The following is a 72,089-nucleotide window of genomic DNA, read 5'->3' as shown; positions in this document are numbered from 1 at the left end:
GGAATCATCAGAGACTATTATAAACAACTATACACCAGGAAATTTGAAAACCTGGAGGAAATGGATAAGTTTCTGGACTCACACAAATTACCAAGACTGAACTGAGAAGACATAGAAAGCCTGAACAGACCAACAATAAGCAATGGGGTTGAAGCAGTAATCAGCAGTATCCCAACAAACAGATGCCCAGGACTGGATGGCTTTGCTGCTGAATTCTACGAAATGGTTAAAGAGGAATTAATACCAGTTCTCTTCAAACTGTTTTAAAAAATTGAAAAAGAGGCTTCCAAATTCATTCTGTGAGGCCAGCATCATTCAGATACCAAGACCAGATAGAGATACAACAAAAAAGAAAACTGCAGGTAATATGTTTGATGAACATAGATGCAAAACTTCAACAACATATTAGCAAACAGAATACAGCAATATATCAAAAAATTATACATCATGATCAAGTGGGATTCATCTCAGAGATGCAGGATGGTTCAACATAAGCAAGTCAATAAAATGATACACCTCATCAACAAAGTCAAGGAAAACAGCCACATGATTTTCTCAATATACAGAGAAAAGTCATTTGACAAAATTCAACATCCCTTCATAATAAAGACTCTCAGAAAATTAGGTATAGAAGGAAAGTATCTCAACCCAGTAAAAGCCATATATGATGATCCTTCACTGCCAATATCACCCTCAAAAGGAGAAAAGAAGAAACTTTTCCCTTAAAAATGGAAACAATACATGTATACCCACCATCACTACTCCTATTTACCATAGTATTGGAAATACTACTGGAGAAATCAGGCAAGAGAAAGAAATAAAGGGCATGTAGATTGGAAAAGATGAAGCCAAACTATCTCTGTTTGCTGATGACATGATACTATATACAGAAAAACCTGAAGATTCTGCCAAAAACTCTTAGGGCCAATAAATGATTTTAGTAAAGTAGCAGGATACAAAATCAACACACAAAAATCAGTAGCATTTTTATACTCCAATAACAAGCTAACAGAAAAAGAAACCAAGTCCATTTACAATAGGCAGCAAAAAATGAAATTCCTAAGAAGCAATTTAACAAAGGAGATGAAAGATCTCTACAATGAGAGCTACAAATCATTGTTGAAAGAAAGTAAAGAAAACATAAAAAGATGGAAAGATATTCAATGCTTTTGGATTGGAGGAATTAACATTGTAAAAATGCCCATACTACCCCAAATGGTCTGCAGAATCAATGCAAACCCCATCAAAATACAAATGTCATTCTTCACAGAAATAGAAAAAGCAATTCCAACATTCAAAAGACCCTGAATAGCCAAAGCAAACTTGAACAAAAGATAAAGGTGGAGGCATAACACACCCTGACTTCAAATTATACTACAAAGTTATAGCAACTAAAACAGCATGGTACTGGCATAAAAACAGACACTTGGGTCAATGGAACAGAACAGAAAACCTGGGAATCAACCCACATGCTTACAGAAAACTAATCTTCGACAAAGGCACTAAGAACATACATTGAAAAGACTGCCTCTTCAATAAATGGTGCTGGGACAACCAGGAATCCATATGTAGAAGAATGAAACTAGATCCATACCTCTTTCCATATACTAAAATCAACTCAAAATGGGTTAAAGTCTTAAATATGAGACCTGAAACTATATAAGTCCTAAAGGAAAACATACCAAAACACTTCAGGATTTAGTACTGGGCAAAGACTTTATGAACATGATCCCAAAAGCACAAGCAAGAAAAGAAAAAGTGAACAAATAGGATTATATCAAACTAAAAAACTTCTTCACTGCAAAAGAAACAATTAACAGGGAGAAAAGACAACCTAGAGAATGAGAGTAAATATTTGCAAACTATGCATCTGACAATGGATTAATATCCTGAATATACAAAGAAGTCAAACAACTTAACAGTAAGAAGACATGTAACCCAATTAAAAAATGGGCAAAGGAGCTGTATAGGCATTTCTCAGAGGAAGATAGCAAATGGTGAACAGGTACATGATAAAATGCTTAACATTACTAAGCTTCAGGGAAATGCAAATCAAAACCACATTGAGATATCATCTCACCCCAGTTAGACTGACTATTACAAGGAAGACAGTATAACAAATGCTGGTGAGGATGTGAAAAAGGGGAACCCTCCTACACAGTTGGTGGGACTATAAATTAGTGCAACTGTTATGGAGAAGAGTATGGGGCTTCCTCAGACAGCTACAGGTTGAATTGCCATAAGATCTAGCAATCCCAGTGCTGGGTATATATCCAAGGAATGGAAATCATCATGTTAAAATGATACCTGCACTGCCATGTTTATTGTAGCTCTATTTACAGTAGCCAGGAGTTGGTACTAACCTAAATGTCCGTCCACAGATGACTGGATAAAGAAAATGTGGTATATATATTCAAAGGAATACTACCCCGCCATAAAAAAAGAGTGAAATACTGTCATTCCAGCAACATGGATGAACTTAGGGAAAATTTTGGTGATTGAAATAAGCAAGGCACCAAAAGAGAAATACTGCATGTTCTCACTCAGAAGTGCAAGCTAAAAAGAAAGAAAGAAAAAAAAAAAAAAAAGAAAGAAAGAAATTAGAGAAACAGCAATCACAATAATATGTTGAACTTAAAAAAAAAAGAACAGAAATGTAGTTATCAGTGTTGGGAAAGGAGGAGGCATAGGGGGATTAGTGAGAAATTGGTTAAGGGTCACAAAGACTGATTATATTTTGTAAACATGAGTATAACAATTATCCTGATTTTATCAGCACATATTGTATACAAGTATTGACATTCACATCTGTACCCCACAAATATGTATAATCAGTTATGTTTTAATTTAAAAAAACCTGTCAATAAAACAGGTAACTAATTACATGAATATATAAGAAAAAGTGAAAAGGATCAGTAGAAGGAAGAGACAACAGAAACATTCTACAGATATTCCAACTTATAGAATTAACAGCAACAGACTATAAGACAAATATACTTATAATGTCACAGAGAGAAATTCTAGACTGATGAAAGTATTAAAGGAAAACCTGAAAACGATTACAGATGGAAGTTTTTCAGGAGGGAATAAAAAGAATTGTCATTTATGAATATATGGGTCAATCTAAGTGAATATCTACTGTATAAAATAGTAATGCTTATTTGGAAAGACAATAGTTAAAAAATTCAGGAAAAAATTAGAAATAATCCAAACTAAAATTCAGATTTCTAAAACAAAACAACAATAACAAGGAACAATTAGAAATTCAAGAATAATAAATTATCAGAACCCAACTTAGGAAGTGAGTGGATGAATTTAATAGCAGATTTAAACATTGCTGAAAAGGAAATTAGAGAATTGCACAATATTGAGAACAAAGCACAGACAAAAGAATAAACCACATACTGTAATAAACAGTAAATATAGAGAATACTGTGAGATTTAATTTATATATAATCATAGCTCCAGAAGTAGAAAAAATAATAGGGTTTAAGGAATATTTGAAAAGATAATAGTTGGAAATATTCTAACCTGGAAAATGTTAATCAAAAGCCCAAATAATCCCAGCTATGACAAATAAATTCCATAAACAAACACATTATCTTGAAATTGCATAAAACCATGGTCAAAAAAAATTTTAAAACAAGAGAGTAACAAATAGATAACATCTGAAAGAACCATTGTTAAGACTGAAAGATGATTTTTCAATAGTAACAATAGAATAGAATCTTTAAGAGTAAAACGCTATCTTCAATGTGTGAAAAAGATAACTAGAAAACTAAAACTCTACACCTACTACCAAAATACTCCTCAAGAATGAAAGTTAAAGACAATTTTTTAGATATACAAAAATTCATATCTTTTTCTCCCTGCAGACACACACTGATGAAAGTATTCAAGGGCAGCCTGAAAATGATCTTGGATGGTTTTCAGGAAAGAATAAACAGAATTCACAATTATGAATATACAGATAAGTCTAAGTGAATATTTACTGTATAAACAATATTTTATGAAGATTGAATATTTATAGGATTTGCATCCTTTACAGCAATAGCCTATAAATCAGGAGACATTAAGTTTAGTTAGAAGGTCCCCAGCAACAGCTATTTGATCTAGTCATAGTTGGTTCTGAAAAGAAATAACATATGTCCATTCACACCAATTCTATCCAACATCATGCTAATATTCTAGCAAAAGAAATAAGGGAAGAAAAAAATATCATATGGATTGAAAAAAGATATAGATATATTTACTCACAGATAATATCATTGTGTGTGTAGAAAAATCCTAAGGAATCAGCAATAACAGCAAAAAGATGTGAGAACAAATAAATGACTATAGCAAGGTTGCAGAATACAGTCAATATGTAAAATATAAATGTTTCTATATTCTCAGTATGAAATAATGGGAAATAAAATATTTTTTTAAAATCCTTTTTTATTGTATATATTTGAGTGTGCATCATACATTTTTGATATACATAGTGAAATGATTACTATAGTCCAGATAATTAACACATCCATCATTTTGCATACTGACTCTCTGTGTGTGTGCGCATGCACATGCACTAACAGCACCTAATATCTACTTTCTTAGCAAATTTTCAGTATACAGCACAATAGCCTAACTGTAGTCCTCATGTTGTACCTTAAGTCTCTAGACTTATTCATCCCACCTATCTACAACTTTGTACCCTTTGACTTATGTCTCCCCTTTTCCTCCCTCCAGTATGTAGTTGACTTATTTATTTATTTATTTTGGAATCGAAATATAAGTGAGATCATGCAGTATTTTTTTTTCTTGGCCTGATTTATTTCAGTTAGCATAAGGTCCTTCAGGTTCATACATGTTGTTGCAAATGGTAGGATTTATTTTAAGGGTGAATATTATTCTATTTTATATATATGCAATATTTTTTTCATAGTAACAGCACTTTATTGAGGTAAAATTATAATACAGTTAAAATCAACTCATGTTATTTTTTACCTTTTAATATTATTTAATTTTTTAATTTTTAAATTTTATTGTAAGTAGAAAAATTATCATTATATATATTTATCTAACACAAAGGGATGTTATGATATACAATGTGGAATAATTAAATAATTCTAATTAATAAATCACCTCAAATATTTATTTTTTGTGGCAAAACAGTTGAAATTACTCTATTAGCAATTTTGAAATGTGCAATACCTTATTATTAAATATAGTCACCATGCTATACAATAGATCTCAAAAAACTTACTCATCCTGTCTATATACCACAATATCTTACCCATTCATCTGTCTGAAAATGTTGCACTCTCTTTGTCACCTCTCTTCCCTTGGGTGACAGGAGATGCAAAAGATTACTCAAAGCCCATTTCTTCTGAGCAGTGTGAAGCCCCGAAGGAGTTAATTTTCCAGGAACCCTCAAGAGAGAGGCATTCCTCCTTGGAAAAATAACACCAGACTGGGGTCTTCTCCCAGTCTTTATTCTCCAGGCCAGAAAGTTACAGAAAAGGAACATGGGTGGAGTTATGGCTAAGTATAGTTTAACAATAGAAGCTGGTAGCATCAGTGAAATAACAAAGTGACAGAAAAGATACTTGACATAATTTCAATTTCTAAACTTTTGTTGAGACTTGATTTGTGGCCTCTATCCTGGAGAATGTTACATGTGCTGATGAGAAAAATGTATAAAATTGCTGGATAAAATGTTCTGTAAATATCTTCCAAGTCCAATTGGTCTGAAGTGTAGTTTCAATCCTGTATTTCTCTGTTGATTTGTTGCTCAGATGATCTGTCCAGGGCTGAGAGAGGGGTGTTGAGGTCCCCAGCTATTATTGTATTGGGGGTCTGTGTCTCTCTTTAAGTCTAGTTGTGTTTGTTTGCTTAACATATCTGTGTGCTGCTGTGTTGATTGCATATATATTTATGATTGTATGTCTTATTGCTGGATAGATCCCTTTATCATTATATAATGAACTTTGCTCTTAGTTTTTGGCTTAAAGTCTATTTTATCTGATGTAAGAATGGCTATTCCTGCTTGTTTTTGGTTTTCATTTGCATCATATATCTTTTTTCATTCCTTCACTATTAGTCTGTGTGAGTCTTTACAGGTAAAGTGTTTCTTGAAGACAGCATAGAAGTGCATCTAGCTTTTTAATCCATTCACTCAGTTTATGTCTTTTGAGTGGATAATTCAATTCATTTAAATTTAAAGGTTTTTATTGAGAGGTATTGTCTTACTTCTGGCATTTTATTGATTTTTGTGTAGTTTTTAAAAGTGTCTTTGTTCCTTTATTTCCCTTTTATTGTTTGTCTTCAGTGTTAACTGTTTGTTTTCGAAGTGGTAAGACATAGTTTCCTTCTTTCTCATTTGCGTATTTGCTCTACTAGTTGGTTTTGTCATATCTTTTGAATTCATGATGGTGATTATCATTTTTTGGATTCTTGAACCAGGACTCCATTGAGAAGTTGCTCTTGTAGGACTGGTCATGTGGTGGTGAACTCCTGAAGTTTTTGTTTGTATGGGAAATACATCATTTCTTCATTTCTGAAGGATAACTTTCCTGGGTATAGTATTCTTTGCTGGCAGTTTTTTTCATTTAGCACTTTGAATATATAATCTCATTCTCTTCCACCCTGTAAGGTTTCTGCTGAGAAATCTGCTATTAGTCTGATGGGGGCTGCCTTATAGCTGGTTTGACACTTTTCTCTTACTGCTTTTAGGATTCTCTCTTTGTCTTTGACTTTTGACAGTTTACATACAATGTGCATTGGAAACCTATTTGGATTGAATCTGTGTGGGGGTCTTTGGGTCTCTTTAATCTGGAAGTCTGTATCTCTCCCAGTACCTAGGAAGTTTTCCACTATTATTTCATTGAATAGGTTTTCAATGCCTTTTGCTTTTTGCACCCCTCCAGAACATCCATGATTTGGATGTTTGTGCACTTAAGGTCGTCTGATAGTGTTCACAGATTTTCTTCACTTTTTAAAAAGTCTTTTTTATTTTTTATTGTCCACTCAGGTTATTTCAGAAAGGCTGTTGTTGAGATCAGAAATTCTTCTGTTTTCTCTACCCTGCTTCTTAAGCTCTCAGTTGTACTTTTTATTTCTTTGAGTGAATCCTTCAGTTCCATGAGTTCTGTTACATTTTTGGAGATATTTCTCTCTTTATAAAGTTCCTCCTTCACATCCTGAATTGTTTCATTGCATCATTTGAGTGTTCTTGTATGTCATTGAGTTTTCTTAAGATTACTGTTTAGAATTCCTTTTCAGTCATATCAAAAGTTTCTTGCTTTTTGGTGTCTGGTACTTGAGAATTACTGTATACCTTAGATGGTATCATATTTTCTTTTCTCTCTCTCTTTTTTTGTATTTCTAGAATCCCTACTTTGATATCCAGTCATCTGGTGGAGTAGTTGCTTCTTCTGTTACTCCAGAGTGGCTTTTGAAGAGAGAGACTCCCTCCTGTAGATGTGTTTTATATTGACCATTGGCCCTGAGCATATTTGCTGGCATCCTGGCCATTGTCCCATGCCTGATAGGTGCACTGGGGTGTGCCGAAGGTACACAGCTTGAATGGATGATGTTGGGCAAAGTTTCAATTTCCTCTTTCCTATGGGCAGAGTCTCCTGGGTCCTTGCTTCTTTCTTTTTCCTCCTGCCTGGCAAATTGCCGGAACACCTGAATCTGGATGAGGTGGAGGTAGTGGCACCTGGAGCAGGACTGACTGCTATGTGGGGAGAAGGGCAGCTGTGGAAGTAATGCTCTGGGATTGGAGGTTGATGACAGCAGTAGCCACAAGGTCTTTCTTTCCTTTGCAGTTTGGGTGCTGGGTTTCCAAGGGTAGGCTGCTAAGCCACTTGTATGGAGGTGGGCAGTGTCACTGGGTGAGCCCTTAGTGGAGTGCTCTGTTCCTCTTCTTGGGGACAGTGGGTGGTACAAGTGGACCAGCTCTCTGTGAAGCACCCAGTCCGGCTGCCTGTGGGCCCTATTTGGGGTGACTGGGCCAGCATGCACTGGGGGTCCAGTTGGGCCACCTATGGGCAGTGGGGAGGGCTACTAGCATTTCTGCAGTGAATGGGCTGGTGCATTCATTTCTGGTTCTATTGGTGAAGTTATTAGGCAGTACTGTTCAGGATGGAGCCACTGGGCCACTTCTTTGAAAGTGGCAGAGATACTTTATCTCTACTCTCCCAAAGGTATATTCATTATGGTGGAGACCCATGAGCAGTTTTTCCAATTTAGGAGCTCAGGTGTAAACAACTCAGCCAGCTGGTGGGGCTGGGGGTAGAAGAGAATGGGTGTGGTCTACGTGAGGAGGGTCTGCCTGTCTGATCCCTTGCTGAGGATGTGGGGGTACATCAGTTCAGCAGGACTGGGGTTGGTTTCCCAGGCTGCAGAACAAAGTCACCTACTGTGAGTCCAGGCTTCTAGCTTCCAGGGTAAAAGTGTTGCAGGCTCTCCCGTGCATGTGCTGAGTGAATTGCAGAGCCTTAAGGCTGCAGAAGTATTGTAGCTACTGGCCCCAGAGCAGGGTGTGCTTTTGTAACAGCTCCAGTTTCAAGATGTCACTGATCTATATCACCTTGGGAACTGAGGGTGGGGCGTGGGGAGTGTACCATCTGTGCTAATTTTGTAGGGTGCCAGTTTTGTAGGGTGATACCTACACTTGGCTCCAGACTTGGCCTGCCGAAGGACCTGTGAGTAAAAATCGTGAATGGTTGGAGGTTGGTGTCGATCCTCTGCCTACCTTTTTGCTACTAGGGAAGTTCTTCCTTCATCAATCCCATTGTTGGAGACATGGTGACTGAGGCTGATTTTTGTTCTTTGGGTTTTTGTTCTCCACAGTGATCTCTCCATTCTTCTGTTGTGTTCCCATACTCTCTGACCAATGCTCCCATCAGTATTATGCTGTTTGTTAGTTGCTTTTGTCCTTTCCTGTGGGAGGAATGTGCTCTGGGCATCTCTAGTCTCCCACCTTCCTCTTACTCCCCATTCATCTCACAAGGGAACTCGTGCTTTTCTGTGTCTTGGTTATTATGAACAACGCTGTTATAAACATGGCAATGCAGATATCACTACAAGGTGCTGATTTAATTTCTATTATGTTTATTCCCAGAAGTGGGTTTCCTGGGTCATATGAAAGTTCTATTTTTAATTTTTTGAGGAATGTCTATAATGTTTTGCATAAGGACTGCACCAATTTACATTCTCAGTGACAGTGTGCAAAGGTTCCATTTTTTCCACCCCTTTGTCAACATTCATTATCTCTAGTCTTTTGATATTAGCTACCATAACAGGTATCAGGTGCGATCTCATTGTGTTTTTGATATACATTTCCCTGATGATTAATAATGTTGGCCACCTTTTCATATACTTGTTGGCCATTTCTGTGTCATCTTTGAAGAAATGTTTATTCACTTTATTTCCCCAGTTTTAAATTGGATTATTTGTATTTTTCTTGGTATTGAATTGCATGAGTTTCTTAGGAATTTTGGATGTTAGCGCCTTACCAGATACATAGTTTAGAAATATTTTCTCCCAATCCATTGGCTGTCTTTGCATTTTGTCAATTGTTCTCTTTGCTGCACAGAAGATTTTAAGTTTGATGTACTTCTACTCTTTTGTATTTGCTTTTTTGCCTGAGCTTTTGTTGTGGTATCCAAAAATCATTGCCAAGGCCAATGTCAAGAAGATTTTTCTCTGTTTTCTTCTAGGAATTTTATAGTTTCATGTTTTATGTTTAGGTGTTTAATCCATTTTGAGTTGATTTTTTTTATGTGTGTGTATGGTGTAAGATAAGGTTCCAGTTTCATTCTTTTGCATGTGGATGTCCTGTTATACCAATGCTATCTATTGAGGAGACTACCATTTTCTATTTTGTCTTCCTACTGCTTTTGTAATACTTGGATTTATTTCTGGGCTGTCTATTGTGTTCCATTGGTCTATGTGTCTGTTTTTATACCAGTATCATATGATTTTTTTTTTTATTGAATCATAATTGATTATCCATATTTTTAGGATTCAATGTTGACATATGTTGATCAAATCAATATTGCTAGTACATATATTATTACAAATTGTACTTATTCTTTATGCCCCTTTTCCAATCTCTCGCTATCCCCCTCTCCCTCACCCCACCCACCACTGATAACCCTAGATTTCTTGTCTCCCTCTGAAAGAGTAATGGTTACTCTGTTGATTTCTTGCCTAGATGATCAGTCCAGTGCTGAGAGGTGTGTTCAGGTCCCCTCGTATCACCATAGAGCAAATGCTTCATCTGTCACTCTGGAATGGGCTTTGAGGAGAGACATCCTCTTCTTTTCTTTGGTCTCTGCTGGTCTCTCTTTGTGTCAATGCACTCCAGTGGCTGATGGACTATCTGCATGGTGGTTGTGATGTCTAGCCACTTTTGTGGCAGTCATGCTTACTGTGGTGGGCCACCCACATGGAGGTGATATTTTTGGGATGCTCCTTTGTGCTGGTGCTGTGCCTCATTGTGGGGGGAGTCTGGTCCTTGGCACTATGCCTCAGGACTCCAGGCAGGGCCCCAAGGCACTGGTGGTGCGCCTGGTGAAGTATGATGACTCTTTGTTATTTCTTTCTCAATTATTTTAGCTATTCATGGTCTTTTGTGGTTCCATATGAATTTTACAATGGTTTATTCTATTTCTTTGAAAAGTGCCACTGGAATTTTGATAGTGATTGCATTGAGTTTGCATATTGCTTTGGGTAATATGGACATATTAATAATATGAACATAGGATATTTTTCCATCTATTTGTGTCTTTAATTTCTTTCACATATGTAATAGGTTTCAGTGTACAGGTCTTACACCTCCTTAAAATTAAATTTATTAGTATTTTATTCTTTTAGATACTATTGTAGAAGAGCATTTTGATAAGAAAGTTTTCTATTGATTTCCAATGGCTGTCATTGTTTCAAACTTAATACTTTGGTTCTCTAAGCAAGAAAGTCTGTGGATTTTCTATCATGGATTTTAGTCATCATGCAGTGCAAATTGTGACCTTTTCTCTTGTTAAAAGTCATAAAAACTGGGAAATTACCCATTTCCTTATCTCTTTCCCCAATCTCTGGCTCTACCCCTAAATTTTCTTGCTCTTGATCATTCTCCAAAATGTTCAGTTTTTGTTTATATGATTTTGTATTCTATCCCTTTATAGTTGGGTCAATCTAATAGGAGCTTCTGTGGCCAAATTGGCATTATAACACCACATTGCGTGAGATTTTGAAAGGATATAGGCCAATTGTTGAAAACTAAATTATCTGAATACCAGTTTGCTGAGAGCTATTTTATTGAGTCTGTTCTGCAACCAACCTGTGTGTTGTTCTGACCTGTCTTTGACTCTTACCTGGAAGTAACAAGAATAGTGTTGAAATAAACACTTTGGCAACATTCTTAATCAATCATAAAATTTGATTTTATTAGTTGTTGGTGAATTGACATAGGACCTAGATAACTGTTATTTATCTATTCACATTTATTATGACTTTAGTTAATGTTTTTCATTATTTCAGTAGACTATACATAAAGTTGCTTCTGCCAAGAGTGTATATAAACACTAGTCTTCAAATTTAAGTTAATCAAATTCATTGCCATTATCCAGACTTCCGTGTTTATCATTTTGCCCCAAAACTTTCCCTTTTCTATGTGTAACTCAGTTGCAATTCACCAATTTAGTTTCCATTATATTGCTCTTAATGATATCATTTTTGCATTAACTATATGTGACATTTATCAAGGATAAGAGCTATATATTCTCTTTCTTTTATTTTCTCAGTAATCCTTTCTTTTTCCTTCATGACTGACAAAAGGCTCCTCCCAAAACTTATTTATTTCATTTAAAAAACTAATATAATGTTCTCACATGCACACCCCAAAAAGGGAATAAATTTGTACTTATGGGAAGAGAAATATGAATAGAATGAGCCCTTGGAGGGAAAATCCCAGGGTGTTAAAGTCCAAGATGCCACTGGGGAGGTCTATAGAGGTTTTAGCCCGTTTCTTCTCTGCCAGGTGAGATGATATTCGCTGAGATTCAATATTACTCTTAGATATAAACTGTTTATAGTAAAGGTGTATGTAAGAGGCTTTGAGCAGCCACAACTCTCGCTGACAATTTTATTTAAGGAGACAATAAATACATCTGATCCATGACTTTTGCATATCCTTTTGAGCCATAAGGTTATATTCATTCTAAGGTATGTTCATTCTAAGGTATGTCCCTTCATTCTAATGGAAGCGTAGGGGAAGTTGGCTTAGACTACATAAAAAAAAATATAATAGAGAGAAATTTTTCTGATGGAAAGTGGTTGAGACCACTAAAGTGGGTGAGTAAGAGTAACTGGGGGAACTCTTTGAATTTAGGCTGCGAAAATTACAGGGTGGAAAAACAAGTAGGCTCATAGCATGTCATTAACTAAGAAAGCTTTGAATTTCCTAATCTCTATATTTATATATTTTTTGGCCTTTTTTGGTTTGTTTCAGGGTAGGCTGTCTGTATGGTCAAGCATATGTGTACAGGGTAATTAAATATCTGAGTGTGTACGACTGTTTAGTGGAGGTGGTGGTGGTGGTGTGTGCATGTGTGTGTGCTACAAAGAGAGAAGGGGTAAAGGGAAAAAGGAAGTTAGGGAGAGAGAAAAGAATTAGGTGAGTAATCTTTTAGTACATGCCAAAATCAGTACTCCTAAAAGTAGTAGATTCCAACTCCAGTGTTAGACATATTAGATTGCATTTATTGTTATACAATTATATAACTTTGCCATAGTATTATTTTTAGTGGAAGAGGGATGGTGCCATTATTCAGGAATAAAAGAAAAATTATTTCAGAACTATAGTATAAAGTATTTATTTATGTACTTTCATATGTGTACATCCAAATCTGTGATTTTATATGTATCAGTTACAATGTCCTTCAGCTTTATTTATGATTCCTGAAACTAATTCTCTTCCCTGCACTATCAACAACTCCATTTAGAACTTTTATTTTATATCCATATCCATGGAATGCAGTTCCTAACCTTCTGTGTCCATCCACCAGTCATCTAATTACTTAAATTTTAAATAGTGTTTTCTGATGCTATTTAATTATTAAGAATCATTAGCAACATTGAGAACACTTCATGCCAAAAATGAATTGCTGAAACAACGGTCCCTATATGGCTAAAAAACCACTTACTTAATCTACAAATATACAATGTCCACTTTCTATGTTGCCATGTTCTCTGTATTCAATAAGATAGACAATATGTTTTTTTCCTTTCTAGAGCTTACATTAAGTTGATGATGTGTAATACAATCCAGTATACTAGATTAAGATAAGTGCTACTGATAACAAAGCAGGAATGAATGACAGTGTTCATGTGTGTGCACATGTGTGTGTGTGTGTGTTTGTGTGTGTGTGTGTGTGTGTATGTGTGTAATTTGACAGGATAATAAGAGAAATCCACACTTTAGGGCAAAGACATGAAAGAGATGTGGGAATTAGCCATGTGGGTTTACTAAGTATAAGAGTGTTTCAACCAAGTGGAGAACTGGTGCACAGATCTGGAGATAGGAGTGTGGTTAGTGAGTTCTAGTAACAACATAGAGGTTAATATGGCCAAGTAATCAAGGAGTACAGTAGAAGTAGATGCAGAAAGTAAAGGGGGCTCAGATCATGCAGTATCTTAAAGGTCACTGTATTAATATTGAATTATACTCTGAAGTATGTGGGAACTACTAGAGAGTTTATGAAGCATTAGATTTACAATTAACAAGATGTTAAATGGATTTTGTCTTAAGACTTGTGTTAGTGTATACAATAGATCTCTTAAAGTTATTCCTCTCATCTGCAATTTTGTATCCTTTGACCAGTATCTTCCCAACACAAATCCATCCCCCCGGCCAACTGCCCTACACTCTGATAATTATCATTCTGCTGTCTACTCCTATGAAATCAAATTTTTTAGATTTCATATATGGCAGATGATATATTGTATCCTTGAAAAATAGTAAAAGAGTGGATGTTAAGTGTTCTCATCACAAAAATAACTATGTGAGTTAATGTATATTTTAACTTGCTTGATTTAACCATTCCACAATGTATATATATTTCAAAGTATCATGTTGTACATGACAAATACCTACAATTTTATGTGTCAATTTAAAAAATATAAATTAATTTTATAAAGAATAGTGTTAATTGGGCAAGAGTAGAAATAAGGTCATTCCAGTAGATCAAATGAGGAATGTTGGTGGCTTGTAGAGGAAATAGTAAAAAATGGCTAGATTCTACATTTGTTTTGGAGCTAGAGCCAATAGAATTTGTCAGTGGGATGGAATGTGAAAGAGTGAGTAGAGTCAGGCACAATTCATGGTATTTGGCTTGAGCACCTGAGAGGATGGGGTTACCACTTATCAGACAGAAAGGAATGCATGAAATTTGTGCAAAACATCAGGGATTAAGTTTTGTATGCTTAATGTACATCCAGCAAACTATTGAGTAGGCAGTTGAAAATTCATTAATTATAGGAAGAGGTTCTGACTATTGGTATAAATTTGAGAGTCATCAGGGAATAGATTGTATACAAAGCCATCTAGAAGTCTGATGAGAACACCAAGGGAACTAGATAGAGAATAGAAAAAAAGAGAAGAGATAGAAGACTGAGTTCTGGCATACTCCAACATTAAAGCATAGGAAGATGAGGAAAAATGAGCAAAGGAAATAGAAAGTTTAGCTAGTAAAAAGGTAGCTAGATAGGAGGGAAATCAGGAGAGTGTGATGTCCTGAAGTTCAAGTGGTGAAAGCATTTCAAGGTAAGGGAGTGATTAACCCCATCACATGTATTGAAAAATCAAGTAAAATGAGAAATGAGACTATATCTTTTGATTTCATAATGTAATTGTTACTGATAACTTGTATAAAATAAATTTTGGTGGAAGAGTGAAGGCAAAATCCCAATCAGCATAGGTGTAAGCGAGACTGGAAAGTCAATAATTCATGTTATAAGAAATAATGTCATTCACAGAGAGTGAGCATAAGAAAGAAGAGTTAGAGATATGGGCTGAAGAGAGAGGGAAATATGAGATAGGTTGGCATCTTCAAGATTTAATGTTTCCCTGGTTGCTTGTGATCCTTGTGGCCATGTGTTGGTGTTTGCACACTGGAAGAAATAGGCACTTATTGCAATCTTTACGCACTGGCTTTGGCAGAGAAAGCCCTTCACCATCCAGAGATTCTGGGCAGGCCCTCTGCATGGTCCAGGGGTGGGCTTGCTGCTGGATTCCTAGGCAGGCTGGCCTGGTGCCTGGGTCAGCAGGTGGGTGGGCCTGGTACCTGGTTCAGCAGCTGAGTATTAATGGATTTAAATCCAGACAAGTGAGCATGTGTGTTTTCCTCCAGTTATGCTCAGCTGAAAAGGTGAGTAGAATAAGTAAAGAGTGTTTTGGGATTTTCCAGGTAAGGACATGATGCTTGAGTTGGTCAAGGGATATAAGGATTTATGCAAAGAAGCAAGTATAATAATGCATCATGGAATTTAAGATGGATAAGGAGAAAAGTGAGTACATAAGAGTAGTGAAGGACAAAGAAGAATCACTAGATTTTAGGAGCTAAAGATTGTAAGATTTGTATTGGAGAGAGTGGGTTATGAATTTAGCTCATAGTAAGAGTGCAGTAATGGTGTCTAATTTAGTCTGAGATAAGCTGGAACCAAAGAAAAAAAATAGATTTTTTACCTATATTAAAGGATAGAGGAAGTGAAGGATGATACACAGAGAAGGACAAACATGAGTGAAGTTTCTATTGGGAAACCTCTTGGCATATTTGAGGAATTGAAAAATATCCAGCATGACCATAAAAAAAGGGATAGGAAAGGTGAGACTGGAGACAGAACCACAGACAGATCATAGAGGATTTGTCAGCATGTCGACTTGGAAGATACTGAACTGGTTCAAATAGGGAATTTATATTATAACAGACGTTTAAAGAATCAATCTGGTTACGCTATGAAGTAGAGGAAGAAAGTAACTTTAGGGTTACTGGGTAAGGGACACTTTGCAGTAGGGTAACTTAACTACTACAAAGAATAGGAAACAGGTAAATTGTAATTCAAAGCATGTGTTTCGAATTTTTCAATTTTGATAGCTATTTTAAAAAGTACCCTTCATATAAATAGTATGAATTGTCATCACCAGAAATCTATTTAACTATTCTCAGGTAAATATAATTTGTTTTTAAATGTTTAAATCTTTACAAAAAATATAATTTACTATTTTTAATTGAAATTTTTCTTGATAGTTACAACCTGTAGTTATAAGAAAAAATACAGAAAGATGCTGTGTTCCCTTTACTCAGTTCCTCCTAATGGTAAAAAATTATAGCACAATATCAATACCAGGATGTTGATACTGATACAATTCATCAGTCTGAATGATTTCCCCAGTTTTACTTGTACTCATTTGTAGTGTGTGTGTGTGTGTGTGTGTGTGTGTGTGTGTGTGTATTTCAATACAATTTTATCCCATGTTTCTGTAACTATCAACATAGTCAAAATGCACAATTGTTTCACTTCCACAACGATCCCTCTTGTTACCCTTTTCTAACTGCTCCCACCTCTATCCTGCCCCTTGCCCCACTTCATTCTCAACCTCCAGGTAACTATTAATCTGTTCTCCATTTCTAAAATTTTGACATTTCAAAAACATTATATAAATGGAATCATATAGTAAGTATATAACTTTTTGTGATTGAATTTTTTAAAAAATAAGCATATATATCTCCCTAGAGATTTAGCCACATTATTTGTTTCTTTTTATTGCTGAGTAGTATTCCATGGTGTGGATGTACCACAGTTTATTTAACCATTCCCTCATGGAAGGACATTTAGACTATTTTCAGTTTTGGGCTATTATGAATAAAGATTCTATGAACATTCACATGCAAGCTTTTGTGTGAACATAGTTTTCATTTTTCTGGGATAAATGCCCAAGAGTGCAATTATTGGGTCATATGGAAAGTGCATGTTTAGTTTTGTAAGAGATTGCCATACTTTTTCCTGAGAAGCTGTACCATTTTACATCCTGACCAGCATTATATTTGTGATCCAGTTTCTCTGAATCCTTGCTAGCATTTGTGATATCTTACTGTGGGTTTAATTTGCATTTTTCTGGTGAAAAATGATGTTGAATATCTTTTCATGTATTAATTAGTCATCTGTATATCATTTTCTGTTTATGTTTGTTCCTGTCTTTTGCCCACTTTTATTGGATTTTTGTTTTTTTACTGTTAAATTTTGAGAGTTCTGTCAGACATGTGGTTGAAAATACTTTCTCCCAGTCTGCAGCTTGTGGTTCCATCCTCCCAGTAGACTCCTTTGCAGAGCAATTTTTACATGGGCGAAGTCAAAATTAAAAATTTTTCCTTTTATAAATCATGCTTTTGGTAAAAAGTCTCAGAACTCTTTGCCTAGTTCTAGATCCTAAAGCTTTTCTCCTGTTTTTCTAACAGATTTTTAGTTTTACATTTTACATATAAGTCCATTATCCAGTTTGTGTTAATTTTTGTATATGATGTGAAATTTAAGCTGAGCTTAATTTTCCTTTTTTCTTATTAATATCCAATTGCTCCAGAACCATTTGTTGAATTCTGCCTCCATTGAATTGCTCTGCACACTTGTCAAAAATCATTTGGGCGTATTTGTTCCATTAATCTGTGTGACTATCCATTTGTCAACACCACTCAAATTTGGTAACTGTTGCTGTATAATACACTTTGATATTTGGTAAACTAATTCCTTTCACTTTATTCTTCTATTTTAAAATTGTTTTAGCTGTTCCCACTCTTTTGCCTTTCTATAAGAACTTTAGAATAATCTTATTTATCTCTACAAAAATATTTATGCGATTTTGATAGGAATTGGGTTAAGTTTGTATATCTATTTGGGGAAAATTGATATCTTTATTCTGTTGAATCTTCCAATCCACGAAACAATGTGTCTCTTACTGTAATTTTTAAAAATTTCTTTTATCAGTGTTTGAAGTTTTTAGCATACAAGTCCTGAACATGTATTGTTAGATTTTGACTTAGATATTTCAGGTTTTTTGCACGATTTTAAATTAAGTTGTATTTTAAATTTCAGGTTTTACATGTTCCTTATTGGTATATAAAAATGAGATTGAAGTTTGTGTGTTAATCTTGTATCCTGCCACCTTGCTGAACTCAATTTATAGAAATTTTTATGTAGGTTCCTTGGGGTTTTCTATAAAAATAATGATGTCATTTGAAAATAAGTGTATTCTTCTTTCTTCCTTTTCAATATGCCTTACTTTTCAAACTGCCTTACTGCAGCGTCTAGAACTTCAAGTAGTATGTTGAATACAATGGTGAGAGCAGACATCCTTGCCTTATTCCTAATCTTAGCAGGAAAGCATTTAGCGGGAAGATTTTTATAGATAATTTTTTAATTAAATGTTTAAAAATTGACACATTGATTGTACATGTTTATAGGGTACTGAGTTATATTCCAATTCATGTATATAATGTGTGATGATCAAATCAGGGTAATTATATTCATTGTTCTAAAAATTTATCATTTCTTTGTGATGAGAACATTTGAGCTCCTCCTCTCTTTTAGCCATTTGAAAATATAAAATAAATTATTGTTAATAATGGATGCCTAGCACTTCTCTGCACCACTAGAGCTTATTTTTCCTGCCTAGCTGTAATTTTGTGTCTATTAACCTACCTCTCCCTGTTTCCCCCTCTACCTCACCTTCCTAGCCCCTAGCAACCACAGTTTTATAAATGATTTTTATCAAGTTGACACAGTTTCCCTTTATTCCCAGATTGCTGAGAATTTTCATCATGAATGGGTGTTGAATTATTTCAAATGCTTTTTTTTGGTCTCAGTTGATAAAATTGTATGATTTTTCTTCTCAATTCTGTTGATATGTTGGATTACGTTGACTAATTTTTGAATCCTTAACCCCATACACCTGAAATAAATCCCACTTAGCCTATGTAAGTTCTTTTGATATACTGGATTCTGTTTGCCAATATTTGGTTGAGGATTTTTGCCTAAACTCGTGAGAGAGATCAGACTGTATTTTTCTTGTTTTGTACTGTCTTTGTTTGGAGTTGAACTGTATTTTATCTACATACACATGCACTGTGTAATATAATAGTGTATACAGTGTTACTGAGGTTATGATGTTTCTTAGCTTGAATTTCTTTAGGTTAATCCTGTGTGGAGTCTGCTCAGCTTCTTCAGTCTGTATAGGATTATGTCTTTCAACAGATTTGGGATGTTCTCAACTATTATTTCTTTGAATATCTTGTTAGCTCTACATTCTTTCTTATCTTCTTCTGAAAGTCTTTGAATCTTTTCTTATTGTTCCACAGGTCCCTGGCATTCTGTGCATTGTTTTTCAGTGTATTTTCTCTCTGCTGTTCAGATAGGGTAAATTTTATTGATCTGTTCTCATATTCACTGATTCTGTCCTCTGTCAATTCCACTTTATTAATGAGACCATCCAGTGAGTTTTATTTGTTAATAAAGTTTTTAGTTCTGTAATTTGTATAACAGATGTTATTCATTTATTTTTTATTTTTAAAAATTTATCAATATACAATGTATTTGATTTTTGTGTTCCTTTGCCAGTTCCTCCCCCTCTTTCCCCCCACCCCACATCAACATCATATCTGTTCACTTGTGTTAACAAGTTCAAGGAATTGTGATTGTCGTGTCTTCTTCCCTGTCCCCCATTTGTTTGTGCATTTATTTATTTATTTTTAGCTCCCACAAATAAGTGAGAACTTGTGGTATTTCTCTTTCTGTGCCTGACTTATTTTGCTTAATATAATTTTTTCTAAGTCCATCCATGTTTCTGTGAATGGTAGTATTTGATTCTTTTTTATAGCAGAGTAGAATTCCATTGTGTAGATGTACCACATTTTCTGTATCCACTCATCTGATGATGGACATTTGGGCTGGTTCCAACTCTTAGCTATTGTAAATAGAGCTGTAATCCCTTTGACATCATGATTTCCATTCCTCTGGATATATTCCCAGCAGTGGAATAGCTGGGTCGTATGATAGATCTATCTGCAATTGTTTGAGGAACCTCCAAACCATTTTCTGTAAAGGCTGCACCATTTTGCAGTCCCACTGACAGTGTAGGAGGGTTCTTTTTTCTCTGCAACCTTGTCAGCATTTATCGTTCTCGGTCTTTTGGATATTAGCCATCCTAACTGGAGTGAGATGGTATCTCAGTGTGGTTTTGATTTGTATTTCCCTAATGCTGATTGATGTTGAACATTTTTTCATGTGTCTGTTGGCCATTCCTATATCTTCCTTAGGGAAATGCCTATTTAGCAACTTTGCCCATTTTTTAATTGGGTTACTTGTTTTTTTTGCTGTAAAGTTGTTTGAGTTCCTTCTATATTCTAGATATTAATCCTTGTCAGATGTATATTTAGCTATAATAACCAAAACAGCATGGTACTGGCATAAAAACAGACATACAGATCAATGGAATAGAATAGAGAATCCAGAAATCAACCCTTACGTCTACAGCCATCTGATCTTTGAGAAAGGCATCAAGTCTACACACTGAGGAAGAGACTGCCTCTTCAGCAAATGGTGCTGGGATAACTGGATACCATATGCAGGAGAATGAAACTAGACCCAAAGAATTAAATGTACACCCCGAAACAATAAAACTCCTTAAAGAAAACATAGGGGAATCACTCCAGGAGGTAGGATTGGGTACGGACTTCATGAATAAGACCCCAAAAGCATAGGCAACCGAGGGAAAAATAAACAAATGGGATTAAAAGGCATCTAAAACTTAAAAGGTTCTGCACAGAAAAAGAAACAGAGTTAAAAGACAACCAACAGAGTGGGAGAAAGTATTTGCAAAATAGCAGATGTTTTTTAAAAATTGTATCCTGGACATCTTGGCTGTCATAGAAACTATAAGTTGAAAATTAGGTCCTACTTAAATCCTTGATTTTTAGCAGGCTGTCACCCTGTTTAGGCTTAGTGCATAGGTCCTGGCCTAAATCTGTATGCTGTGGGTCCAATGACAATTTCACTTTTTGAAATTTTTTGGTGTTAATTTTGTGTTCTGGCTTTGTTTGGAACCACTGGGGCTCCTGCTGGTCTCTGCTGGTGTTGCCTGAGAAGGCAGAGGGGATTTCCCTAGGCTGAGCCTTCTGGTTTCATGTGGTAGAGGTGAATCTCAGGGTCAGGGTGGCAAAAAAGATCTCTGGATGGGTCCTTGTCATGGCAGGATTTTCCCCTTCCTGTGGGGGACAGAAATTGTTTCTTGCTGGATGCTTGTTGAAGTAGAGTACTTCTTGCTGGTGCCTTCTTCTCACCTTCCCACCCTGTTGTCTGCGGGCAGGAGAGGTGTTTCAGTAGTGCAGAGCCTAAGAAGCTTCTTGGGCCAGGCTGCTCATTATGATGTTGTCCCTTTGATGGATGCCACCTGGCTGCCCCAGTGTACTTGGGTCACCTTCTTCAGTTGCATGTAAGGGCCGCCTTACTGCTGTGTTATTGCTATGGTCCTGGCTTCCCAAACCAGTTCACCTTCTCTTTCCATTTTGAAGAGTTCTCCTTTGGTTACCTCCTGGATCATTTCTAAGGTTTATAGATGTACTTAGTGGGAAAGGAGAAGGGAGAAATGAGTCTATGCCATCTTGCCCAGAAGACAAGATCACAGTTTTTTAACCTTTTTATTTTGAAAAAATCTCAAACCTGCTAAGTGTTCAGACCTGCTCTGGGCAGCAGCAGCACATATAGTGAGCTACATCCTTCAGGTGCCCCCTCCCTGACTGGAGCCTACTGCTGCTGCCACCTTGTAAAAGAACAGAAAGCGAATTCATGCAGAAAAAATCATAAAAAGCAAATGAGGAAGATGGGCATGTGCTTGCAGCTATGTGGGCGGAGGTGGAGGTGCAGTATGGTAATGTAATTGGGTTGTTTAAAGTGCTCCTGGCAGCCTGAGGTCCAACGCCACAGGCTCCCTGCTGCAGCTCCTGCCTACCCATCATATTTTCATTTTCATTTTGAAAATTTTGAATGTATGCAAAAAAAATTCTAAAAAGCAAACGAAGAAGATGGGCATGTGCTTGAGACTGTATGGGTAGAGATTGAGGTGCAGTACGTTGGCATCATTTAAAGTGCTCATCATTTAAAGTGTTGGCAACCTGTGGGCCAATGCTGCATTCACAGTGCTGCAACTCCTGCCTGCATGTCATATTTTAATTTGCATTTTTCTTATTTTAAGTGAGGTTGAGTATCTTTTCCTATGTTTAAGATTATTTGTATTTCCTTTTCTATAAATTGTTCGTTCACGTTTTTTTCCTGTTAAAAAATTGGTCTTTTTTTTAGATTTATTAAATGACTTATGCATTAAAAATATTAAAACATTGTCTATAGTTTGTTTTGCATTTTTATTCCTTGAATGCATTTTGATCTTTTGTTTGTGGCGTCTTTGTCATATAGACATTTTTGATGGCTATGTAGTCACATTTGTTAATCTTTTCTTTTATTACTTCAGGCTTTACACTGATATTTAGAAAAGTATTTCCAAATCCAAGACTATTCTCTCTGCCCTTGTTCTAGCTCTTTTACAAACGTTTAGATGAAGCATAATGAAGTATAACATACAAACAGAAAAGCGCATGAACCTTGAGTCTACAGCTCAATGAATTTTCACAAGGATAACATATCTGTGTAGCCAACTCCCACAGGAAGAAACAGATTACCAGCATCCCCTTGCGACCCCTTCTAGTCACTAACCTTCTCCCCAAAGGTAACTGTTGTTCTCATTTTCATCAATAAAGATTAGTCATGCCTGTTTTAAACTTTACATAGAATCATACACTGTGTATTCTCTTGTGACAGGTCTGTTTGCCTCTCATTGTATTTGTGAGCTACATCTGTATTGCTGCAAATAGTTGTGGTTCATTTTCATTCCTGCACTATGTTCTATTTTGTTGTTGGATGTTTATATTTGTCAGTTTTTAGTGATTAAAAATAACTGCTGCTGAACATTTTTATACACATATTTTTGATGAAGAAGATATATACACATTTCTATTGGGTATACACCTAGGAGTGGAATTGCTGGCTTATTATGTATGCATATGTTCAATTCGAATATACTGCCAAATAGTTTTCCAAAAGCATGATGCCAATTTAAACTCCCTGACGGTGTATATGAGTGTAATGAGTGTTTTAAATCCATGTCAACACTTGGCATTTTCTATCTTTTAAAATTTTAACTGTCTGGTAGTTGTGTAGTGACACTGCATTGTGGTTTTATTTTATATTTCCTGACAACTTTCTAAAGAATTTGAACGTATTTTCATGTGTTAATTTGCAATTTTGATATACTCTTTTGTGAAGTGCATATTGAAGACTTTTACCACCCAATCTTTTTTTTTTTTTTCCTATTGAATCATTGTTCTTTTTCTTTTTAATTTATTGAAGTTCTCTTATGTATTCCAGATACTAGTCCTTTGTTGACTTTAGGTATCCTGAACGCCCTCTCCCATCCTGTGCATTGCCTTTTTACTCTCTTAATGATGCCTTTTAACAAAGAGCTATTCATTTTAAAATAATTTGATTGACCATTTTTTTCTTCACGGTTTGCTCTTCTTATTTTTGTCTGTTTTGAAGGTAATCAAGATGTTCCCTTATGTTTTCTTTTTAAAACTGTATTGCTTTACATTTTACATTTTGTTCTGCAATTGAACTAGAATTGATTTTTGTGTATGGTGTGAGGGAGAGTTCAAGAAATGTTTTTTCCATTTGGGTATCTGATTGACCCAGCACCATATACTGAAAAGAACATCTTTTTGCCATAAATCATATGACCATATGTGTGTGTTTGCTTTTGGACTTCCTGCTACATTGTCATTAGTCTATTTGTCAATCATTGTACTAATACCACACTGCCTTGCTTATTTTAACTTTATGTTAGATCTTGATATCTAATGGCATATGCCTTCTTCTCACCCCCTACTTTGTTTTTCTACTACAAGATTGCTTTAGCTATTCTTGGTTCTTTGAATTTCCATGTAACTTTTAGAATCAGCTTGCCAATTTTACAGGTAATTCTTGGAAATCTGGGATTTTCATTGGGATTACATTGACTCTTTCAATTAATGTTTGGAGATTTATGTCTTTAGTATATTGTATCTCTCAGTCCACGAATACACTATATTCCTCTTTTTAGATATTCTTTATGTTTTGTAGTTTTCAGAATGTTTTGTAGTTTTCAGTATAGAGGTCTTATATATCTTTCTTTAGATGTACTCCTATGAATTTGTTGCTTTTTGATGCTGTTAAAGATATTATTTAAAATTTTATTTTTATTTGATTGCTGCTAGCATATAAAATATAATTAATTTCTGTTTAATGTCCTCATATCTCAGAAGTCTTCTACACAGACATATCATCTGTGAAACAATGACAGTTTTATTTCTTCCTTTATAATTTTAAAGTCTTTTATTTATATTTCCCTTCTTTATACTGCTGGCTAGAACTTCCAGGACAATAGTCACAGAAGTAATGGTAAAAGAAACCCTCGTCTCATTCCTGATCTGAAACTTTCCATATTTCTCGTTAAGTATCATCTTTTCTTACAGTGGTTTTAGTTCCTTTTTATCAAATAAAGTGATTCCCCTGTATCCGTAGTTTGTTATTTTATTATGTCATTAATGGCTGCCTAATAGAATCAAATGCTTTTATTGCATCTATGTTGTTTCTTCTTTTCTTCCTCTCATATGGCTATTGTATTAATTAATTTCTAAATGTTAAATTACCCTTACATCCTGAAATAAACTTTATTTAGTTGTGATTTAGTTTTTCTGTTAGATATTGCTTGTTTTCCTTCATATTTTTTTCAGGATTTTTGTATTTATGTTCATGAGACAGATTAGGCTGCATTTTTTTTTTTTTTCTGGTAAGTCCTTTTTCTAGTGTTGGTATCAGGGTTATGGTAGCCTTATAAAAGAAATTGAGAGGTGCTCCCTTTTTATTTCTTTGGAAGAATTTGTATAAGTTTCTATCATTTCTTTGTTAATTATTTAATAGAATTTACCCGTGAAATCTGGACTTGATATTTCCTTTACAGAAAGATTTTAAATAATAGCTCTGGTTTCCTACATAAATATCAGACTATTCAAATATTCTCTCTTTTATTGTCAGTATTTGTAATTTACTTTTGGTTTGAAGTAATTTGTAAATTTCACCTAAATTGTCAAATTCTTTGGCACACAGTTGTTCATAATGACCTTTTATAATTTTGACATTGATAGGGTCTGTAGAGATATCTTTTAAAATGGTGATTTGCGTTTTCTTTCTCTTTTAACAGGCTTATGAGTTTATTACTGTCATTTGCCTTTTCAAATAACTAAATTTTGACTTTGTTGATTTTTCTTCATTGCACTTCTATTTTCTATTCTAATGATTTCTATTACTATTTTCATTATTTTTTCCTTCTACATTCCTTAGTTTTCAGTTGCTGATTTTATTTCTCATTCATTCATTCATATAGCTTCTTGAAATGAAAGTTTAAGTTATCGGTTTTCAATATTTCTTCTTTACTAACATGTGAATTAAAGGCCTGCAATTTCCCTTTGTTTATTCCTTTAATGTTATGTTAAAAGTTTTGATGTCATGTCTTCATTATCATTTGATTCAAAATACTTCTAATTTCTATTTGGATTTCCCCTTTTATCCATAAATTATTTAGGTGTGTATTGCTTAATTTGAAACATTTAGTGCATTTCTAAATACCTTTTTTAAATGTTTTCTAATTCCACTGTTGTCAAAGAACATTCTTTGAATACCTCAATATTTTGAAATTTTTGAAGTCTTTTTTTTAAGACTCAGCCCATGCTTGATTTTGTAAATGTTCAATGCACACTTAAAAACAATGTGAATTATTTTCTTGTTGGGTTCAGTGTTCTATATATGTCAATCAAATTTGTAAATTACCTTGCTTGAGTGTTTATATCCTTACTGGCTTTTAAGTTGATTCTTCTATCAGTTATAGAGAAAGATGTGTAAAACCTTCTCATGATTGTGGATTTGACTATATCCTATTTATTTCTGTAAACTTTTCAATCTATTTTAATGGGAGGTTACATTGGACTATGAGATTCTTGATATCTTCTTACTGTCAATGGGTTGGGGGAGTATATCAGGTAGCCTTTCCAGTTCCTCAGTTCAAGGGCCCCTTCTTCTGTTGATAAAATGGTGATTATTTTCTTTTACAAATGACAAGGATTTGTTCTTCTGACATTGCTCTGCCTTTGTCTAGATCCCTCAGTGCTTAGGCTGTGCTGTGTTTTATTTCTCCACACCATAGAAATTCCTACCCACTGTGACACACTCTCATTTCTGGCTGAAAAATCTGAGGTGTTTTCAAAGTTGTCCTACTGTTAGAACCTCTCAATATTTCAAGTTTTTCCCAACGACACCCACAGTTCTAGTACCATGCTGCAGTTTCATGACTAATAATGCTAATTATGCTGTTTTTCCCCTTTACTTAAAAAATATTTGAAGTTTATGAGTTTTTATGTCTATTGGTTTCACTGAAGCTCTAGGTCATCAAGAGGGATGTGTTAATCTCCTGTGGCTTTTATGCATCTTAGGAGAAGATGGAAAAACCCTACTAGGCTACATCTATATCACTGCCAGAATCTAGAATCATAAATCAAACAACTATTCCTTTGGTTTATATGTTTTAACTTGCCTAGTCCCTTGTTCCAATGGGATATTGAAGGTTATGGTCAGGTCCTACATTTTTGACTTTTAAAAGGTGCCCTTAAACTTTAAGTGATTTATTCACAATATGCTCATCTTTATTAGGCTAATGTCATTTTACCAGTTCAGAATTTATCAGGTGTATTAGTCTGTTTCTGTTGCTTATAATAAAATATTTGAAACTGGGTGATTTATAAAGAAAACAAAATTTATTGCTTACAGTTTCTGATCATGGGAAGTCCAAAGTCCATCTGGTGGTGGCAACAGTGACCCAGGGGTCTCATATTGCAAGATGGTGGAAGCAGAGAGAGCAGAGACGGAGACAGACAGAGACAGACTCTCTTCTTTCTTGAATGTCCTCAGAACAATGTTACTGACCAATATTTTTAATCCATTCACTACTGCATTGTCCTACAATCCAATCACCTCTTCAAGGCTCCATGTTTCAATTACCATAATAAGATTTCCCACTGTCTTAACAGTCACAGTAGGGGCTAAGTTTCTAACACATAAAACTCAGGGGACACAATTCAAGCTTCAATGAATTTTGGGGGGACGTAATTCAATCCACTACATCAGGTAGAGTAGTCTTCCTTAATTTTGTTATACACAAATTTAGTTTTACCATTCCTAAGTATTCTTCACACTGTAACTCATTACTAGGTTCCTCCAAATAGTAAACTTGCTTCATTTAACTCCAACAGTGTAAAATTAAAAATTCAGAAAATATTAACTCATTGTTAAATTTGCTCCCTAAAGCAATGGAGAATGTCACTATAGTTAATGAATTTCTTTTACTCAGCCTGACCAGTGTTCAGGAGCTGCAACCTTTCTTCTTTTTTATTTTCTTAATCATTTACCTGATAAACTTGTTTGGAAATGGAGCTATATTAGTGATTGTTATTTTGGAACCAAAACTCCACTCCCCTATGTATTTTTTTCTGGGAAACCTTTCTTGTTTGGATATTTGTTATTCTTCAGTGACACTGCCCAAGGTGCTTAAAAACCTCATCTCCCCTCGCAGGGCCATATCTTTTCTAGGCTGCATCACTCAGGTACACTTCTTCCACTTTCTGGGAAGCACAGAGGCTATCTTACTGGCCATCATGGCCTTTGACTGTTTTGTGGCCATCTGCAAACCACTTCGCTACACTGTTGTCATGAGCCCCCAGGTGTGTATTCTGCTGGCAGCTGTGGCCTGGTTCACTGGCTTCTTTTATGCTCTGATGCATTCCATCATGACTGCGCGCTTGAACTTTTGTGGCTCTCAGAAACTCAATCACTTCTTCTGTGATGTCAAGCCCCTCTTGGAACTGGCCTGTAGTGACACACTGCTTAATCAGTGGCTGCTTTCTGTTGTCACAGGCAGTATATCCATGGGAGCTTTCTTCTTGACTCTTCTCTCCTACTTCTACATTATTGCCTTCCTTCTGTTCAAGAACCGGTCCTGCAAAACGCTGCATAAGGCTCTGTCCACTTGTGCCTCCCATTTTGTGGTGGTATGTCTTTTCTACGGACCTGTAGGCTTCACATACATTCGTCCTGCCTCTGCCACCTCCGTAGTCCAGGACCAGACAGTGGCCATCATATACAGTGCCATCACCCCAGTGCTGAATCCACTGATATACACCCTTAGAAACAAAGAAGTGATGCTGGCTCTGAAGAAAGTCTTTGGAAAGACATTGCTTAAAGACTGCCAGCAGTACCACTAGGACTAATGAGACATATCTGATTTCCATTAAGACTAATTTCCATCACTTCACTGTAATAAATGATTAGTTTACTCTATTTTTCTTTCAAAAATTTTGAGCATATGTTATATCAGGCAGTGCAGTTGGTTCAAAAAATAAAGAAGTAAACAAAACAAATTCTATAAACTTATAAAACTTAAATTTTAGTGTGATTAGGGGCTCGCAATATACATATCCACAACTACAGAGGATACATTCCAAGACTAGCAGTGCATTCCTGAAATTGCAAGCAGTACCTGACCCTATATATAGTATGTTTTCTCCGATACATACATAACTATGTTAAAGTTTAGTTTACAAATTAGGCACAATAAAAGATTGTTTCATAATAAAATGGAACAATTATAACAATATACTGTAAAGTAATGTATGTTAATGTAGTCTCTCTCTCAAAATGCTTTCTTCTACTGTACTTATCTATTTCTGGACTGCAGTTGACTGGGGGTAACTGAAACTGAGAAAAGTGAAACCGCAGATAAGGTTTCACTGTAGATATAGTAGGGTAATTAAGTGCTAAGGAGAACTAAAAGGAGGTTGGAAAGATAGGGAGGAATGAGGACAGGTATCTTTTGTATTAAAAAAAAAGTTTGGTTGAAATTACTGTAATAGGCAGCAAAGTTGGAATGATAATCAGAGAGTCCTGACCTACGTGGATCTATGGAGAGGGCAAAACGATCATGGGAAAAGTTTTATGCACACCTGTGGAGGCTTAGAAATCTCGCTTCTCATTTGATTTTTAGATAGGGTTTTTTAGGTAATGCATGCATGAGACAAAAGTCTTGGCCAGGGTAAAAAAGTCCACAGATAGTGTGGCAAAAGTCCAGCTAATCAATTCTAATCACTGTTTAGGAATGGGATTGTGTATTTTGACTATTTAACATACCGATTGTTGTTAACAGATGATGAAAGAATTGCTGTACGGAAAAATGTGAAGAAGTGTTTGCTAAAGGCAAGCCGTTTGTTGGTGGAAAATTCTTTTGCTTAAATCATTTGGGGAGAGGTTATATTTTGGGTTAGATGACAATCGAAGTCTGATCAATTTAGCTTTTCACACATTGTCCTTTGGAATGTCACCTTGTTAATTTAAATGATGTTCCTAGTTTCCATTGTTAAAGCTATACTTAGCTATAGATAACTTTTGTCACATTGCCCATGTTTTTGTGTCCTTTTGAAATGATTGAATCAACTGATTTTTCTTGTGAAACTTCCTTGTCTTTATAATAAAAAACAGAAGCTAACTTTGAATTGGTGCTGTGCCCAGTTTTCTCCTACTAACAGAGGAGTTGCTGAGGTACAGTCCCTTTGGGACTGCATTCATGTTGCTTTGAGTAGACAGGTGTAACACACCAACAAGGGTATTGACTGCTTAATATGTATCAAGAGTGAGTGCAGAGGGCCGGGCCGTGGTTCACTCGGGAGAGTGCGGTGCTGGCGCCGAGGCCGTGGGTTCGGATCCTATATAGGGATGGCCGGTGCGCTCGCTGGCTGAGCGTGGTGCAGACGACACCAAGCCAAAGGTTGTGATCCCCTTACCGGTCAAACAAACAAACAAACAAACAAAAAAAGAGTGCAGAAAGCTGGTATCAGCCACTCAGTGGAAAATTACCATTGCTCAGTTTCCAGACCTGAGTCAGTTCTAAGGGCCTGTCAATTCAAGGAGACAGGATCCTCTTGAGGAAAGCCCTTGCAATAGCACAAAAAGTGTATATAGTAGCAACTTTTCTAGTTCTTATCTAAAGGGATTTTAAATAATTTGTCTTTTACCTAAATAATTGTACAGTTTGGAAATGGAAATATCCAGATCTTTTAAGAGCTTTTGGATGTATACTCTGAGCCAACATGACAACAGATAACCCCAAAATGTTATAATGGTCCTCTGTTAGAATGGGGGAACCGATTGCTGTATGCAGGTCAGGTGATAAAATGATCACTTGTCAAAATCCATCTCATAGTAAGTTCAGTGTTTTCACAGGAACACCCTTTAGTCATTTTCGTGGTCTCTCAATCTATGCCAATTTAGGGAAAAAAACCTATGCTATTCTAAACACTTTGAAAATGGGCTTCATATGTTCTGATGCAAAGTTAGCCAACAGAAAAAGGAAAAAGAATTAGAGACTATGATGCTGTTGGAGAATCCAAGGAACTCTGGATTCTTAGCTCAGATCACAGCTCTCTCAGCTACTTTATTATTTTCTATAGCTGGAAGTCAACATTATACCACAAAATGTATAGCTGAGCAAAGCAGTAGTTAACACCAGCAGTCACTGCCTGCTGTTAAGCAGCTTTGAGGAGAGCACAGAATAAGGCAGAAAAGGTGGGCATGGACAGTTACTGTATGGTTCTGGGTGGGCATACCAGAGAAGATACTGAGTATATCAGTATAACCAGCTGCAGCTGCCCTATTGGGCATCTCTGGACTACAGAATGTCATGGAGGCATCTATTGAAATGATCTATTGAAGTCAAGGTTTAGTGGATAGAATGAATAGGGGTTTCTGAAAATTCAGGGATCTTTGATTCTACCTATTTTATCTCCCTGTATAGCAAGTGGGGCACACTATTGGCTCATACTGGGGTCAAGACAGTGTGAGAATGTACTAGCACATAGTCCTAAGACATAGAACAAAGTAGGTGACACTGTCCTGTAAGAAGGTAGATCAGGAATCATGAAAATTCATGGAGGAAGCAGAGAGCAAACTCAGGAGATTCATAGAATCAGCATGTGGTTAGCATAACAGCTTGATTGATTGAAAAATTGATGCAGGAGAGGTGGTAACATTTGCATATTAGGTAGATTTTAAGTGACCGGGGTTTTCAACTGAAAGATTTTTGACCTGCTGATTTGCAGTCACGTGGCATATTAGCATCAGGTTGTGACATAAATATCTTCCTTCTATATAATTAACAAAAATATTTAACAAATGTATGTAATGGTAAATATGTGTCTGGTGCATTTCTAAGCACTTTGAAAGTCTTAATTATTTAATTCTCATAACAATCCTGTGAGGTAGCACTAATTTGCCTTTTTACAGATTAGGAATCTGAAGCACAAAGAGGTTTAGTACGTTGCCCAAGGCCACACATAAATAAGTGGAGGAGCCAGCCTGTTTTGTTCTAGATTCCATAATCCCAACTGCCATACCATGCTACATCATGCTGATAAAAATCAACTCAGTATTATGTAATGCAAATCATAAACAAGATAATTCATTCAAGAATACTTACAGAGTACCTATTATCTTACTGGCATTGTGTAGGGATACAGTAAGGAGCAAAACAAATATTGTCTTGCCTTCATGGTGCTTAAAGCTTGGTAGAAATCCAGTTTTACTACATGCCTCCTTTTAATTGGATCTTTTTGACATCACAAGCTTAATTTGGGTTTAAGTAAATAATATTTTATTCTAAACATTTAGTTGATCTATAGAAGCATAGTTTAGGCAATACAGAAAGTTAAAACAAAAGTTGAATGAGAGTTCATCCAGACACAAACTTGTTATAAAATTAACCACGAGTGTAATATAGCATAACATTATGTGAAGCATTATAATTTTGTATTGACATTTTATACAGTATAATCCCAGATTAGTTAGAAATTCCTGCCTTGTATGGATCTCAATTACTGACTTCAATAACTGTTATTCTGTTTTCTGGCATAAACTATGATATACATATGATAGATGAAATTCGAGTAAATATACTCAACTTTAATCATCTGATAAAGCATATGTATTAGTCCATTTCTATTGCTTATAACTGAATTCCTGAAACTGAGTAATTTATAAAGAAATGAAATTTATTTCTTACAGTTTTGAAGCCTGGGTAATCTACAGTCCAGGGGCCACAACTAGTGACCGTCTTCTACAGCCACACAGGGCATCACATAGTGAGAATGGGCTGAGCAGGACTGAGCTAACCTCCTCACTTGCTCTCTTTTTAAAGCAATCAGAGCCATGCCCATGACCTCCCATTAAACCATCAACCGATTACTCCATGAATAGATCACTCCATTCACTAGGGCATGATTCTAATCTAATCACCTTAAAGACCCTCTACCTTTCAAATACCATAATTGGAATTCTCACCTTCTTAACACTTACAGTGGAGATTGTTTCCAATATGTGATCTTTGGGGACACTTTTTCCCATAGCAGCGTAGAAGGCCTTTTTAATAAAAACAACCACACGAACATAATAAGACTCATTTTCCAAAATCCAAATAAACACTCTTTTGTATATGTGTACATTATATTTCCTGAGTTAACAGTCTTATGTGAGCCCAGGGAATTGTTTGCGCTGTAGCTTTTCATTGTATCCCTGGTTTCAGGCAGTTTTCTGTGTACACAAACAGATCAGTTTTCAGCCAAAGACCCACTTCTCTGCAAATAGATAAAATGTCTCTTCATACTGCTACTTCTTTTCTAGTACTCTGCACTGCAAATTTTGGCTGCTTTGCTCTACTTGAACTGTGATTTGTCTTTTCATCTGAGCAAGACAGCTGGGGCAATCCTTGGGCTTCCCGTATTAGTTCCTCTTTTCCCCATGTGTCTTATACAATCTCTTAAAATCATTGTTTCATATATTAGTCCAGTTTTTATGTTTAGTCTGGAGAGAAAATCTCTTCCTTGTTACTTCATTATGGGAAGAAACGAAACACAGACAGCTTTATTTTTGAAGTTGTGGTATGCAGATCATCTTTTTATTATTCTTTATGGATGCACAGAGTCACTTTCTGATATCAATGACATTAGTGTGATATAATCTAAATCAGAAGCCCTATGTATTCACTCATGATCAAGATACAACATATGTAGGTAGAAATTCCTTCCAAGGCTGTTACTTATTCTTAATTCAGTGGTTCACATGTTGTTGACATTTTCCTGCTCTTCTGTGGTGACAAATGGAGCAACAATTTTTATATTGTGTGATGACCCTGTCTGCTTATTCTATCCAGTGAAAACATCTCTACAACAGAGCTGGTTCTACTATTGTTTTACTCACAATCGTATATTCTGTTTGTACCTTATATTCATTATTCTGAATCTCATATTAAGAAAGTGAAATCTTCCTCTTTTGTTTCCACCATATTCCTATTTATTTTCTCTTATGGACATTCTATAATCATGTATATACATCTCATCTCAGTTTATTCATTGGAAAAAATCAGCTGATGTAAACACTAGAAAGGAAAGTCATCTTACTGGTAAACACTTGGTTGTATACCGTGAAGAGCAAAGACATCTAAAAACTCTGAGATTTTTAATAAAGAAATATCTAAAAACGGAGTTTCTGGTAATGAAATATATATACAAGGGACTTCACAAAGTTTGTGGAAAATGGAATTAAAAGATATAATTAAAAATATAAACTTTATTTCTCAACATAAACTCCATCAAGTTCAAGACACTTTTGTAAGCAACGATACCAGCCAATTAGTCCATCCATAAAGAACTGAGGGTCCCGGGAACTAAACTACATCAATGCATTCTTTTTACATTATTAACTGAAGAAAAATGAATGACCTTTAAAGATTTTTTAAGATTAGGAAACAAAAAGAAGTCAGAAGGAGCCAAATCAGGAGTATAAGGTGGATGTTTAACAATTTTCCATCAAAACTTTTGCGGAATTGCCCTTGTTTGATGAGAGGAATGAAGAGAAGCATTGTCGTGGTGGAGAAGGAATCTGTGATGAAGCTTCCGTGGGTATTTTTCTGCTAAAGTTTTGGTTAACTTTTTCGAAACACTGTCATAAAAGCAGATCTTACTGTTCTTTGGCCTCCAGAAAGATCACAAGGAAAATGCCTCAAGTATACAAAAAAACTGTTGCCATGACCTTTGCTCTTGGCTGGTCTGCTCTTGCTTTGACTGGACCACTTGCACCTGTGGGTAGCCATGGCTTTGACTGTGCTTTGTCTTCAGGATCATACTGGTTATGCCATGTTTCATCTCCTGTTCTGGTTCTTCAAAGAAATCCTCCAGGATCTTGATCCCACTTGTTTAAAATTTCCACTGAAAAAAAATCTACGGACTCTATCAAAAAACTCTTGGGGCTGTAATTTCAGTAATGTTGCTGGATACAAAATCAACACCCCCAAGTCAGTTGCATGTATGTTCTCCAATAAGGAGCTAACAGAGAAAGAAGTCAAGAAAGTAAGCCCATTTACAGTATTCACCAAAAAAATAAAATATCTAGGAATAAATTTAACCAAGGAGGTGAAAGACCTCTACAATGAGAACTACAAATCACTGTTGAAAGTAATTGAAGAAGACACAAAGAGATGAAAAGCCATTCTATGTTCTTGGATTGGAAGAATTAACATTATGAAAATGTCCATACTACCCAAAGCAAACTACAGATTCAATGCAATCCCCGTCGAAATACCAACAACATTCTTCACAGAAATAGAAAAAACAATCCTGACATTTATATGGAACAAAAAATAGACTCCAAATAGCCAAAGCAATCCTGAGCAAAAATAACAAACTTGGAGGCATAACACTACCTTACTTCAAATTATACTACAAAGCTATAGCAACCAAAATAGCATGGTACTGGCATAAAAATAGACACTTGGACCAGTGGAACAGAATAGAGAATCCAGAAATCAGCCCACAGACTTACAGCTGACTTATGTTTGACAAAGGCAACAAAAACATACATTGGGGAAAAGACTGCCTCTTCAATAAGTGATGCTGGGAAAATTGGATATCCATAGGGAGAAGAATGAAACTAGACCTACACCTCTCATCATTTACGAAAATCAACTCAAAATGGATTAGAGACTTAAGCATAAGACCTGGAAATGTAAAGCCACTAATGCAAAATGTAGGGGAAACACTTCACAAACTAGGAATGGGCACAAACTTTATGAACAAGAGCCCAAAAGCACAAACAACAATAGAAATAATAAACAAATGGGACTATATCAAACCAAAAAGCTTCTTCACAGCAAGGGGAACAGTCAACAGAGTGAAACAACAACTTACAGAGTGGGAGAAAATATTTTCAAACTCTATATCCAGCAAGAAATTAATATCCACAATATACAAGGAACTTAAGCAGTTACATAGTAAAAAAAACAAATAACCCAATTAAAAAATGAGCAAAGGAGCTGAATAGATATTTTTCTAAGGAAGACATACAAATGGCCATCAGGCACTTTTAAAAATGCTTAACATCACTAATCATCAGGGAAATGTAAATTAAAACCAAATTGAGATACCACCTCACCCCGGTGAGACTGGCTATAATAAAAAAGATGGAGAATAACAATGCTGGCGAGGGTGTGGAGAGAAGGGAATGCTCCTTCACTGTTGGTGGGACTGTAAATTAGTACAACTGCTGAGGAAAACAGTGTGGATTTCTTTCAAACAACTACAGATAGATCTACCATACAATCTAGTGATCCCCCTTCTAAGTATATATCCCAAAGAATGGAAATCATCCTGTTGAAGGGATACCTGCACTCCCATGTTCTTACAGCTCTATTTACAATAGCCAAGATAAGGAACCAAACTGAATTTCCATCAAAGGATTACTGGATAAGGAAAATGTGGTATATATATATGCACCATGGAATACTATTCTGCCATAAAAAAGAATGAAAATCGCCATTCACAGCAACATGAATGAGCTTGGTGAAAATTATGCTGACTGAAATAAGTCAGGCATAGAAGAAAAAATATAGCATGCCCTTACTCATAAGTGGAGCTAAGAGAAAAAGAAGGAAGGAAAGACCACAATGGTGTGTTGTCTTGCAGAGGGAGAGAGCATACCTAGGGTGTGGAGTGGAGTGAGAGAGGAAGAAGTGGGAGGTAGGTTGGAGATTAACTGGGTGGAGGACACGGGGAATAATCAAAATTTGTGGTAATTTTCATGCTGATAGTACTGATCTGGCCATCACATCTTGGGCACAAGTGGTGATGGTCAGTTTTGTATTGCATGAATATGAATAACCAATAATTTGTTTAAGAAACTAAAAATGAATAAAAATAAAATTTCCATTGAAAGTTCTGCTTCTTTGTGTAGGTTATTTGAGTGCAACAGTTTTGGCATCCATTGAGCAAAAAGTTTGCTCAAGTTTAATTTTTCGGTTAGAATTGTATAAGCTGAACCAATCAAGATGTTTACGGTGTTGGCTGTTGTTTCTGCAGTTAATCATCAGTCCTCTTCAATTAGGGCTTGTAAAACATTAACTTTTCCTTGCAAATTGATGTGGATGGTCTGCTCCTGAGGGCTTCAACTTCAACATCATCTAGTCCCTTCTTAAAATGAATTTTCCACTGTAAACTGGTGATTTCTTGGGGGCATTTTACACATACACTTTTCAGAAAGCATCAGTGATCTCACCCTTCTTTCACCCAAGCTTCACTATAAATTTGTTGTTTATTCTTGCTTCAATTTTAGCAGAATTAATGTTGCTCTGATAGAGGCTCTTTTCAAACTGATGTCTTATCCTTCTCAGTGCCTCAAACTAGATCCTGTTCAGACATGTCATAACAAGTTAGTACGTTTTATTTGGTACAAATTTTTTTTTGGAAATTCATGTATGTTTTTTCAGAATATGCATTTTCTATGGAGTCTTTGAAGACCCCTCATGTATATATATCAAAATGTTTGGTACAGCCAATGAACAAAATATAAAATATGGAAATATTCAATTGTCTGCAATAGAAGATGAGAATGCAAGCTTAAATATATGAGCAATGAATAAAGCAAAACATATTGTTGTTTCTTTTTGGAGTTAAATGTCCACTTACACCTTCAGATGATAACTCTCCATCGTGTGCACCCAGATGCTCCAGATCAATATGAAAATCATCAGCTCAGGATCTAGTAATTGTTTGAAATTGAATAAACCCTAGTAGATAATTAATTTGTTGAGAATTGAGAGTAAATCATAAGCGTTGATTAAGAACCATTATGGATCTAGGAACAATAAATATTTTGTAATCCATTTTGCTCATTTTGAAGGCCAAGTAATGTCATGATTAGAGGTCAAAGAATTTAGAATTTCTGTTTTCATATGGCAGTGTCATCTTTATGTGCTTCAATTCTCAAACTATTATGTCACTAAAACTGATTAGGCAATCACTCACACACACATTTCAGTTTGCTTAAGTTACACTCAAAATTAATAGTTAATCTATCACAAATTGTGTGAATATTGTGAATTATTTAATAATTTTTGACATGCCTTCAGGAAAAAATATCATATTTGAAATTTATTATTTTTATTTATTGGCCTTCAGAAAATTAAATCAAGAAAACTCTCAGATTATTGGCGGTAATAAATAATTTTTACTAAGTATACGTACATACTCATGTACAATAGCTATGGCAGGCAGAGCACACTTATTTTTATAAGGAAGTGGAGACGGTGCCCTAAAGTGTTTTGTACCTTTTCCCACAACTAGGCTATAAAAGAAGAAGGAGAGAAAACCAATAATGGGTCAGGCCTAATATTAAAATTTGAGAAATTGTAAAGAATTTTTAAAAAATCTCAGATTTCTTTTAGATGCTATTCTTTGCTTTTCAACTTCAGCTCCTTTGGAGGTGTTTAGTTTGGGTACTGAGTGAAGATTTGAGCCAAGTCAGCTATGGTGTCATGAAGGGAGTGCTAGGGTTTAGAATTTCCTTTACTATAGTAACCATTTTACCATGTATATGTATCTTGTAACATATTGTATAACTTAAATATAAACAATAACTATAAAGAAAAGCTAAAAAGAAAAAGGGTTGGGCTTGGAGCCTGATTCTGAGTATTACTACCTGTGTGATTTGAAATCAGCTCCTCATTTTCTGGGCTCTAGTTATTATTATTATTATTGTTATTTTTTAAATAAATGGGGAGAATAGCTTTCTCATAAGATTTCTGAAAATATTAAAATAAAGGCATATTATAAAATATAAAGTGCTATGCAATATTGCATTCTTCATATTAAGATTTATTAAAATATTGTTAAGATTTATATGATGTCTTAATTTGTTATATTCTGCCTTCCATAAAACACTAGGACATGGACAAAATTCAGACAAGGTTTTTGTCACATTATAACAAGAATGGCCTTTTCTCCAGTTTCCAATAAGATACTCCTCATTTCTGTCAAGGACCTCTTCAGAATGGCTTTTACTGTCTGTATTTCCACCAACATTCTGTTCACAAATACTTAAGCAATTCCTAAGAAGACTGAGGCTCTGTCTCTAGCTCCACAGTTCTTCTGAGCCCTCACCGATCTTGCCCTTAATGCTCAGCTCAGGGCAATCTAGGCTTTCTCTAGCATGCACCTCTAAATTCTTCTAGTCTCTGCTCATTACCCGGTTCCAAAGCTGCTTTCACATTTTTAGGTATTAATTATAGCAAGACCCCACTAGTTGGTACCAATTTCTGTCTCAGTTCATTTGTGTTGTTGTAACAAAATACCTGAGACTGGATAATTTAGGGGGAAGAAGAATTTATTTTGTACAGTTCTGGAGGCTAAGTCCAAGGTCAAGACACTGGCAGATTTAGTGTCTGGTATGGGCTGCTGCGTGATTCCAAGATAGTGCATTGTTGCTGCATAGTCTGAAGGGGACAAACACCATGTCCTCACAGGGAAGAAGGGCAGAAGGGCCTAGCTACCTCTCTCTAGTGCTATCTCCCTCACCTCATATCTGGCTGAGCATGACTTGGCCTGTCTGATGTAAATACATTAACTGCACATGTGCACCCAGGTGTTCCTTGGTTACCTGACTTGTGCCCGTGTGTTCCTTTGTTATCTGACTCTAGTATAAAAGTCAACAGCTCTGATCTACTGGGGGCTGAGCTCACACCCAAATAAAGCATGTCAACCTTGCCAATGGTTCTCAGAATCTTTTTCTAACTACCTAGCTTGCAACCTGCATATGAGGGGTCTGTGATCCAGTCTGTACATGAGGGGTCTGTGACCCAGTCTACACAACAGGTTTGAAGGGTCTGTGACCCAGTGTGACACAAGGCTACTAAATCCATTTATGAGGGCTCTACTCTCCTTATTTAGTCAGCTCCCAAAGTACCCACCTGTTTATACTATCACATTGGATCTTAGGTTCCAACACATAAATTTTTAGGAAGACACATACAGTCAAACCATAGCATTATGGCCTATGATAATATTAAACAGATAATATTTGTGCATAGTATAGTTACTGGTTTTAGTGCTTTAAGTCAATCTCAGCTAAATATGTCATTGTCTCAATTTTACAGTGGTGAAAAGTGAGGAATTTGAGACATATCAAGCAACTAGCTCAAAGTTACAGTGCTAGTGAATGGTGGAGCTAGGATAGCAAACCTAGGACTTCAGATCACAAATTCTGTGCTCTAAACTCCAGCCTTAACTCTGCGGACTTTACAGAAGACTGGACGTGTGAAGTCACACAATTTTGAAATTTCATCATTGTAATCTAGATCATTTAACAGCAATGAGAAAGATCTTGAGACAGTGAAGTTGGAAGTTCTTTCTGGAATAGAAGAGAAAGGATTCTGTTTAACTCTCAAGAACCCTACAAACATATTTTCTCTACAACCACAGACCACAGCAGTGACCAATTGTGTTGAAGGCTTTTGCTTTCTGAGCCATGAGCTAAAACTGTGTTATATTGGAAACTGCCCGTCTACTTTGGGGGGAGAGCCATGCCTTGTAGCCTCTGTGCAACTAAAGAAGCAGAATGTTATTGTATGTGGCATAGAGCCTCATTGGAAAGGAAGTATGTAACTGTGTATTTAACAATTTTCTCACAAGTTAATTGGTTTCCATAAGGCCATAATATTTAATTGTTTACAGTGTTGAGACTACTTACCTTGAAAAGATCAATAAATCTGCAGGCCACACCAAACTTCTTTTCAAGATGTTGTCCAGAAGTTACAGCTTTTCGAGAAATTCCCTGATGTTATCAACCAAATTGGCAACTGAACAAACCCTGTCTCTGTACAGCAGACTACATAACAAGCAGTTTTGAAAGAATTGTTCAGAATAAGACCTCCCAGAGGGAGCAAGCTCATTATTTGGACACAATGCATATGTTTTGTAATTATAAAGAGAGTTATCAGCTGTTAAAAAGGAAGAGGGCTTTTGGAAACCCTCCCAGGTATATCTTTAGTCAGAACCTAAAACCTCCATAACGTGGTGATAGTCACTATAATAAATATAGACTTATTTACAATTGAATTTGTTCTGTCTTGTCAGATCACTTTTGTGATGATGACAAAGTCCACTTAAGAAACAGCCTCTTATTTACATTGTTTTAATTGAGCTAGAGAATGAAATCTATCCATTTAACTTAATACTAGACAGAAGTTTCTGTTTTTTTCTTTATGATATTTATATTTCAGCATTTATGATGTGAAAATTTACTGTATTCTTATTTAATAAATTAGTTCATTCTGTTTCAAAATAGTGAAGGAAAATTTTATTTCTTTTTAAAAAGTTTTTAATTGTGCATATTTGTAGGTTACATTATGTTGTCTGAATACATGCATATATTGTAGAATGATTCATTTAGGATAGATAGCATATCTATAACCTAAGCATTTATCTTTTCTTTGTGGTGATTATATTCAAGGTCCTCTTTTCTCACTGTGTAGAAATATACAATACAGTATTGTTAGCTATAGTCAGCCTAGAACACCACCAGAACTTATACTTCTCATCTACCTCTAACTTTTTTCACCTCTTTTCCTATTCCTCAACCCCCTTCCCCTCCCAGCCTCTCGTAACCATTATTCTACTCTCTACTTCTATGAGAACAAGTTTTTTTTTAGTTCAACATATGAGTGAAATCATGTAGTATTTGGTAAAGGACAATTTTCAGACATGATCATATGATTTTCTTTCAAGTATCCTGTTCTATGAATATGTCTAGTTAGTGGTTGGTGTATCTACAAGTAAATGATTGCCAATACCTTCTGTTTAGCTTGAGAAGTGTGATTATACAAGTCAGTGTCAAATTCAGTTTTTGCTTTTTTAAGGGCTTGGGCTAATAATGCAAGTTGTTTCAGACACCTAGGAAAGTTATGGAAGACGATGACAGGAAAGTCATAGTATATAAGTTTATTTCAGATTTTGAATAATCAAGTAGTACTAGTGTACTCATACTTCTCCCTTTTTCTCAGAGGAAAGTGTTATTCTAGATATATTTGTATCTGTACATAATTCCTATTTTTTCAATCCTTTTGTTATGAATGTATTCATCCTTTAACAATATACAGTAACCATGTGTAAGCTTTTTAACTCTAAATATATAGCTACATATGAAATGTCTGAATCTGACATTTTTTAAAAGTTAACATTGTTTCTTACATTTATCCGAGTTGATGTGAGGCTTTTGATTCCTTGGGTATCAGGCTAAGGGTGGCACCTTGGTATGTGACATCTCCAGAAGCTGTGAACCCTTTAGTGGTGGGAACACATCTTATTGTCTTCGTCAGATCCTTATCTTTAATCATACACAAGAATTATCTTGTATTGTATTAAAGACTTAAATGTAAGAGCCGAAACCATAAAACTAGTAGAAGAAAACACAGTTGGAGAGCTTCTTCATATTGGTCTTGTCAATAAATTTTTGGACATGATACCAAAAGTGCTGGCAAAAAAGCAAAAATAAACAGGTGAGACTACATCAAATTAAAAACTTTTCTATCAGCCAAGAGCCACAGCCCCCTTTGCCTGGAAGCACACAAGAGAACATGCCAAAAACACTAATTCTGTGCTGGTGGCCCACCACAGCCACCATCACAGCCATGACTACTGAAAAAGCAATTTGATGCCACAGTAGCAGCCACAGCCACCATGCAGGCAGCCCACTGGACACTCAACTAAATTGACTCAAGGAGAGTCACCAGTGGAGACTGTAAAAAGAAGAGGACGTCTTACTCCTCAAAGTATTACTCCAGAGTAATAGAAGAAGCAACTGCTCTACTAGATGACCAGACATCAACATAGAGATACTAGAAATATGAAAGCTCAAGAAAATATGACACCACCAAAGGAATAGTTATTCTCAAATACCAGGATAGAGCAGGAAACTCTTGAAATGACTGAAAAGGAATTTCAAGTAACAACCTTAAGGAAACTGAGATACGAGAAGACTCAGTTAGACAACATAATGAAATGAGAAAAAAATCCAGGATATGAAGGAGGAAACTTACAAAGAGATTAATACCTTAAAAAAGAATGTAGCAGAGCTCATGGAACTTAAAGATTCACTCAGTGAAATATAAAACAGAACCGATAGCTTCAGCAGCAGGCTGGAACAAGCAGAGGAAAGAATTTCTGATCATAAAGATAGTCTTTTCAAAATAACCCAGGCAGAGAAAAAAGGAAAAAAGAATTTTTAAAAATGAGGAAAATCTAAAGAGCTAGCAGACAACCTTCAGCATGCAAACATTTGAATCATAGGTATTCCAGAAGGGAGGAGAAAGGAAAAGGCATGGAAAACCTATTCACCGAAACAATAACAGAAATCTTCCCAGGTATAGGGAGAGACATAGACCTTCAGATCCAGGAGACTCAAAGATCCCCAAACAGATTCGACCCCAAAATTTCCCCTCCAAGACACATTATTGTTGAACTGGCAAAGCTCCAAGACAAGAGAGACTCTTAAAAGAAGCATGAGAAAAGCATCAAGTCACCTGTAAGAGAGTCCCCATGACACTAACAGCAAACTTCTCAGTAGAAACTCTACAAGCCAGAAGAAAATAGGATGATATATTCAAAATACTAAAAGAAAAAAAACTGCCAGCAAAGAATACTACACCTAGCAAGGCTATCCTTCAGAAATGAGGGAAAAATACTGTATTTTCCAGACAAAACAAAAGCTATTGTAGTCTACCACCACACAACCAGCCCTACAAGAAATCTTCAAGGAAGTTCTGCATATGGAATCCAAAACCCAATGATCACTACCATGAATACACAAGAAAGAACAAAACCCACTGTAGAATAAAAATACAAATGAGAAAGAGAAAGAAACTAAATCTTACCATCACAAAAAGCCACAGAGACAATGTAATAATGCTCCTACTTTATTTCTAATTTTAGTAAATTCATTCTCCTCTCTTTTTTTCTTGGTCAGTCTACATAAAGGTTTGCAAATTTTGTTGATCTTTTTAAAGACAACTTTTGGTTTAGTTGATTTCATATATTTCTTTCGTAATCCTCATTTCCTGCTTTTGGTTTAGTTTGCTCTACTTTTTCTATTTTCTTAAGGTAAAAGTCTACATTGCTGATAGGAATTTTTTCTTATTTTTAATAGAGGTGTTTCCAAGTATAGATGTTCCTCTAAGCACTGCAAATTAATTAATTAATTAATTAATTAATTAATTATTTTTAAAAAAAGACTTTGGAAGCAATAGGTAGAATTTCTACCTCTCTAACATTTTAAAAAAATTTTCATCAATTAAAGATAGATGCATCTGTTTTGGAAAAAATATGAATATTATGTATTTTAAAATAATGACATTTTATATGACAAATAAAAGTATAAAAATGCAAAAAAAGAAAAAGGAAAAATAGAAAACATACATGAAATAAAATAAAAACTTTTGTAAATCATAAGACACAACAAAATGAAAAATAACTAATCATTAGAGAATTGCAAACCATAACTATTATATCATCTCATACCTGTTAGCATAACTATTATCAAAAAGACAAAAAATTCAAGTGTTGGCGAAGATATAGAAAAAAGAGAACCCTTATATACTGTTGGTGTGAATGTAAGTTGGTACCAACATTATGGAAAACAGTATGCCTGTTCCTCAAAAAAAATTAAATAGAACTACCATATGATCCAGCATTCCCACTTTTGGGTATACATTTAAAGGAAGTGAAATCATCGTTCCTATGAGATATCTGCACCATCATGTTCATTGCAGCTTTATTCACAATAGCCAAGATATGAAAACAATCTAAGTGTTTATCTATGGATGAACTGATAAAAAAAAGTTGTGGTTCATATATATACAAATCAAAATGCAGCAGTCTTCTCTGGTGTTGTGGTCATGGCTTACTGTAATATTTTATTTTTCTGTACTATCTATACAGTCTAGAATAAATTTGTACTGCTTTTACATCCATAAGAAATATAAGCCAATTAAATTGGAGAACACAAATAAGAATGACTCTTGGACAGTTTTCATATTGTAAAATTGAAAATCATCTTCCTGTAGTTTATGTTCATTTCTATCTCACATATTAATTTAAAACTCCTAATTATCTTTTTTGTACCAGTTTACAAAATGAAAAAATAGAATGACTCTAATTCTTGATGATATAGAACATGGAAAAGTAACCAATAAATAACAAGCTCGTAATTTACATAGTCACAAATGTAAAACCTAATTTTTAAAATAAATTCAAATTTAAAAAATCAAGATCAATTTGTGGTTATCTAATGAGGTGGTTGTGATGCTGAGTTCGTCATAGCTTTTCTTGGTGTCTTTTGCTTCCTATACTTTCATTAGCATAGCTGTAACATTATTAAAAATTTTGTACACATGATGCTACTATGTGTTATTACTAATGCACAATAACTCAGTGTGATTGACCCAGGCACCAAGACCTGTTTGATCTCATGCTCCTCATATAAGGGCTGAGGTGTTTAGAAGAAGCTAGTGAAGAGCTAGAGAACAACCTTAAATAACTAATTTTTTGATTATATTTTTATTATCAAAGTCAAATTTTTCTTAGCTCTAAAAGTGCAGATGTGTTTATGGGAAGAGAGGAGGAGAAATGCTGTATTTTGGCAAGTTTTCAAAAGTCATGCTCTCGTATATGTACCACTGAATGAGAAATGGTAAGATGCTATTGTGTAAGTGGACAAATAGAATACTTACATACTTTCACTATCATCTCATTTCCCACGGTTGAAATAAGTCAACGATTTCTGAGTTAAGGGATATCTCTACTTTATTATCCAGTGCTATTGGGCAGCTCTTAATGATAGATCAGAATTGACATGCAGGATGAGACCTACCTGTACTTGCAGGTTGTTTAAAAGTGCTCAGTCTGTGGACCCAGCCCTTACCAGCTTGTAATCCTCACAATGGTACTTACTAATTAAGTGATCTTGACCAATTTATTTACTGCTTTGAATTGGTTAGGTAACCAGAGAGTAGAGGCAATACCTTCAAGAGCTGTAGCCAGTATTGGGCTAATGGGGTGATAAATGTTTAACTGGTACGCACATACACATACACACATTTATTATAAATCTCACTGATATAAAGAATGTATAACATACAATTCATAAATAATAATGAGATAAATATTCTTTATAGTTAATTCCAAATCAGCAATTAATTGATGATCACAGAATGCTTTTGTTGATTTTTGCTTAACAATTGAGTTATACTCAAAATTCAACTACTGTCTGATGAAGTCAGATGATGATTAAGTGCTTGAATAATATCTGATTCAACAAAGAGGTTGCTCACACCGTTGATGAATGCCATTACTGGCTGATATTTTGGTCTATGTTAATAAATAAGACAAAAGTGAATCAATGAAGATGTATGTCTAAATTTCACTTATCCATGAATGACATGAGTGACATTCTTGCTAAAGTAGATAGCAGTTTTTGGAAGAACATTACTTCATTTTTAAATTTTTTGTGCTATTCACAATGTAATGACTACTAACATGTCACAATTTTAACTTTAATCAGCATCATTACCATTTTATCTGTTACACTTCCCTCTGTGTAACCAAGACAAAAAAAAGAGAGAAAGTATTCACTCACGGTAACATCAGTGAGGCCTGGCGGGACTGCCACCCAGCAGCGGAGCAGCAACCCTGATCCAAAATCAGCCTTTCTTTTTATTGACAAGACAAGGAAGTTTCACAAGCAAAATCAATTGATTCAATCATCAAAGAAGGACATAAAAACAGGCAGTTTTACAAAAGGGAATCACAGCTAAGTATAGCTTTAAACAACTAAAACTAGTAATAGCCGTAAAATTAACAATGTGACATTCCAGAATGCAATTTGAAAAAGCTAAGTCGATCCACCAACAAACAGCTTGCCCTTAGTAAACATCTTCTTTTTCACATACTTCCTACAGTGATTTCTTTAGCATATTTAAACAGCATTCAAGCAATTCCTTAACATAACTTAAAAACAATCAGTAGGTTAAATAGTCAGTAGTCCTTTGAGCCAGATTCAAATCAGCAACCTAAAATAGTCAAAGTACATGTAAATCCCATCCCTAAACAGTGATTAGAATCGATTAGATGGCTTTTGCCAAACTTATCTGTGGACTATTGTCCCCTGCTTGAGAAAGCCTTTTAGCTCATTCATGCATTACCTAAAAATCCTATTCTAAGATCAAAGGAGAATCAAGATTTCTAACCCGCTTCATTTCTCCATTCACTTAAGGCTATACAATCAACAAAATAGTAAAATGCCCTGATTTGTAGCGTTTGCCAAATTCCATGGCATAAATGCTTCCACCATATTCAATTTCAAGGTATCCACATAATTCACTGAACACAAATTTAGGAAAAGATTTATTGTAGAACACCTTTATAGGGCCTCTCCATCACCCAGATACAATAATGGCAATAATCTCAAAATCACAGATAATAGTAAAACATAAAATGGTTAGAAAGTGATGAATGTGTGTACTTGTTACCTCTTCTTTTAATATAAACTTTTAGTTGTAACTTTATACAATTCCATTTTTAATAATGACTGTGTTTTAATAACTGACTTGCAAAATTTCTGAAAATTTAACAATGTGCTCTTGTGAGCCAGTTTGAGCTAGTTCAAGAGCTCTAGTGATTTGTAAGGGCATACAGTTTAAGATAAATTTAGCACAGAAAGTGGCATATGGAAGATTAATTTTTTCCCATTGTACAAAAAAAGTTTTTTTCTTATAAGAGCTTTCAGTGACCAGAGGTCATTTAAATCACATGATTATCCAAGGCCCAGAGCCTTAAAATGTATGCTATGACTAATTATAAATTTTCTCTATATTTTATGAAACTGCCCCCCAAATATGGCATCAGTTTCTGGTGCCACTATGCCTTTTTCTTCCCTCTTTATTGACCATTATTTACTGCCTATAGTTTCATTTTATGAGATTTGACCTATATGTGAAAAATTGAATGTGTTTATACTTATACTGTATGCTAGGGCAGAGAGTTCATTTGAAGAGGGATTATGCCAGTTTGCAGACACACCTGATGTTTTTGCTGATAAATAACTAACTTTTCATCTGCTACATTTTTATTTTCTTTTTTTGTGGACTGTTTCTGGAACAGTATATGATCACAGAAATCTATGCTTACTCAGTCCCAATTTCAAAAGGAAAACCAAAGCTATATTACGGAAGGGAAAAACCAGACAGCTCTGTGAGTTTTAGCATCTTGGGATTTTCTAATTTACATGAGTTGCAATTTTTACTTTTCACCATCTTTCTTTTAACTTATATCTGCACATTGGGAGAAAACATCTTCATTATTCGGGTGACCATGACTGACCCATGCTTACATACATCCATTCATATTTTTCTGGAAAATTTAGCTTTTCTCCACATCTGCTACACCACCACCAATGTCCTTCAGATGACAGTACAACTTGTATCAGAGAAAAAAATCATTTGCTGTGTGAGTTACATGACCCAAATTTTGTATTTATTTTCTTTGTTGGGTCAGAGTACCTGCTATTGGCAACAACGGCATATGATCTTTACATTGCAATCTTTAATCCCCTAAGGTAATTCTGTTATTATGAACAAGGTTCTATATAGCCAGTTAGAAGCCTCATGCTGGAATGGCAGTTTCCTCCATTTATGGGGAACACAGTACTGACATTCTGCCTGCCCTTCTGTAGCAGTAATCGGATTAACTATTTCCTCTGTGACAACCTCCTTTGCTGATCTTGTCTTGTGGGGTCACTCCTGTGAATGAATTGGCACTGCTCTCCATTGCGATTTTCAATGTTTGGACTCCTTTTCTGAGTATGCTCTTTTCTTACCTTTATATCATTTCTACCATTTTAAAAATTATTTCTTCAGAAGGGAAGCAAAAAGTCTTTTCTAGGTGTGCCTGCCACCAGATCATTGTTGTTTTTTATTATGGCAGCTCCATCTTCACAGATGCACAGCCCATGTCAACCTATTCACTGGAGAAAGACTGATATCAGTTTTGTAGTGTTGTAATCATGTTAAATCTAATCTACTCTTTGAGTAATATAAGTATTAGAGAGGCTATGAAAGTTATGGCAGAAAGTTACAGGCTTTAAGCTCCCCCTCTTTTGATGTATCAACTTTTCTGAGAAAATGGTATATTAAAATTGTCCATCTTACTGGAGCTGATTTTTAGTAATTACTCTGAAACAAAATTACAGGATAATTGCAAATTTTTATATTCAGTACAGGTGAACTAGTTGCTTAGTACAAACTTTTGTGATAAAAAAATCTATATGAAATATTTTTTAAATGTTTCATAAAGACCAGTGAACTAAAAAGACATGCAGATTCCTTAAATGAGTGAGATCATGGAGTATTTTTCTTTCTGTGTCTGGCTCACTTCCCTTAACATCATGACCTTCAGTTCCATTCATGTTGCTGAAAATGACAGGATTTCATCCTTTTTTATGGCTGAATAGTATTCCATTGTGTAAATGTACCACATTCTCTTTATCCATTCCTCTTTTGATGGACACTTAGGTTCATTCCATATCTTGGCTATTGTGATTATGTCATAGAAATAAAGAGTAGTCTTGTGGTTGTCAGAGGCTAAGAGTGGTAGGGCTAGGAGGGGATGGAAAGAGGTTGTTTGGTAGGTTAAAAATACTGCTAGATTTGAGGAATTAGTTGTAGTGTCCAATATACAGTGGGGTTAATATGGTTAACAATGACATACTGTATATTTCAAAACAGCAAAAAGAGAGGATTTTGAAAATTCTGCCAATTACAGGTACTGAAATGTCACACTGTACCCCATAAATATGTACTATTATTATATGTCAATTAAAAACAAAAATAAAGGAAAGGCAGTGAAGAATCACAAGACTAAACAGAAGATGAGAATACAGAGATGCAAAATTGCCATTTCATATCCTTTTTTATTTTTATTTTTATTTTTTATTTTTTTGTCTTTTTTGTGACCGGCACTCAGCCAGTGAGTGCACTGGCCATTCCTATATAGGATCCGAACCCGCGGCGGGAGCGTCGCTGAGCTCCCAGCGCCACACTCTCCCGAGTGTGCCACGGGCTCGGCCCTTCAGATCCTTTTGAAAAGAATTTCTGCTGATCTTGAAGATGAGCTTGAGCTTCTAAACAGTATTTTGATATCTTTGTAAGATTACAGGGATAAATGTGAAGCCTGGAGTCCTGAACTGGCTGAGAAAGGAGGGTCTCTGATAATTCACACTATTCCTAGCATTAGGAATCTGAAGAGCTGCTCATCCTTTATAAGACTAAACTAGAAGTAAACAAGTATTCACACAGATTATAGCCCAGCTTTGAAACATGTGGATGATCCCCAAAATCTGATGTCTAAAATTGGATTAAGGTGATATCATATTGATAAAGTCCTGAGCACCTAGAAGAAACAAATGAATATTCTGTCTGGAGGAAATTAACCTCATCATAATGCCTACCCACCCACCCCACAAAAATCAAAGGGAAGTAGATAAGAAAAAGTGAAAAGGATCAGTGGAAACAATAGACAACAGAAACATAACTACAGTTATTAAAACTTATCAAACCACCAGAAAGTGACTATAAGATGAATATACTTACTTTTAATGTTCATATAGATATTTCAGCAGGGAATTAGAAATCATCAAAACTAAAATTTAGATTTGGAAAACAAAACAACAACAACAATGCACAATTAGAAACTCAAGAATAAAAAATTGTAAGAACCCAACTTAGGAACTGAGTAGATGAATTTAATAGCAGATTAGACATGGCTAAAGAGAAAATTAGGAAATTGGACAGTACTGAGAGCAAAGAACAGACAAAAGAATAAATCACATACTGTCGTAAGTAGTAGTATAAAAAGTAATGTGAAATTTACTTTAAATATAATTGTAGCCACAGAAAAACCAAAAAAAAAGAAAAAAAAAAAGTAGGGCTTAAGGAACATTCATAAAGATAATAGTATAAAGTATTCAAACTGGAAAACATTAATCTGTTATTCAGAAGTCCAGATAATCCCAGGCATGACAAATTAAAAATCCTGTAAACCGACACTTCACATTAAAGTTGCAAAAATCCATGCTCAAAGGAAATTTTAAAAGAAGACAGTAACAAATAGATCACATCCAAATGAACAATAGCAAGACTAAAACATGATTTTTCAGTTGTAACAATAGAATACTTGAGAGGAAAATGATATCTTCAATGTGTGAAAAAGATAGCTAGAAAACTAAAACTCTACACCTAACAAAATTCTCTTCAAGAATGAAAGTTAAAGACAATTTTTAAGATAAACAAAAATTCATATGTTTTACTTCCAGCAGACACACACTGATGAAAGTATTAAAGGGAAGCCTGAAAATGACCACAGATGGACAGTTTGTAGGAAGGAATAAGGAAAATTAGCAATTATGAATATATGGATACATCTAAGTGAATATTTATTGCATAAAACAATAATGTTTGTATGTTGTGAAGATTGAATATTTATAGGATTAATATCCTTTACAGCAATGGCTTACAAATCAGTAGAGGTTAAGTAAGTTTAATTAGAGGGTCCTAAGGTGCTTGTTTTGAAGGAGAGTAACATACCAACTAACATTAGACTCTTATTAGAAAAGAGTGCAATTAATTGAGGCAAAACCACCAATGGCTGCTTAGAGTATGTAACTCCCAAACTAATAGGAATGAAAAAGAAATAGTAAGTAATCCAAATAAAAGTATATAAAAAAAGATAGAACCAAGAAGAGAAAAAACATGGAACATGGGACAAATAAAAAATATAAAATGATATATCTTTTTCCATCCTTTCACTCTTAGTCTAGTTGTGTCTTTACAGGTGAGGTGGGTTTCTTGAAGACAGCATATTGTTGGGTCCATGTTTTTAATCCAATCAGTCAGTCTGTGTCTTTTGAGTGGTGATTCAAAATTTTTACATTAACAGTTATTATTGAAAGATATTGATTTACTCCTGGCATTATACTGACTTTTGTTTGGATGTTTTAAATAACTTTTGTTCCTTTCTTTCTGATTTACTGAGTGTCTTCTGTGTTTGCTGGTTTCTTGGAATAGTGGATAAACCTTTTTATTTCCTCTCTTCATTGACAAACCATTAGCAATGCTAACTAAAAAAAGAGAGAAGACACAAATAAAAGTTAGAAATGAAAATGGTGATATTACAACTGATACTTCAGAAATGAATCCTTAGAGACTACTATAAACAACTATATGCCAACAAATTTGAAAATCTGGAGGAAATGGATACATATTTGGATGCACAAAAACTTCCAAGACTGAGAAAAGAAGATATAGAAAATCTGAACAGACCAATAATAAAAGAAATTGAAGCTGCTATCAGCAGTCTCCCAACAAAGAAAAGCCCAGGATCTGGATGGCCTCACCGCAGAATTTTACCACACCTTTAAAGAAGAATTAATATCAATCCTCTGCAAACTATTCCAAAATATTGAAATGGAGGCCTTGCTCCCAAACTCATTCTATGAAGCAAACATCACTCTGATACCAAAACCTGACAAAGATACAACAAAAAAAGAAAACTACAGGCCAATATCATTGATGAATATAAATGCAAAAAATCCTCAATAAAATACTAGCTAATAGAATACAGCAACACATACATAAAATTATACACCATGATCAAGTGGGATTCATCCCAGGGATGCAAGTTTGGTTCAACATACACAAATCAATAAATGTAATACACCACATCAAGAAAATTAAAGACAAAACCCCATACGATCATCTCTATAGACGCTGAAAAAGCATTTGACAAAATTCATCATTTGTTCATGATAAACTCTCTATAAATTGGGCATAGAAGGAAAGTGTCTCAACACAATTAAAGCCATATATGACAAACCCACTGCCAATATCATCCTAAATGGGGAAAACTGAAAGCTTTTCCTTTAAGGACAGAAACTAGACAAGGATGCCCACTCTCACCACTCCTATTCAACATAGTGTTGGAAGTACTAGCCAGAGCAATCAGGGAAGAGAAGGAAATAAAGGGCATCCAGATTGGAAAAGATGAAGTCAAACTGTCCCTGTTTGCAGATGACATGATCCTATATATAGAACAGCTTGAAGACTTTCCAAAAACCTGTTAGAGTTAATGAATGATTTCAGCAAAGTTGCAGGATACAAAATCAACATGCAAAAATCAGGAGCATTTCTATAACAATGAACTGGCAGAAAAGGAAATCAAGAAAGCTATCCCATTTACAATAGCCACCAAAACCCCCCCCCCAAAAACAAACAAAAAAACCCCCCAAAAACCCCTAGGAATAAATTTAACCAAGGATGTGATAAATCTCTATGTTGAGAACTACAAACCACTGTTGAGAGAAATTGAAGAGGACACAAGAAGATGGAACGATATCCCATGGTCTTGGATTGGAAGAATTAACATTGTGAAAATGTCCATACTACCCAAAGTGATCTACAGATTCAACACAATCCCCATCAAAATTCCAATGACATTTTTTTTCAGAGTTGGAAAAAACAATCCTAACATTCATATGGAAGAACAAAAGATGATGAATAGCTAAAGCAATCCTGAGCATAAAAAGTAAAGCTGGAGGCATAACACTACCTGACTTTAAACTATACTACAAAGTGATAGTAACCAAAATAGCATGGTACTGGCATAAAAACAGTCACATGGACCAGTGGAACAGAATAAAGAATTCAGAAATCAACCCATGTACCTACAACCATCTGATCTTTGACAAAGGCTACAAAACCACACACTGGGGAAGAAACTGCCTCTTCAGTAAATGGTGCTGGGAAAAATGGACATTCATATGTAGGAGAATGAAATTAGACCCATACCTCTCACCATGCACAACAATCAACTCAAAATGGATTAAAGATTTAAATATACATCCTGAAACAATAAAACTCCCTAAAGAAAACATAGGGGAAACATTCCAGGAAGTAGGATTGGGTACAGACATTATGAATATTACCCCTAAAGCACAGGCAAGCAAAGGAAAAATAAACAAAAGTGATTATATCAAACTATAAACCTTCTTCACAGCAAAATAAACAATTAACAGAGCAAAAAGACATCCAACAGAGTAAGAGAAAACATTTCCAAAATATACATCAGACAGAGGATTAATAACCAGAATATACAACAAACCCAAACAACTTAGCAGTAAAAAAACAAGTAACCCAATTAAAAAAATGGGCAAAGGTGCTGAATAGGCATTTATCTAAGGAAGATATACAAAAGGCCAACAAACATATGAAAAAAATACTCAACATCACTCAGCATTTGGGAAATGCAAATCAAAATCACTTTGAGATACCATCTCACTCCAGTTAGGATGGCTAATATCCAAAAGACTGAGAATGACAAATGCTGGTGAGGTTGCAAAGTAAAAAGAACCCTCTTGCACTGTTGGTGGGACAGCAAAATGGTGCAGTCCATATGGCAAGTAGTATGGAGATTCCTTTAAAAACTACAGATAGATCTACCCTATGACCCAGCTATTCCACTGCTGAGTATATACCCAGAGGAATGGAAATCATCATGTTGAAGAGATACCTGCACTCCCATTTGTATTGCAGCATTATTTACAATAGCCAAGAGGTGGAACCAGCCTAATGCCCATCATTGGATGAGTGCATAAGGAAAGTGTGGTATATATACACAATGGAATACTATTCTGCTACAACCTCCACCCCCCAAAAAATAACAAAAAAGAAATACTACAGTTTGCAGCAACATGGATGGACTTAGAGAAAATTATATTAAGTTAAATAAGCCAGGCACAGAAAGAGAAATACATCATGTTCTCATTTATTTGTGGGAGCTAATAAAAATAGATAAGTAAATAAATGAATGTGGGAGGGAGGGAAGAAGACACAAAAATCAAAACAACTCCTTGATTTTGTTAAGACATGTGAATAGATATAATGTCAATAGGGAGAGGGGGAGAGGGAGGGAGGAAGAGAAGGAGTTGATAAAGGGATGCAAAAATCAACTACAATGTATATTGAGAAATTAAAATAAAAAATAAATAAAATAAATTTAAAAATTAAAGAAAAGAAAGATAATGACAGATTTAAAATAAAAAGGAAAAGTGCCAGCAAACTAAAAAAAAAAAAAAAAGGAAACTGTGGTATATCTACACAATGGACTACTACTCTGCTGTAAGAAAAATGAACTACTACGATGTGCAACAACGTGAATAGACTTAGAGAAAATTATATTGAGTGAAACAAGTCAGGCACAGAAAGAGAAATACCACATGTTCTCACTTATTTATGGGAGCTAAAAATAAATAAATATATATACAAACAAATAAGTGGGGTGGGGAAGAAGACACAGCAATCACAACAATTCCTTGAACTTGTTAAGTGTACAGATCTGATGTAGTTGGGGGGAGGGGAAAGAGGTGGAGGGGAAGAAGAACGGGTAAAGGGACATGAAAGTCAACTACCATGTATATTGAGAAGTTGAAAAAAAATGAGATGATAAATTTAAACCCTGTGGTATCAGTTGTTATGTTAATTTTATTTCTTTTTTTAGTATATTTATTAATATTTTTATTCTTTTTACATTCTATGATGTTGCAGAGCAGTTGGGGGAAGAGGGGAAAGAGGAAGGAAGTAGGGTGGGAGAAGGAGGAAGGAGGAGGGGTGGGGTTCAGGCCTGTGGCATTCTCCCTCATCCCAGCAGCGGAGACCAGGGAGCTTCCAGGAGGTCTTGGTCATTGTTGGGGGGGGTGTGTGATGGAGGGGCTGGACTGGTTGCAGGTTTTGGGAGGCATGGCTGAGGCCCTCGGTCCCACACCACCCAGGCTTGGGAGATCTGGGGGCACTTCCTGCAGCAGCTTGGTGGTCTTTACTGGGCTGGTTGCTGGCGTTGGGGGAACTTGGCTGAGGCCCTTGGACTACCACCCTTCAGACTGGTTTTGGGTGTTGGGGGGCATGGCTGAGTTCCCCAGCCCTCTCCCCTCCCTAGCTTGATAGCTCAGAGAACTTCCAGTCCTTCTAGATTTTATAGGTGTTCTTTGGTGATGTGAGACCTTTACTAGTTAATATTAAACTTTGTCTCTGGTTTGTGGGTATTTTGTTTTTCCTTCAGTTCTGTGTTGGATTATTTGCTGTTCCCACCACTTGAACTCTGCACTGGAACTAATTTGTTGCCTTCTGCTTACTTCTAAAATGGGGGAACTTCCTGTGGGGAGCAGTACTTGAGCCCAGTGGTTGAGCTAAGTTGCTACTTTGCTGCTGATTCCCTGGGGAAGGCTTTTTGGGCAGCTCAGGTTTTACCAGTTGACTTCATAGGTACTTCCATTTCTCATGAGTTTTGGTACACCTGGGTTGTGTAGAAACTGGTCTGGGACTGAGGCTTTTCAGCAAACTGCACCCCCTACAGTTTTATATTCCCGACCAGTCTCCACTGAGTGGTCCTGCACTGATTGGGGGGCAGATCAGCTGTCCTTGCTGTGCCCCAGTGTTCTCCCGGTGGGCCTGTCTCCCCTACCACCTGTGCTCCAAACACTTCCTATGGGATGGGCCATACGCTAGTGCCTTGAGATGACTCACCAGCCCCTGAGTGGCTCCTTTTATTCAGTTGTTGTGGCTCCTCACTTCCAGTGGGTCCACAGAAACCTTATTAGTAATCTTTCTGGCCTGGGGGCCACCAAGGCACTCTGTTCCCTGCAGCTTCCAAGCAACTTCATCCGAAGGGCACAGCTGTGGCTTTTGCCAGCTTGCACTCCATGTGCTCATCAGCTGCCGCTTGGAAGCAGCCAGGGCTTGAAATGGTCATAGTGGTTCTTTCTTTCTCTCATAGTGGCTTCTCCTGCCTTCATGCACTCCACAGGTCTCTCCTCCTCTTCCCCTGAGATCCAGCAGCCCCAGCTTGGCTGTCATTGCTTTTTAATAGTTTAAAATTGGTTCATTCGTGGAAGAGAGTGATGCTGGGGACCTTCTATTCTGCCATCTTGACTGCAAGCCCTTATGTCAATTTTAAATAGATTTTCAACTTTAATTAAAAGGCAAAAATGTCATAATAGAAGAAGAAGAAGGAAGAGGAGGAGAAGAAACAATTCTATGTTGTTTATGAGAGATACATCTAAAACATATAGGTACAGAAAAATTAAGTGCAAAAGCCTGACAAAGTTATATAATGTGAAAAATTATCAAAGAAAAGCTTGCATATCTATGTTTGTATATGTGTCAAGTTGACTGGCCAAGATGTGTGTAAATATTGGTACATTATTCTGTGTATTTCAGTGAGGGTGTTTTTGGATGAAATTAACATTTGAGTCAGTAGACTGAGTAAAGCAGATAGCCCTTAATCATGCGGATGGGCCTCATTCAGTTAGCTGAAGGCCTGAAAGAACAAAAGGCTGACCCTCCCCTGAGTAAGAGAAAATTCTCTCTCATGTTCTACCAATTCAAACATTGGCTCTCCCTGCCTGAGGGCCTTCAAACAAGACAGCAGCTTTTCCTGCTTCTATAACAGCCCAGCGGTCTTTGAACTCAAAATCAAGCTAGGACATTGGCATTGGCTCTGCATATTTTGGACTTGCCAGCCTCCATAATTGTGTGAGCTAATTTCTTACAATAAATGTTCTCTCTCCCAGATTCTCTCTCCTCTCTCTCTCTCTCCCCTGTTGGTTTGGTTTCTCTGGAGAACCCTGACTAATACACAAAGATAAAGAGGATCTCTTAAAATAAATATTTCAATTCACTTGGAAGGTGAAACAATTCTAAATTTGTATTACCTGTTACTGTGTAATTTCAAAGTATATAAGGAAACAAAAATGAGAAATACGCGGATTGACAATCATATGGTAAAATTGTTACACTTTCTCAGTAACTGATAAAACAAAAAGACTAAAAACAATAAAGATAAGCATTTAAGCAACACTATAATTATAAATTTTACTTATATTTGTAAATCATTACCTAGTGGCCTTCATGGAACAGTGAATCTAGTGATGCAGAGCATGCATGTTTTTTAAGCCTCATGTAGAAAATCTGTGAAAATTAACTTACAAGTCAGCAAATTGAAAGAATTGAAATCATGCAATATAATTAAGTTAGTAATCAACGAAAAAGATAATGTAAAAATTCCCATATATGTATTTATTTGGGAATTAAAGACTACATTTCTAAATAATAATACATGTGTTAATGTAATGTTTCATTGGAAATTAGAAACCTCTTGAAACAGAAAATAAATGACAACATTTCAAACTTATTGGATTCTGTTATAATCATGCTTATAGGGAATTTATATTCTTAATTACATGTATTTGAAAAGAAGAAAGGCTAAAAATTTATCTAAATGTTCATCTCAAAATGTTAGACAGGAAGAAAAAAATAAAGTGGAAAGTTGGAAACAAGATAAGAACAGAAATAAACAAAATACAAAACATACATACAGTAGTAAGGCTCAACAAAATTAAGTGTTGGGTCTTTAAAATGTTAATAAAATTTCTGATATCTGGCAGAATCCATCAAAGATAATAAGAGAAGGCAGAAATAACCAATATCAGGAATAAAAATAGCTCTAAATTTTCCATTGATATAAGAAAAATACGAATTGGTTCCAGGAATCTCAGAAATGCAGTGTGACTTAAGTTGAGGGCAATGATGTACATGGCAGTAGCAGTGGAAACACCCACAGTTATTCAAATCACAGCTAGTCTGACTCAGATGTAGAGTATTACTCTCTTAGTTCAGATTCCAAGAAGCAGATCGTGAGATGGGGAATCTTATAAAAATGATTTATTGTGTTAGCACTCTCAGCGGAAGTGGAGTGAGGGAAGGAGAACAGGGAAGAATAAGAAAGCTAAGCCATCCTCTGCTGCCAGCTGCAGCCAACCATGCAACTGCATTGACACAGGGAGGGTTGTGGGTGGAGCCACTGGAAAGAGGTGAGCAAGCGCAGCCCTGTGACCAAGCCACCCAACCCACAGGGGAATTATGCTGTCCTCTATGGTAGTGCCCCCTGGGGTGGGAACTACCCACAGCCCCTGCAACTGCCTTGACCTGAGGAGGGACATGTGCAGAGCCACCACTGAGTACAGAAACCCAGGACAACCAAATTGAGTATGGAAGAAAATTCCAAAATGCCACCAACCCATCCCTCAATAGGTGAAAAAAGGACACAGGAGTAGCCTCTTCCTGCAGGAAAGAGGAAAGAGAAACCCCACCCAGGGCCTAACATCCAAGCTGAGGAGCTTCACTATACCCAAGTGCATGTATCATTGTCACAGGATGCTTAGCTGGGGTGCTAACAAGTCTGCCCAGGGTCATCCACCTCAGCCAAAGAGTGACAGGGAGCACAGATGCTTCTCTCAAGGTGTCAAGATCTCATCCATGTCCTCAACAACCCAACACAGTGTCACTCACCTCAGCAGGGAACCACTAAGTATCCCAGTGCTTAGGCCACAAAGGCACTCACATACAACTCTGACATGGAATATGGCTGAAGTAACCACCCAGAGAGTACACTACTGAGTCTACACAGAATCAAAACTAAAACACCCTACTCAGTGGTCAGTATAAAACACATCCACAAGAGGGAGTCTGTCTCCTCAAAGGCCACTCCAGAGTAATAGAAGAAACTGCTCTACCACATTACATCCATGCAAGTCTACTAGGAATATGAAAAACAAGAAAATACGACACCACCAAAGGAATACAATAATTCTCAAGTACCAGACTGCACACAGCAGGAAACTCTGGAAATGACTTAAAAGGAATTTCGAGGAACAATCTTAAGGAAACTCAATAGGATACAGGAACACTTAGTTAGATGACACAAAGAAATGAAAAAAAAAGAAAGAAAGAAAGAAAAAGAAATCCAGGATGTGAAGGAGGATATTTACAAAAAGATACAGATAGTTACCTTTAAAAAATGCATCAGAACTCTTAGAACTGAAAGATTCATTCAATGAAATAAAAAATACAACCAAGAGTTTAAGCAGCAGGCTGGAGGAAGCAGAAGAAAGAATTTCTAATCTTGAAGACAATCTTTTTGAAATAATCTGGGCAGACAAAAAAAAAAAAAAAGAAAAGAAAAAATAATTTCAAAAATGAAGAAAATATATGAGAGCTATCAGATAACATTAATTGCACAAACATCTGAATCACTGATGTTCTGGAAGGGGAGGGAAAAGGAAAAGGCATTGAAAATCTGTTCAATGAAATAATAGTGGAAAACTTCCCAGGTATTGGGAGAGATATGGACTTTCAGATTCAAAAGGTTGAAAGATACTCCAAGAGATTCAATCCAAAAAGGTCCTCTCCAAACCCATTATAGTCAAAGTGGCAAAAGTCAAAGACAAAGAGATAATCCTAAAAACAGCAAGGGAAAAGCATCAAGTCACCTATAAGGGAGTTTCCATCAGACTTCTCAGCAGAAACATGCAAGCCAGAGAGAATGAGATGATATATTCAAAATACTAAAAGAAAAAACTGCCAGCCAGAAATACTATACCCAACAAGGTTATCCTTCAGAAATGGAGAAATAGTGCATTCCTCATATCACCTCAAAAAACCAACAAACACCAAAGACAAATAATAAAAGGGAAAGGGAGGAACAAAGGATATTTAAAACAACCAAATGAAAATCAATAAAATGCCAGAAGTAAGACAATGCCTTTCAATAAATATACTATTTCCCCATCATTTCTGAAGGGTAGCCTTGCTGGGTATAGTATTCTCGGCTGGCAGTTTTTTTCTTTTAGTACTTTGAATATATCATCCCATTCTCTTCCGGCATGTAGGGTTTCTGCTGAGAAGACTGTTGCTAGTCTGATGGGGACTCCCTTAGGTGACTTGACACTTTTCTCTTATTGTGTTAGGATTCTCTCTTTGTCTTTGATTTTTGACAGTTTGATTACAATGTGTCTTGGAGAGTACATTTTTTGATTAAGTCTGTTTAGGGATGTTTGAGTCTGTTGGATTGGAAGTCCATATCTCTACCAATACCTGGGAAGTTTTCTGCTATTATTTCATTGAATATGTTTTCAATGTCTCTTCCTTTATCCTCCCCTTCTGGAACATCCATAATTCTAATGTTTGCATGCTTAAGGTGGTCTGCTAGCTCTCTTAGATTTTCTTCATTTTTTAAAATTATTTTTTCTTTTCTTTTCTTTCTTTCTTTCTTTTTTTGTCTGCTTGGGTTATTTCAAAAACACTATCTTCAAGGTCAGAAATTCTTTCTTCTGCTTGCCCTAGCCTGCTGCTTAGGCTCTCAATTTTAGTTTTTATTTGAATGAGCTTTTCAGTTCGAGGAGTTCTGCTGCATACTTTTTTATGGTATTTATCTCTTTGTAAATTTCCTCCTTCATGTCCTGGATTAGTTTTCTAAATTTTGTTGTGTTGTCTAACTGAAACTTCTTGTATCTCATTGAGTTTCTTTAAGATGGTTACTTGGAATTTCCCTTCAGACATATCAAGGATTTCCTGTTGTGTGAGGTCTGGTATTTGAGAATTATAGTGTTCCTTTGGTAGTGTCATATTTCCTCATTTTTTCATATTTCTAGTTTCCCTATGTAGATGCCTAGTCTTTTGGCAGTTGCTTCTTCTTTTACTCTGGTGTGGCTTTTGAGGAGAGAGATTCTCTTTAGTAGATTTGTTATATATTGACCATTGTGTGGGGTATTTTGGGTTTTGGTTCCAGATAGACTCAGTATTTCCAGGGGATGCCAGCCACTATGTCTGTGGTGGGGGCTGCATGTGTGCAGCTGGGCCCACAAAGGAGGGTGAAAGCCATGTGGGCAGCTGGGGTGGCTGGGTCCATTCTGGTAGCTGGATGGTTGGGTCCGCATGTGCAGGTGGGGCCACATGGATTGTTGTGGCAGCTGGGACCACATAGATGGCTAGATGTTTGGGGCTGCATGGGTGGTTGGGAACACTGTGAGTCACAGGCAGCTTGATGGCTGGGCTCACATGAGTGGGTGGGGCAATGCAGGTGGCCAGACAGCAGGGTCCATGTGGGCAGGTGGGGCTTCATGGATGGCTGGTCAGTTGGCGTCAGGTGGGTGGATGGGGCCATGTGAGTTGCTGGAGCTGCACTGGAGGCCAGGTGGTTAGGTTCACTTGGGCTGCTGGGGCCACACAGGCAATTGGAAGGCTGGAGCTGCGTAGGCTGCTGGAGGACTGGAACCACACTGGTGCCCAATGCCAAGTGGGCAACATGGGTCACAAGGTGGGGTGTGCTTCAAGGAAAAGAACCATGGCTCTGGAACTAGGGAATAGCACAGTCAATGATAGCAGAGGTAGGGGCAGGCTGGGACAGGAGTAGGAGGAGGGTTATTACTGGGAAGTACTCATTGCTGAGTGGATTCTTTTTGCTGCAAGTGAGAATTCTCCCTGGATGATTCTTGTTCAGGAGACATGGTGGCAGCTGAAGCAGTGTGACTCTTTCTCCTCTATGCCTGCTCAGTTTTCATGCTCCACAGGGTCCTCAGCAGGTTCCTGATGCGCTCCCACACTCTCCCACTGATACTCTCCCCCATACTCAGCTGTTCTTTCCTTGCTCTGGTCCCTTTCTATGGGAGGATCCTACGTTGGGCACCTCTAGTCTGCCATCTTGCCCCACCTTAAAAAATTCTGTCTTAATACTGCTTTTGCAGGGTCCCATAGGTTTTGGTATGATGTTTCTTTATTTTCATTAGTTTCAAGAAATTTTCTGGTTTCCTGTTTAATTTCTTCTTTGACCCATATGTTGTTCAGGAGTATGTTGTTTAATTTCCATGTATTTGTGTAGTTTCTGTAGATTGACTTCTTACTGATTTCTAGTTTTAATCTGTGAGCCTTTATATAGAAAAACAAAGAGAATCAATCAACAAACTATTAAACTAAAAGGACAGTTCACCAAAGTTGCTGGATGATATAGTAAAGAAGGTACAATTTATAATAGTGATAAAAATTATGGAATATCAAGAATTAATTTAACAAAGACACATAAACCTCTATGGAGAAAGTATTAAACTATTTTAAAAGGCATGAAAGAATATTAGAATGAATTAAGAGTTAACTCATGCTTTGGTCAGGGAGACATTCAAATCTATCCATTTCTCCCCAAAATAATTTACGAATTTTATGCAACGAACTTGACAAACTTCTAAAGAGTGTATGAAAGTAGCATTTATTATCATTTCCTAGGTTAATTTTGGAAAAAGGTTAAAAAGGACAGAATTGTTTAATCTGAAATTAAGACATATAACAAGAGCTATTAATAGAAATTCATGTTCTTTTTGCAAAAATACAAAAAATACCATGGGATTCTCAGAGACAGACCCAAGTATTTGTATAAAAACCTGGTGTATAATAAGAGCGGCATTGCAATGAATGTGAAAGCTTAGTAGTAACTGGGAAAAAACATCACTAAATGCAGAAAAATTAAATTAGATTCTTCAACCTTGTAAAAAGGTGAAATCCAAATGGCTGAAGAAACACATGAAATTTAAAACGATAAAGTTAATATAAAAGTGTAAGAGAATATTTTTTTGACCTACCAGTAGGGAAGAACCTCAAAATGCAAGACCCGTAACATGAGTAAACATGGGTTTTATGATAACGAAATTAAGAATTTATTTTCTATGAAAGACATCATAGATAATGCACAGATGACAGATTACTGGAAGGTATTTAGGGGAAAAAACTCATAAATGAATTATGATGTTCAACTTAATTAAGGAACTTCTGCAAATGGAAACTTAATTAAGAATATGTTCAAAGGATAAACACAGGCAGATTAATAGAAGAGGAAACCCAAATGGCTGATTTTGCTTTGCATAAGTCCCTCCTGACTTCAGGTGCTTCCAGGCCAGGAGATAGTCATAAAATTCTTAGCATTATCTTCAGCTTCCCAGGGTTTTAGACTTTCCTAGATACATGACACCTAGAAATGATGGAATTAAATTCTAAAATTTTCATGGTCGCAATAGGAACTAAATCGTTCTGAAATGGCTTAAGGTCTAGCATGTGGTTGGAGAGGGAGAATAATGGCAGTGGTGGGAGAAGTGGTCTCCAAGCTTTTTTGTTTCTCAACAAATTTCATTTTTTTTTAAAAAAAATGCTTTTCAGCACCCCCACATCAATGAATTGCATGACTTGTAGGATGGCAAAATATCATGTGCCCTTTTTAGCTAAGATATCAAAAACTACTAGCAAATCTATCCATCCAAAAGCAAGGTGCTAGGTCACCAAGTTACATGTGACTTGCACTTGATTCGGTGACTGAAGAGTATTTCTTTAGTGAGATCAGGTGTGCTATGTAAGCTTCCCCCACCTTCAGAAGGAAATGAGTGTGCTTCCTCTTAATTTAATCTGAGAGAGAAAAAGAGAACCAGTTACGGAGCTTGACCTCCACTCCTGGAATTTTAGAGTCCAAACACTAATGTTCCCTGATGTGGCAGAGTAGCAAGAAACTAGAGAACTGCATTTCCTCTGATGATGGGGAAAGAATGCAGTTATTTCTCATTGGTTAGATGTGGGCCAAGAGGTAGTAGTACACTTGGAACAGTTTTGATTCCATAGGCGACTTGCTGAAGCACAACTGTGATGGCAAAAGAGCCTCTGGAGGACAACTAGGGAGTGAGGCAAGAATCAGAAGTAGCAGGTCTAAAGACCTGCGCTCAGAGGTCCCAAAGGTGTGTCTGCAGGGCCTGTAAAAGATTCCCTCAAGATATGGGGATCTTCTGCATCTGGAGGACATTGATCTTGCTCTCTCCAGTGCCATGCATTGGCCTTCAGGTATTGAAGAGCCTCTTGGCACTCAGATGGAAGACCCTTCACTCACATCTATCAGCACATACTCTCAAGACCACTTCTTTGTGTTCATGAAACAGTTTAACATAAGCTCTAGGAGTCTAAATGTTAATCTCTGCTCAATTTTTTTGAGAACAGGTGAGTGTTTTTAAATTCCTTATCTATTGCTGTATTGCTCTTTTTCTATGTCTTGCTCTTTGGATGAGAGACTAAGCGGGTGGGAAATGGAAGTTCATGACCTGAGGGGTTCTAAGGGAGAGTGATAAAACTGTCGGTCCCATGCTTTGGGTGCCACTAACTCTATTAAGTGTGTGTGAACCAGGGAGGTATCTTAACTTCAGGCAATTTCAGTATCACTCATAATGGTCCTCTGCTGATTTGCTGATTTCTATTAAATAAAGGACAATGTCTTTATTCTATAAAAAAAAAAGAGAGAGAGAGACTAAAATGACACTGAATTGGAGCAAATAGGAACACACTTTGTGTGACTTTCTTACAAGAAACAGTCTTTCATGTGAATTGAATATCCTTGTGGGCTAGCTGTTATTTATTGAGCTTTTGCTATGCTCATGTTATATGTTTGCTATGTGTGCTACTTCCAATCTCAGGGCATTTACAGATGCAATTCTTTTGTGTGGAAAGTTTTCCACATCCAACTCAATTTATCTGTTTAACTCTTGCTCATTCTTGAGATTTAATTCACATTTTCTCAGGGAAGTTGTTGATAACTTCCTCAAACCAGGCTAGCTTCTGTGTTGTTCTCCTTTAAAGCAATTATTACAATTTTTATTATATATGTTTGAAATTATTGGTCAAATTCACATTCCTTAACATGTATATTCTTGGAGGTAGGATCAAATTTTGTATTATTTCTCATTTTATACACCACCATACCTGGCAAAGAGAAGATTCTCTCTCCATATGTATACATATATATTTAAATAAAATGTTTGGAGATTTTTCTTTTCCTTTTTGCCTGTTTCTCTCTCCATTTGCACCACTCTCCTCAATGAACTAGTGTTAACAACCTAGGATGTATTCTTCTCTATTTTTATGCTGTTATAATCATATATAAGCATAAATACATGCATAGTCATGTATAAACATACACAGAGAAAGTTTCTCATCATTAGATTTTAAATGGGGTCATGTTACATAAACTGTGTATTTTGTTTTTCTCATCCAAGAATACTTTGTGAGAGTCTTTCAAAGTAAACTGGTTTCCTTCTGATTTATTTCTTTTATTTTCTTTCTGAGAAAGCATTTACTTTTTTTAAAAGTTATTTTATTTTTAGTTGACAAATAATAATTGTATATGTTTATGGAGTACAATGTGATGTTATGATATGTGTATATGTTGTAGAATGATTAAATCAGGCTAATATATCCATCACCTCACATACTTATCATTACTTTGAGAAAACTTAAAAATCTACTCTTTTAGCAGTTTTGAAATATACAATACATTATTGTTAACTATAGTCACCATGCTGTGCAATAGATCACTAGAATTTATTCCTCCTAACTGAATTGTATGTCCTTAGACCAACATCTCCCCTTTCCCCTTCCAACCTCCCTGCCCCACTGCCTCTGGTAACCACCATTCTACTCTACTTCTATGAATTCAATTTTTTTAGATTCCACATATAAGGGCGATTATGCAATATTTGTCTTTCTGCACGTGGCATATTTTACTTAGTATAATGTCCTCTAGATTCATCCATACTGTATAATATCCTCTAGATTCATCCACGCTGTTGCAAGTGACAGAATTCCTTTCTCTTTTATGGCTGAATAGTATTCCATTGTGTATATATACCACAGTTTCTTCATTCATTCATCTGTTGATGGGCAGTTAGGTTATTTCCATATTTTAGCTATTGTACTAATGCTGCAACGAGCACAGGAAGGCAGATATCTCTGAGATACTGATTTCAGTTCCTCGGGATATATACCCAGGAGTGGGATTGCTATATATGGTAATTCTATTTTTAGTTTTTGGAGGAACAACCATACTATTTTCTAAAACAGCTATACCATACTAGTTTACATTCTCACCAACAGTGTTCAGGCTTACCTTTTCTCTACATCCTCACCTCAAAATATATTTGTTGATAAAATGCACAGAAATGGTTAGCTTCATGGGTTGGCCTAATTCCTCCTCAGAAGTGGAAGAAAAAGTTAAGAAATGTGAAAGGGAAGGTAGAGATTAGAAATGGGGGGTGAAGATGGTTTAAAGCGTTCTTCTATTGATGAAATGAAAATTTTACTAGAGAAATCATTTGGTTCTGATAATGTGAAATACTATATTATGGGAATCTAAACCTTTATCCGACTTGTTCTTTACCTCCACTGAAAACATCCACAGTAGTTCACAAGGAAAGAAGACAGCAATTTTTTAAAAAGCACAAATAAACTACCTTCTAAACTTCAAATTCAAATGTGTATCTGTGTACAGGTCAGGGTAATAAATAAAGTATAAAGTTTGAGCAAATATGCAATACCCACCTTAATTTATTTAAAAAGATTACTTTATTTATCTCTTTAGTTTCTGTAATTTGCTTCAAACAGCAAATTTCAAAATTAATTTTTCTCCTTGAATTAGAACTTAAGCATTTTATACTTAGAAGATTCTCCCTATGACCATTTAAATTTTATGATACATTTTTATTTATTGACTTAAACTAAACTCTAGAACAGTATCCTTTAATAACACAACTTAATGAATGTTTAAATTAATAAAATGAACATTTAAAGTAATCTAGAGCTGGGCCAGGAAATAAACAACTACACTGGAAATCAATTGTTTAAATGAACATATGCAAGTAAAAGACTAGATGCTTAGTAACAATCAGATTTAATCATCAAGACACTGCAGGTATAGCACATTGCCATTAACAGTCAGAAACACAAGCCATAAAAGTTTGTAACTACTCAACATAATCCAATTTTATGAACCTTAATTGTATTAAAAACCAGAGAAGTATTTTTTTATTAAATTTTTTAAATTTATTTTTTATTAGCGTATTCATTGTTACAAATATTCTTTATGACCCTTATCCAATCGCTCCCCTCCCCTTCCCCCTCTAATAACCATAGATTTGTTCTCTCCATCTGATAGATTAAGTGTTCCTCTGTTGGTTTGTTGCATAGATGATCTGTCCAGTACTAAGACAGGAGTTATCAAGTCCTCCCCTATTGTCATAAAGCAGATGCTTCTATTACTCTGGAGTATGCTTTGTGGAGATCGACGTAGGGAGAAAGGACCTCGTTTTTTTTTCTTTGAGTGTCCACTGGTGCCTCTCTTTGTGTCAATGCAGTTGAGAGTCTGGTGTGCCATCTGCATGGTGGATGTGACTACTACTATAGAGACTAGATGCTTTTGTGAAAGCCATAGCAATTGAGGTGGCTATGGTGGGCTACCCACATTGAAGTGGTGTTTTTGGTATGCTCTTTACCTGGTTGCAGCTGGGTTTGGCCTCCCCTGGAACCGTACCTCAGGACCATGGCTGGGCATTGAGACAGTGGCAACAGCTTGCCTAGTTGTGGCTGGGCTCGGCTTCCCCCAGCTCTATGCTTCAGGACCCAGGTGGGGCCCCAGGGTGGTAGTGTCAGCTTGCCATGTAGCAGCTAGGTTTGGCTTCCCCTGGCTCCATGCCTCATTCTAAGATGTTGTTGTAGAACAGTTGTGGGGAGAGGGAGAGGGAAAGTGAGAGGGAAATAAGGTGGGAGAAGGAGGAAAGATGGGGGGTGCAGTTGAGGCCCATGGCAACCCCCTCAATCTGGCAGGGGAGACCAGGGGTGCTTCCAGTGGCAGCTCAGTCATTGCTGGGCTGAATGCAGATGTCAGGGTATCGTTTCTGAAGCCCTTGGTCCACCACCACCCTGGCTCAGGAGCCCAGGGTATTTCTGGTGGTGGCTTGGGGGTTGTCACTGGGCTGGTTGCAGATGTTGGAAGGGTGTGGGTGAGGCTCTTGGTCCCACACCACCCCAGCTCAGGAGATTGGAGCATTTCCGGTGGCAGCTTGGTGGTTATCACTGGGCTTGGTGCAGACATCAGGGGTGGCATGGCAGAGGCTCTTGGGCCCCCATCACCCTGTCTCAGGATCCCAGGGTGCTTCCTGCAGTGACTCAGTGGTCATCATTGGGCTGGTTGAGGATATTGGGAAGGCATGGCTGAAGCCCTTGGCCCCCTACTGTCTTGGCTCGGGAGCCTGGGGTGCTTCTGGTGGCAGCTTGGTGGTTGTCACTGGGCTGGTTGTGGATGTCAGGGGGGCTGACTGGTGCCCACAGCACCACACTGCCCAGCTTGGGAGCCCAGGGTGCTTCTGGTAGTGGCTTGGTGGTCATCACTGGGCTGGCTGTGTTCATCAAGGGATGAGTCTGAGGCCCATGGCCCTCCCTCCTCCCTGGCTTGGGAGCCCAGGGAGCTTCCAGTCCTTCTAGTTTTTATAGGTGTTCTTTGGTGGTGTTAGGCCTTTACTAGTTAATATCAAACTTTGTCTCTGATTTGTGGGTAATTTTTTTTTCTTTCAGTTCTGTTTTGGATTATTTGCTGTTGCCACCACTTAAACTCTGCACTAGACCTAATTTGTTTTCCTTTGCTTACTTCTAAAATGGATGAAATTCCTGTTGGGACCAGCATTTGAGCCCTGTATTTGAGCTAAACTGCTTCACTGCTGCTGATTCCCTAGGGACGGCTTTTTGTGCAGCTTAGGTTTTAATTGTTGACCTTGTATGTACTTCAGGTCTTGTGAAGTACAGTACACCTGGGTTGTGTGGAAACTCTGGTCTGGGCCTGGGTCTTTTCAGCAAACTGCACCCTCTGCAGTTCTACATTCCTGACCAGTCCCCACTGAGTGGTTCTGCACTGATGGAGGGGCAGATCAGCTGTCCATGCTGTGCCCCAGTGTTCCTCTGGTGGGCTCTTCTCCCCCACCACCCATAGTCCAAGCACTTCCCATGGGATGGGCTCTACTAGTCCATTTTGTGTTGTTATAACAGAATACTTGGAACTGCATAATTTATAAAGAAAAAGAAATTTATTGCTTACACTTTCTGAGGCTGGGATGTCCAAAGTCCATCTAGTGGTAGCAACAGTGACTCAAGGGTCTCACTTTGCAAGATGGTGGAAGCAGAGAGAGCAGAGAGAAAGGCAGACTCTCCTCTTCTTTTAAAGCCCTCAGAACCATGCCCATGACCACCATTTTTAATCCATTCACCACAGCATGTTCCCACAATCCAATCACCTCTTCAAGGCTCCACCTTTCAATTACCATAATAGGATTTCACATCCTCTTAACAGTCACAGTGGGGGCCAAGTTTCTAGTACATAAAACTTGGGGGACACAATTCAAGCTTCATTGAGTTTGGGGGACATAATTCAATCCACTACATAGGTCATGTGCAGGTTCCTTGCCATGACTCACTGGCCTCTGAATACATCTTTTTTTCTGTTGTCTGTGGTTCCTCCCTCCTCTGTGGGTCTACGGGAACCTGGTTAGTGGTCTTGCTGGCCTGGGGGCCGCCAAGGTCCTCTTCTCCCCTGCCACCTCCAAGCAACTTCATACAAAGGGCACAGCTGCAGCTTTTGCCAGCTCTTGCTCCATTTGCTCACAAGCTCCAAACTTGAAGAGGCTGGGGCTCGAAATGGTGGGAATGATCCTTTCTTTCTCTCATTGTGGCTTCTCCTGCCTTCATAAACTTTGTAGGTCTCTTTTCCTCTTCCTCTGAGCTCTAGTGGCCCCAGCTTGGCTGTCGTTGCTTTTTAATAGCTGTAAATTTGTTGATTTGTGGGAGAAGTGATGCTTAAGACCATCTATTCTGCCATTTTGACTGAAAGCCTGAGAGAAGTATTTTTTAAAGAGCATTCTCTTTTTACCAGTTAAAGGAAATTAAATTTTTAGCCTCTCAATTGTAAGTATACTAACTTTGGGAAAGATAAAGCTGTCTTTCTCAACTCCTAGCTGCATAACCTCTGCCAGACCTTTATCTTGCCAAGACTCATTGTTTTCATCTGGAAAATGGGAATGATAGTATTGATTATCTCGTAGGATTTATGTAAAACGTACATGAGATGTTGTGTAGAAAAAGCTCAGAGATTATCAGTGCCCCTCTCCATGAAGCGCTTCAAGAGATCTGTCCAAACAGAAACTGAATCCTGAATTAGCTAAATGCATCTTGAATTTTCCAGATTAATGACTTGCACAGGTGGGTGTCTATTATGGAAAGTTCATAAAATACAAGTAATCTAACCCAATATTCAGGAAATCTAATTTGTATGCTTATTATGAGATTTAGCATAACAAAAATAAATGAATAAAATAATATAAATATCCACTAATAAAAGTGGAATATATGAAAAGCTTGCTGTATTTATATAAAGACTTGCATTAAACTCAAAGATCATTGTTTTAGGGGAATATCTATTGCCATGGGAACTTGCCACAATATGGTACTTAAGAGAAAAAGAGGTTAAAATATGTGCTTTCTGATCCTCATTTTGAATATTTATGCATGGAAAATTGATCAGAAGGACATACACCAAACCATTAGGAGAGGTTTTTTTCTGGTGGATATTAAGAATTTTTAGTTTTTTTTTTCTTTTATATATTTTCCAAATTTTTTAAACACATGAATTTTAATCAGAAAAAAATCTATATCAGCATTTAAGGATGGGAAGATAGAGCAGAAATGGTTTTAAAGAAGCTCGTAAAGCCCAGATATTCTTCTATAAATTGTATTCTGTAATACACATTGACATATCACCAAGAAAATGAAGGTGTGCTGGACTCAGCCATTATTAACAGATAACTCTTATGGTATATGGCACCCTTTTATAATTTTCTTTCTAATGAAAAATGGCCAGTGCTGTCTGTGTATTTCATAGAGGTTTGATTTACAAGTGAAACATTAAATGTATTTACACCTGTGTTGGGTGGTAGATATGAGCTATGGTTTGCAAAAAAGTGTTACTCTTCTGGTTTTTACCTGTTATAGATGGTAATTGTCTTTTATTTGTAACATTTTTATTTTTTTATTTTGCAGATCATTGCTACTGCAGCAGATGATTATTGTAATCTGTGCTTGTCTTTGCCCAATTCCCAAAAGGAAACCAGGCAACATCATGGAAGGAAAGAATCAAACAGCTCTATCTGAATTTATCATCTTGGGATTCTCCAATCTAGACGAATTAAAGTTTTTACTATTCACCACCTTCTTTCTAATTTATACCTGTACTTTAGGGGGAAATATATTCATTATCTTGGTGATCATGACTGATCCACACCTACACACTCCCATGTATTATTTTCTTGGGAATTTGGCTTTTCTTGACATCTGCTACACCACCACCAATGTCCCCCAGATGATGGTGCATCTTCTATCAGAAAAGAAAAGCATTTCCTATGTAGGGTGTGCGGCTCAACTTTTTGCATTCATTTTCTTTGTAGGATCAGAGTGTCTCCTCCTAGCAGCAATGGCATATGATCGTTACATTGCAATCTGCAAACCCTTAAGGTATTCTGTAATTATGAATAAGGCCTTGTATAGCCAGTTAGCAGCCTCATGCTGGACTGGTGGTTTCCTCAATTCAGTGGTGCACACAGTACTGACA

The 72,089-nt window shown here is 36.3% G+C and overlaps 2 protein-coding genes and 1 pseudogene across 2 annotated transcripts in view; all 3 read left to right on the top strand.

Moving 5' to 3' along the window:
- Positions 1-27,542: 27,542 nt before the first annotated feature.
- LOC134378835 (olfactory receptor 12D3) lies at positions 27,543-28,493 on the top strand. Its single transcript, XM_063098137.1, has one exon. It carries the CDS (start codon positions 27,543-27,545, stop codon positions 28,491-28,493), a length of 951 nt encoding a protein of 316 aa, XP_062954207.1.
- A 19,336-nt stretch (positions 28,494-47,829) lies between these two features.
- Positions 47,830-48,687, top strand: LOC134378975 (olfactory receptor 5V1-like; annotated as a pseudogene).
- Positions 48,688-71,600: 22,913 nt separating this feature from the next.
- LOC134379263 (olfactory receptor 5V1) overlaps positions 71,601-72,089 on the top strand; it is a 954-nt gene continuing 465 nt past the window's right edge. Inside the window, exon 1 of the mRNA XM_063098461.1 lies at positions 71,601-72,089. This exon is cut by the window's right edge and continues 465 nt beyond it. Within this exon, the coding sequence (XP_062954531.1) occupies positions 71,601-72,089 (489 nt within the window).

Source organism: Cynocephalus volans, chromosome 5, assembly GCF_027409185.1.
Source record: "Cynocephalus volans isolate mCynVol1 chromosome 5, mCynVol1.pri, whole genome shotgun sequence".
Lineage (NCBI taxonomy): Eukaryota > Metazoa > Chordata > Mammalia > Dermoptera > Cynocephalidae > Cynocephalus > Cynocephalus volans.
This window is presented reverse-complemented; position numbering and strand designations above follow the sequence as displayed.

What these genes read in the sequence shown, in the direction of transcription:
- LOC134378835 (XM_063098137.1), top strand. Translation starts at nt 27,543, where the DNA reads ATGGAGAATGTCACTATAGTTAATGAATTTCTTTTACTCAGCCTGACC.